The following is a 52,535-nucleotide window of genomic DNA, read 5'->3' on the forward strand; positions in this document are numbered from 1 at the left end:
CCCTGTTGCCCACGTAGGCATTCGATAAATCCTAATTGATTAGTTGATTGGGAACAACAAATATGTGGTGGAAGTGCCTGGAAATACAATCTCCCAAAGGCTGCCAGCCAGCCGGGGGCTCAAGGGACAGGCATTTGTTTTTTTCAGATCAGTGTGCTTGCTCATCCCCAAGGCCAAGTTTAAAGTGAGTGACGGAGCATTATTTTAGAACAGTGCAAAATTGGAAACATGCAAATACCCAGTGATAGGGGAACAGCTAAACTGAATTACATTAAGATTCTGGAAGATTTTACAGTTTTTAAAAATAACACTACAACGCAAAACAATACAAAGAAGTGTATACCCAGTACCAGAGTGGGAACAGCAGAATATGAAAAGAATGTAGAAATATACACACATCCACTTAGACCAGAAGAAAACTTGATTATTTAGTAGCTGCTTTTTGTATTTGGGCCAAACCCGCAGCATATGGAAGTTCCCGAGCCAGGGACTGAACCCACACCACAGCAGCAACCTGAGCTGCTGCAGTGACAATGCTGGACAAGGGAACTCCAGTGGCTGCTGCTTCTTCTTTTTTTTTTTTTTTCTAAGTGCACTAAGCAAAAGGAATGATTTTAACAGGGTTGTGTCTGTCTTAGTGTGTGGTATGATGGGAAGAGTCCCTGGGCTTGAGGACCCAGGGATCCTGGTGTCGCTAATCCTGGACCACATATTTTGAACAGTCCTCTCTCCTGACCTTGTTACCTAGTGAGAATTTTAATGCTTGCCTTGCCTATTTCACAAGGTGAGAATTTATCCCACTTAGGATGATAGTCATAGGTTTCCTGTAGAAATAATAGTATGTTTGACTATGGGATGCTGACACACACCTGGCCCAGGAGTTACAAAATACACAGCATAGAAATGTTATTATTTTTCTGAAATCCAAAAAGTCTTGCAGAATCCAATGGGTTTGGGGTAAGGAGTCATGGACCTGCACTAAACATCTTAGACATGTACTTTTATTGAACTGAACCTTCCCAACAATCCTATAGAGTAGGTTTGATCTTTCCCACTTCACAAACGAGAAAACTTGTGTGTACAGAGGTTAATTAGCTTTTCTATTGATAATATGTGGCCCAGTTCAGATTGGGAACATTCAAAGCCAATGATTTTGGCCTCCATGACCACATCAGCAGGAGTCCAGAAATGCTGGCCAGAGTGACATCTACTTGCTTCTGATGTGTGAGACTAACGAAAGAGAATATTCCTCCTAACATCTGACCTTGATTGCATGCCAAGCCCTTGACAGGCATCGTCTGGTCTGATCTCCACAACTCTGGGAGGTGTGGACTCATATGAGCCCCATTTTCAGATGGAAAACTGACAGGTTACATCATATGCCCAAGTGAGTCAGGGACTGGGGATTCAAATTCAGGTCTAATGACTCCAAAGCCTGGAATGTTGCCTCTTCTGTTGAGCAATCAGGAAGCCTGGGGGAACACAGAGTATAGATGCTCACGTTCTGGAAAGACTGAGAAAGGGGCTGATTACAAATAGAGTTATGAATGTGGAGCAATCTGACCCTATGCTTTCCCATCTCCCTCCCTCCTTCTGTACAAGGTCAGCTGTCATGTCAAGGATATGAAATGTAAGCTAGGATTGGTCCCCGAGTACCTTCAGCAGAGTCATGGGAAGGAAAAATATATGAATAACTAGAAGGGCTGCACAGATATGTCAACCAGAAGGAAAAGGTGAGTTGTCTCTTAGGATGCTCAAGGCCTACATAGAGACAGAAATGATGAAATTTTCCTGCAAAAGGTGCCATCTGGTCCTGCTGGTCAGCCGATCTGAGACCCTGGGGGAACAGACTGAGTGAAAATCAGTAACATAACACCTAACGTTCTTTTGTTTGGTTTCTAAAGTGATCCAAGAACAAGGCTTTCTCTTTGGTGTTAAAGAGGTCCAGACAAGGTTCTGCCTCCTGCCTTGACCTTTGGCTTTGGTTCAGCAGGAGAGACTGTCCCAGGGAGTAGCCTATGGGCAAGCCAGGTAGGCAGTGGGCACTAGCTGCCCTTGACTGTCCATCCAAAGGTGGTTGGCAGACTGCCTCTGCCTCTAAAGGATTCAGAGACCTTCAGTTTCCTGGTCTGAAAATGGGGCTAATATTAGTTCAGGGTTCTGAAGTCTTCCTAGGGACCCTACTGCGGAAAAGAACTGCTCCTGAATCCGATTAATTCCAATTGGATTAGGTCTGAAACCCTGAACCCTGGAATATACACAGAATTTGAAAGGTCATGATTTACACTTCTGGGCACTTTTCAGTTCATAAAAGTAGGGCCTAGTTTGGGGTACTCCCACACTGGGAGCTTCCTTAGCATTCAGCCATCAACCTAAAGCTCCAAGCAGGTGCCAGGGTGGCGAGCATAGACTCATGGGCGAGGTCTCCTGGAGGTGGGGTGCACACTGGATAGGGCAGCATCTCATGAATTAGGAAGAGGGAGCCTGAGGGCTAAAGATACAATCATAGGTGATGATCAGATGTTCAGAAGTCAGGCATGTAGGTAGTATCTGGATTGTCAACACCCAGAGGGTTCTTACGGCTACTCAGAGCATGGGAGAGGTGTTGGTTACAAGCAACAGAGTCAACTGACTGGCATAAGCCAAGAAGGAATTAATTGGAAAACTGTGAGGGGCACCTCTCAGAGTGTTGAAGAGAAGGCCAAAGAACATGCTGAGAAAACAACAGAAACCCAAAGGCCTCCAGGGATCCAGGTGGCAGGAACAATTTATTAGACAGTTTCCCCAGGCTTTGTGTCGAGACCCAGATGTATTTATTTATTTATTTACTGTTGTTTTGTTTTGTTTTTTGTCTTTTGGCCATTTTTTGGGCTGCTCCCGAAGCATATGGAGGTTCCCAGGCTAGGGGTCGAATCGGAGCTGTAGCCACCGGCCTATGCCAGAGCCACAGCAACGCGGGATCCGAGCCACATCTGCGACCCTACACCACAGCTCATGGCAACGCCGGATCATTAACCCACTGAGCAAGGTCAGGGATCGAACCCACAACCTCATGGTTCCTAGTCGGATTCGTTAACCACTGTGCCACGGCGGGAACTCTGAGACCCAGATTTAAAAGAAACAAGCTGACTGTCCTGGTTTGGACATCCTTGTCCTTCCTTGGCCTGGGAGAGGAGGGTCCACCAAGACTGTCTAGTGGGAGAGGGGTCCTTCTGCAAAGCAGGAACTATAGTGGACAGTCCTTGGTAAGGAGGTTGTAAACTCCCTCCAACGAAGGTCCCCGGTTGGCTCTGGTTTGCCCCAGACTTTTCTAGGTTGGGCACAGGAAGGCCCTGAGTCCCAAGCAGACTCAGATGGCCCCTCTCCCTACAACTGGCAGGTGGGGGGCCAGAGGTGGCCAATGAAGAATCCCCTGAGGGCCATGCCCACAGATTTTTACTAACAGGGGTGGGGAATAGTCCACTGTGAGATGTTTGCTGTGCTCACCTGGAATCTGGTTGCCTCAGACCTTCCATGTCATTACTTTTACACTCAGCCTTGTTGGGGGGTTGGGGGGGAGGCTAGAACGTGCCCCCAGTGAAGTAAACTAAACCAACTAAATTTGAACTAAATTCGCTGAACTAAATCTCAAAAGGGCTCAGTGTCTTGTCAGAAGTCATACAGAGAGTAAGTGGCAGAGCCAGGGTTAGACCTCAGTTCTGTCTCAATACTTGTGCGGTCCCCTAACCCTCATCCTGCTCCGGGTTACCCCGATACTGCCAGGCCCTGGAGATGCCAAAGGTCTGTGGGCGGGAGGGAGGCTTGAGCTCCCCGGTAGCTTCAGGATGGCCCATCTCACCCAGGTTGAAGCAGACGATGTGGGGTGGGGTGAGGTGAGGTGGGTTGGATGGGGGGTGGACTAGACTCTCCTGGCCGGTGCATCATGAGGCTTGAGTCAGAGCAAGTGAGTCAAAGGATGGGTCCTAAGAGGCTGCTCAGAGTGGGGAAGGTGTGTATGTGCGTGAGTTTCTGTGTGTGTGTGTGTGTGATGTGTGTGTATAGTGTGTGGTGGAGAAGAGGGGGAGAGATACAAAGACAGGGAAAGGGAAAGAAGTGTAGTTTGTTAAGCCCTATGGGGTTTAACCACCTCCCCCAGGGCAGGAGTGCGTATGTAACAGGAGAGAGAAAGGTTTGCAGAAACCAAACACAGCCACCTCGGGGTTATGCGGGCCCCCATCCATGACCCCGCCTCCAGGAGATCAGGACAGATGCTGGGCTATGAGGGTTCCCCCGCTCGGCCTGCAGTCTTCCCCTCCCAGATCCCACGCCCCTGGCAGGTTTCCCCGGGAGGAGCCGGGCCAGGCCCCCCAATTCTCCTTCCCATCCCTCTCCCCTCCCCCTGACCCAGGCCTCCAGGACCCTACACTCTCGGACCCCTGCCCACCTCTCTCACCCTCACCCTGTGCTCCTCCTCACCCCCCTTTCTCAACAAGCTCCAACCACACTAGGCTTTTATGTGTTCCTCAAACAATCCAGACTCCTTCCCACCTTCGGGCCTTTGTACTGTCTGTTTTTTCTGCTTGAAATGCTCTTTCCCCGTCTTCACCCTCCTCATTATCCAGATTTCCATCTAAACATCATCTCTTTCCCAAAGACCTCTCAGGGGCCCCCAATCTAATGGTGCTCCCCCTTCATTTGCATTTCACTCTGTTCTAATGCGGTACAGCCTGCTATTTTCTTTTGTTTATTAGCGCTCTCCCTGCCTTGGTTTCTAAGACATTTCATGATCTTAGCCTAGCTTCCTGTGGACTCCATCCTTCATCCCGGGAGCTCCTAAAACCCACAGGGCCACCTGCTCTCCCTGTGAGTTCCCAGCCTCTGCCCATGTTGTCTCTTTTACCTGGAGGCCTATGCTTCATCCCCTCTGCTGGCTATCAGACATACACCTATTTCCTGACCCCCTAAATCTAGGTAACCCCTTGTCCCTCAATCAGCCCACCATCAGCGTTCTCTGCATCCTGTAATTGGGGTGTAGCCCTCAGGTGGGGAGGGCAGCGATGAGTCTGCCTTGTTCCCTGTGGTGCTGCAAACCTAGCCCAGGACCTGGCGCTTAGTAGGGTGAATGAATGAACGAAGGGCTGCTGCACGGACAGCACTGGAAGAACTTGGCTACTGCGGCTGGCAGCTGCCATGCTGAGAGTTTCCAGGGAGACAGCTCTTATCCTGAGTTTGCCTGAACTAAATCGAGAGCTGAGGCCAGGGAGAGCATGAAGTAAACAGAGCCCAGGGATGCTGGCGCTGTAATTGAGCTCATCCGTCTCTAGTCGGGCTGAGAGAAGGAGTAAGAGTGTTCCAGGAAGGGGAACACAGGGCTGAAGGCCCAGAGGCAGTGATCGGGGAGCTGCCAGGGGAACCACAAGTCATTCTCCCTGGATTGTGCCCGACCGAGGGGGAGGCAGGAAATGAGGCCAAACCACAAAGCCTCGCTGAGGTGGTGAACTTGATCCTAAAGGTAATGGGAAATCATTAAAGAGACCGGAGTAGGGAGTGAGGTGGTCAGAGCGTCATCTCAACAGGAAAATCACTGCAGCTATGGGATGTGCCTTGGGATGGAGAGCCCCATATCCAGCCTAAAGCCTTGAGTTCTCTCCCAGGTTTCCCCATACTGCACTTCCAGCTCTCACTCTTAAAGGAATTCCCAAATGGGTACAGAATACAGGGTACATCACAAGTTTTCTCTCTACGGCGTCTTCTGCTAACATTGAAACAAAAGAGCGATGTAGCATATTGGGGGTGTAGGAGTTCCCGTTGTGGCTCAGTGGGTTAGGAACCTGATGAGTATCCATGAGGTTGCGGGTTCCACCCCTGGCCTTGCTCAGTGGGTTAAGGATCAGGTGTTGCTGTGAGCTGTGGTGTAGATCACAGACATAGCTCGGATCCCTCATTGCTGTGGCTCTGGCGTAGGCCAGCAGCTGCAACTCCAATTTAACACCTAGCCTGAGAACTTCGATATGCCATGGGTGCGGCCATAGAAAGCCAAAAATAAATAAAATTGATCAATCAATCAATCAAATAAATTGGGGTCGTAGACTGGGGGCCACCAGACCTCCTCTGTAAAATAGGGAAATGGTGGTGCTCCCCTCCAACAGGAGAAAATTCAAGAATGAGTGTGAGCGCTCAGGGCAGTGCCTTGTCACAGTCCCAGTCCTAGCAGTGGTGGTGCCAGCAGTGGTAGGAACCACAGCTGTTATCAAAAGTATTAAGACTGGCTCTTCTAACGTACAGTCTGATGAGCCTGGAGGTTCCTTGAATTGGGTGAGGTTGGGGCAGAGATGCTGAGGAAGGAACATATCGAGTAGGGTACGTCATTGAGCAGAATACAGCCAGTGAAGAAGGGGCTCTAGTCTCCTCAGCCTTCTTGTTCTAGGGCCTATCTCTTGCCTATTCTCTGAAGCTTCATTAGGCAGAGCTTGGGTCATGATGTGTGCCTCTTTCTTTTTATAAAAACCTGCTCTAATGGACCAGCCTTGTAAATTTGTTTATACTAACAGATACCTGATTGTTGGGGCTTGCTCCTTTTTATAAGGGGAAAGAAATGAATGCCATCAAGTGAGGAGGGGAGGGGAGTTCCTGTCATGGCCCAGGGGAAAGGAATCCATCTAGGAACCATGAGGTTGCGGGTTTCATCCCTGGCCTCGGTCAGTGGGTTAAGGATCTGGTGTTGCTATGAGCTGTGGTGTAGGTTGCAGACGCAGCTTGGATCTGGCGTTGCTGTGGCTGTGGTGTAGGCCAGCCACTGTAGTTCCGATTAGACCCCTAGCCTGGGAACCTCCATATGCCAAGGGTGAGGCCCAAAAAAGAAAAAAAAAAAGAGTAGGGGAGGGAGAGGTCCTTCTCAGTGATTCAGAAAGCACACTGCCTACTCCATTCAAAAAACCTGCAGGTGTTCTACAGCCTGGCTATGGAGGAAGGGGGCATGGCACTGGCCGTTTTGGTTTGGTTAAACTGGCTGAGCAAATTCTGAACCCTCCATCCTCTTCCAGGGAGCTGAAAAGTGGGAAGGAGCATGATGTGGAAGTGGAGAGAAGAATGAGGGGTGCTAGATAGAGCCGAGGTACACAGAGCGGGCAGGGATGCACTTCCTGGGGAAAGCAGTGGAGGGGAGGGCAGAACTCTGTTTCTAAAGAGCACAACTTTCAAAGTAACAGCAAGTAAGGGGTTCTGGCCTTCTAGCTCTTTGGGGCACCCTCAGCCTCTTTTCATGGGCCCCGCCGCCCCGCGAGACATCACAGGTCAGGGATGGCATTTTTGAGAGGAACCTGTCTCATGGGCACATGTGGCTAACCTATAGCTAACCTAGATATTGCCTGGGCTTCCCCATCCTCCTTGCAGCCTGGGCCCGAGGTCAGGACTGGACCAGATGACACTACTGATGGGGAATGGGGGACTGGGGCTGGTGGAGAGTTCAGGTTACCAGAGAGGGCCAGAGCAGAGATGGTGGAAAGGACTGGTGGAGGGTGCCACCTACCCTCCCGGGAGCATGGCCCCACCTGCAGCCCTCTGGCTTTAGGTCTGTGTGATGCCCGAGTGTGAGGGGCCCGGCCTCCAGCAGCCCCTAGGAAAAGGGCTCCAAACAGAAGAAACAGAGATGGGTCTGAGCCAGTCCTGCAACACAAACACCAGTATATTTTATGTGCACGAATGTGAAAAGAAAGAGACAAAAAAGACCAATGGAGACAGAGCAGGCAATGAGCACACAAACCAATTATGTAACCTTCTGAAGAGCTGCCGTAGCTGGGAGACCGACCCATCCGCCTCAAAGGCTCTTTTGCAGAGCAGGGACCTGCAGCTCCTCTAGGCCTGGGGTGACCTCAGGGTGGAAGGCACTCTGCCTGCCTTAGCCATCGCTCCTTCAGGCCTGGGCCTCCCATCTTTCTGCATCCCCTGTGATGATGTCTGCAGAGCCCAGAGCTTCATAAACACAGGTTCTCATGAATGGACCAGCTCAGTGGCTGCCTCCCCAGGAGACCTGTGCAGAAAATGAGGGACTAGGACGAAAGAACTTTGTGGGCACTCCCTAGGTTATTATTGCTGTGAATAAGCATGGGCCATTGTGACTTACTGGCATCAGAGGGGGCACAGCACAAGGGACAGGATACCTAGCAGACATCAGAAGCGATTCAACCATGCAGGGTAGCACATGGCGATCTGTGACTCAGAGATGCTGCCATGTCCAGTTGAGAGAAGCCCAGGACACCAGAGGTTCATAAACAGCAGATTCTCTCCTGCTCTGCAGGGCTGGGATCCCTCCAAACTTTGAGTCCCTGGGCACTAAGAGATTGGGGTCCTGAAGATACCCAAAAATGCAAGAGTTGAGGTCTGGGTGACCTCTGGTGAGCTCTGAGCCTACAGATCCTGTGGTCAAGCTCCAGGCCATCACCTCCCTTTGCTGGGGGCTCTGTGCCCTACGAGGGACAGTAGGAGCCACGGGGCACATGGATGAAGCAGAAGCACAGTGCTCTGCACGTTGCCAGCCAGGCAGGTTTACTTGGGAACCTCTCATACTCGGGAGTTTATAGGACCCAGAGAGCTGGTGCCAGGGAATGCGGACAGGGCAACATCTGGAGCAGCTGGACCTGGCCAGGCCATCCAAGGGCTTGCTCTCGTGGAGAATCGTGGAGGCCTTGGGCTGAGAGACATCAATAAGCTGACCACCAGATTCTGCTGTGGAGGGGACAGCAAAGGTGAGGGGTGTGGTCTAAGGGCCCATGTGGGGGGCTTGGAGGGGTGCTGGAGATGGAGATCACACGGAGGAGGGGGAAAGACCAAGGAAGCCATTATCCAGAGGGAACAGGGAACCTGACAATAATCTCCCTCTGGAGTCCCCTCCACCTGTCATTGGGAAGCAATTGGTCCCCATTGGAAGGCTGAGTCCCTGGAAGCCCCACATCCTGGAATGGGGGCCACAGTAAAATCAAAGGGAGGGTTAACCCCTGCAAAATGTAGTTTGTGCCTGGACTTGAGGAGCGAGGACGTAGAGGCTGGACCCTTCATCCCATCCTAGACAGGGTCAGCCACTGAACGCAGCCCTACCAGGCTCTCCCAGCCTTTCTCCTAATCTGGGACATCACGCATGCCCATCCCCCAGCCCCTCCACCCTAGCTGGTGCTGTCTGCACAGTCCAGGTGAAGCAAGAAGAGGAGGTGCTCTCCACAGGTGGTATTATTACTTTTAATGTTCTATAAAAAGGGAAAGGCTAATTTCTACCTAAGAGTCCTAGTAATGGTCAAGAAGAGACTGTACCATGGGATAGGCTGCGTTCTGACAGACCCCTCCCCTCAGGGGGTGGGGGGCAGAGCCCGAAGTGGGCTGCAGTTAGGATTTCACCTGTCCACTGCCAGCAATGGACCCGTCATGGGGGAAGGTGGGGCAACCGAAATGACAATGCCCATGAGCATGGCAGAGTTAATACTGTTTCAGGAACAAGCTCGAAGGGTCGGCCTTTCTGCGAGGGGTGGGGAGGGGGTAGCCCTGAGGAGGTTTTGCTGCAGGGCTGGGGCTATGGCAGAACCAGAACGGACCCCTTCCCACTAAGGATACTTTGAAGACCCTCCCAAAGCTGAAAGGCCCTCTTTTTCTCACTCATGCATTCTCCATGGCTCTCCAACAGTGGATCCCTGCTCCTCCACCTCCTAGAAAGCTAGATTGCCCCAGACTGGTTTGAAAATAAACCGGTCCGGTGCCTCTACTGCCTATCCCATCCCCCTAACCCCTGAACTGATTTGTCTCTGGGTCCCCATTGTGTTTCCATGAGGCCCATATTGGCCTGACTGTGCTTTGGAGCCATCCTCAGTTTTTAGCCACTGCAGGGAGGTGGCATGGAGAAGAGCACCAGGGGCACTGCCACAGCTCACCAGACTAGGGTGGTGAGGAGACGGAACGCAGGAACTTCCCAGGCATCAGACCACGGAACAGTGGAGTGAAGGCTGCAAGAGGGCAGGAGAGGTCTGCTCAGGGTTCTATCTCTGGCAGCTGCTGTGTTGGCCAGGGAGTTGCAGGTAGGAGCAGGTGGGGTAGCTGTCGCGGATAAAGGGGCTGCTAGTGGTAAAGGCTTCGACAGTAAGAGAAAACGGGGGAAACGCCACCGAACACACAGGGATTGAAACCTCCAAAAGCCCAAGGTTGGTGGGAATCCAGCACCAGGGGGGGGAGCCCCAGAAGGCCAAGGGAGCAGCGTGGGGTCCTGGGGGAGGAGAGAAGAGCCAAGGGACGGCCTCCCAGCTTTGCAGACCAGCACTCCTGCCAATCAGCCTCCTGGCTGCCCAGTCTCTTGTTAGGCTGCAGCTCAGCAGGCCCCCTAGGGAGGTATTGGTTGCAAGCAAGCACCTTAATATTGCCTAATGGAACCAGCCAAACCCCAGCTGAACCAGGTGAGGGGGAGGGAGCTGGCCACTGCCGCAGCCCAAAGCCACCTCCGGCCTTGCCTCCCCCCTGCTGCCCCATTCCCAGAGTCCCTTAGCCAGAACAGGGCCTGCTGCTTTCAAAGTCACCCGCAGAGTCCAGTCCCTGCGTCGCCACGGGCCTCCCACCCCTAGCCTCTGAGCTGGGCTGGGATCCACCGACCCTTCCCCAAAGTACCTCTGCCGCCTCCACGCCCCGCCCCCAACTCCCGCCCACCGTGGAGGGGATGCGCGCACTGTGTGCCCTACCGGGCAGGGTTTGTGCTGTACAGAGGGAGCAACCCCACCAGCTTGGTACCCTTGCCCGTACCCCCGGGGCCCCACCTAGCGGCCCCCGACTCAGTCAGTCTTGACATGGCCGTTGGCCAGGGCCAGGGGGCTGCTGGGCTCCCCGGGCTCAGCGTCCTTGTCAAAGCGGAGGCGGAGGGTGTTTCGGATGATGAACTGCTCCATGATGAGGGCCCCGCAGAACCAGGGCACGGCGTACTCCAGGGTGATGAGGCCCATGAAGTCAAAGTCGAACTGGGAGTAGTCCCAGGGGCAGGCGTTGAACTGGCGCAGGATGAAGCCGGTGGTGAACTCCCACAGGTAGGTCCAGAGCGTGTAGATGAGACAGCGCACCAGCAGCGGGCAGCGGCCCCGCAGGCGCAGGTACATGCGCTCCACAATGAGGATGGACGTGCCGTAGATGAAGAGCGCCCACACGCTGGTGACCCCCGGGAACTTCCAGTTAAAGTTCACCACGAACTCCCAGGCGGCTGTGAACATCACCTCGCAGAAGTAGCCGTGGATGGCGTACAGGTACCAGCGGGACAGCGCTGTCAGGGGCTCTGCGGACGCCATGGCGTGGACCGGGGCTGGCTGCTGGCAATGCAGAGGAGACACGGGTGAGGAAGGAGGGGTCGGAGGGGCTCCTGCTACTGCCTTGCCACCGCCAGGCTCAGGTCTCTGATGTGACCAGACTGGGGGAAGGGATTTCAAACCTGCCTCTACCTTTCTCTTTGGTTACCTACGGTGAACTGGAGATTGGCACTGGCCACCTGCCCCTTGGTGGACTGACTCATAAGCCACTGCAACTGCTGACCCTAAACACCCCTTGAAAGGAGCTCAGGGTGGCGATCAGGAGTGAGGTGCTCTGTGCTCCAGGAAAACTGGCACAACAGGTCTTCATTAGATATTTTCTTTCTTTCCTTTTTTTTTTCCCCCTTGTCTTTTTAGGGCCACACCCATGGCATATGGAGGTTCCCAGGCTAGGAGTCTAATCAGAGCTACAGCTGCCAGCCTACGCCACTGCCACCACCACAGCCACACCAGATCAGAGCCGCCTCAGCGACCTACACCACAGCTCACAGCAGCCCCGGATCCTTCACCCACTGAGCTTTGCCAGGGATCAAACCTTCGTCCTCATGGATACTAAGTCAGAATCGTTTCTGCTGAGCCACAACGGGAACTTCCAGATATTTAGATATTTTCGGAAGATTTCATGAGCCTAATTCTTGCATCTCCTCATATCTGGAAAAGCACTAAAATCCGTCATGGTGACATCTGCTCTTGTGACTAGCAGTAACCTCCTGTAAAATGCGTGCATGGCTGCATGTACCTCCCCCTGCACCCAAATCACATATAGACTGACATTCCCCCCTACCTCTCCGGAGCAGTAGTTCAGAGCTATCTGAAATGCTGCCTCCCAGTCTACAGTCCTCATTTTGCCTCAAATAAAACTTAATTCTAACTTTCAGTTTGTGCGTATTTTTTACGTCCAACACAGATCCTATCCCTTTATTTCATGTTCCTTACCTGAGTCAAGAAGGCATGAGAAAAGAAAGAAAACAGTCTCACTGGCTTCCTCTGACCATCTCTACTCAAGTGCTACTTGGAGGGAGGTGTCTACTACACTCCCTATCATAACTTCTTATTTGTGGTCCGTGGAAGAGTCAGCTTCCCTGGCCCACTGATCACCCCATTTCCATGCTACTTGGTGATTTTTCACCAGGGCCATCTACTGGATCCCCCACACTTCCCCTACTTCTTCTCAACCAGATCCACATCACTCATATTTCTGAGATCTTTTCAAGCAGCCATCTTTTTTGTGTGTATGTGAACATAGACATAAAAGTTACCACTTTAACTATTTTAAAGTATACACTTAAGTGGTATTAGTACTTCTTATTGTTGTGCAACCATCACTACCAGCCATCTCCAAAATATTTTCATCATCCCAAACTGAAACTCTAAGCTCATTAAACGCTAACTCCCCATCCCCTCCCTAGAGCCCATGACAACCACTCTTCTACTTTGTCTCTATGAGTCTGACCACAGTAGGTATCTCATTTAAGTAGAATCACACCGTAGTTGTCCTATTGCACTGGCTTATTTCATGGTTCATCCCTTTTTAAGGCTATATAATATTCCACTGTAATCTATCTAGATATATCATATTTTATCAATTCATCCATTAATGGATATTTCCACATTCTGATTATTGCGAATAATGCTGCTCTGGATATGGGTATATAAATACCCATTCAAATCCCTGCTTTCAATTCTTTGGGGTGTATATACCCAGAAGTGGAAAAACAAGATTATAGGATAATTCGATTTTTATTTTCTGAGGCGTGGCCTTGCCGTTTTCCCAGGAGCTGTATGTACCATTTGACATTCCTTACCAGCAGTGCATAAGGATTCCAATGCCTCCACATCCTTGCCTGCATTTGTCCTTTTCTGGTTTTAGATGATGGCCATCCCAATGGGTATGAAGTGGTTGCTCAATGGTTGCCCAGTGGAGCAACCTTTGTCTTTAACTGCTCCATTAAGTGAGTTTTGGTGTTTAGTTTCGATGTTGAGAGAAAACCAGTGGGTTGAGAGAGGAAAGAGTCCTCCCCTCCACTTCTTATTTCTTCCCCTTCCTCTTTGGTTAAACCTCACCCGTCTTCAGGGCCCCATCCTGATTCCCCAAAGACTGGCCTGGCCCTCCTCCAGGGATTGTGTAGATGACACATTTGGCGTTTTATCCACTGCCACCCCTATTTACTATTTCGAGGCACATGCCCTCTTGATCCAACCAGCCTGTGTACTCCTTGAGGGCAGTGAGAGTTTCCCATCCTCTGTTCTGCAGCCTTGGCACAGGCCTCCCCGGAGCAGGCATTCTCTAAATGACACATCATTGACGTGGAGGGCAGAGTGGGAGAATTCAGGGTTTCATCAAGAAAGGAAAGGCAGGACAGAAGAACACGAACCCCAGCTCTGCCAGCTGGGAGTGGACTCCGGGCTGACACTTCTGTCAGTCCTCTCTCCAAGGTGGGAGCGGTGACAGAGGTTACCAAAATGACACTCGCAGTCTACCAGCCCATCTGGGAATCTCAGCCTCATCTTTCAGCTGAAGCAGACTGAGCCACAAAAATACTCACCCATGTACATTGCTTTGTGATCTTCCAAACACTTCACATTTTGTCACCAATTCTTACAAAATTGAGACTCATGTGAAGGGCAGGTAGTTTTTGGGTTTTTTTTTGTTTTTGTTTTTGCTTTTTAGGGCCTCACCTTTGGCATATGGAAGGTCCCAGGCTCAGGGTCAAATCAGAGCTGCAGCTGCCAGCGTACACCACAGCCACAGCCAGATGGGATCCGAGCCACATCTACAACCTACACCACAGCTCACAGCAATGCAGGATCCTCAACTCACTGAGGAAGGCCAGGAGTCAAACCCGTGTCCTCATGGATACTAGCTGGGTTCGTTACTGCTGAGCCACAACGGGAACTCCAAGGGCAGGTAGTTTGACTCTCGTTTTTCAAAAAGAGGCAGTTGGGCTCAGAGAGAAGTCCCTTTCTCCATATCCCACGACCAGTGAATGGAAGAGCTGAGACTAAGAGTCCCATCTGTGGTGCAACAGGTTAAGGATCCAGAGTTACTGCAGCTGTGGCACAGACCACAACTGTGGCATGGGTTCAGTCCCTGGCCAGGGAACTCCTATGTGTCACAAGCGCAGCCAAAAAAAAAAAAAAAAAGAAAGAAAAGAAAAGAAAGAAAACAAAAAAAAAGAAGAGCAGAGACTAGAATCTATATCTTTTGATTTCTACTTCAAAACTCATCCCATTGCATACTACAGCCATCTCCTAGACATGCGTGCCTCATATCACTCCCCTGCTCAAAAACATTCAACGGCTCCCCATTTCCTAATGAAATGCTACAGTGTCCTGGGCCTAGCATTCAAGACGCTCTATGATCTCACTCCAATTTACTTTTTCAGCCTGATTCTCACAGTCCAGCTCTCCCTGTCTTACCTCCATGCCTCCACAATCCTATCTATTGCGTTTTATGTGCCCTTCTCCCCTTGCCTCTGCAAGTAAAAACCCAGCTTACAGGTTACCTTCCGAACAAAATGTTTTCCATCCTCCCAACCACAAATCCTCTCTTCCTCCTCTGAATACCCACAGCACATGCTGGGCTGTCTCTTTGTACTGATGATTTTCTGTCTCACTCTGTTGATAACTTGCAGTCCCCAGCCAGACATCTTTCCTGTGTTCTATACTATTAATCCCATTCCTTTCTGAACGCCACCTAAATATCATACAGGCACTTCATACTTTTTCCTAACTCAAACGCATTATCTTCTCCCACAAATGTGTTTTCCTCTGAGCCCATCTTGATTAATGGTACCTAGTTAGTAGACAGAAACCCTGGTGTCACTCTTGTTTCTCTGCTTAACCCCCACTTGAAACTGAACTCCCTGTAGGTAAGGACTTTGTCAGATTCAGCACTGTATCCCCGGCTGTCTAGAATAGTGTCTCACACACAGTGAGCATTCGACAATGAAGACTTTTTAATCACTTGGCAATTGCTACAGAACCCGTCATCCTCAAACTCAGTGGCTTAAATCAACTCTCATTTATCATTACAACTCACGTGTCTGTGGGTTGGCAGATCTTGGCTAGCCTTTATCATGAGACTGTGAGTCACCTGAGGGCTCCGCTCCCCTTGCTTTTCCTCCTTCTCCTGGGCCCAGCAGACCAGCCCCCAGCCCGCCCCTCTCACAGCAAGGGCAGAAGCCCAAGAGCAAGCACCACTGCTGCACCTGCACTTTTCAATACTGGGTAAGTGGTTAGGTCACACCCGCTAACATCTTATTGGCCCAAGCAAGTCACATGGCCAAGCTACCTAGCCAGCCATTAACGCCTATCCTTTCTACTGCTTAAATATCTTTGCAATCCATCTCCTCCCCTTAATTCCTCCTATTGCTGCTCTCATCCAAGCCACATCATCTCTCACCTGGATGACGCTATTAGCCTCCCAGCTAGTCTCCCGGCTTTGCCTTGCTCCTTTCAAGGCACTCATCACACTGTGAAGGAGTGTGTTGAAACAGCTGTCTTTCTAAATTGCAAATCCAATGTTCCTCCCCACTTAAAGCCCATTAGTGGAGCTTCAACATCCACAGAGGAAAACTCAACCCCTTTGTGACCCACTGCTGCTTTGGGGCCTGTCCTGTAGATCTTTCCACTGCCATTTTTGCCACCCGGGGTGCCTTCCCCACTATTACCACCGCTACCATCACCACCCCCCTCCAACCCCATGCCCTGTGAAGCCTAATCCTCCTTCAAGATCTAGCTCTTCCTCTGTGAAGACCTTCCTAAGATCTGGCAACTCTGGAACTGTCCACTGCCCTGTCCCCCTCTGCACCCTGTTTGCCTCGGTGACCACAGTTAGCACCAGGCTTTACCAGGATTCGTGTGAAAGCCAGCACTAGTAGCCACTTGATGAATGTTTCATAGAATATTAGGAGAAAAACAGCAGGATTCAAAACAGAATACTTAATATGATTTTGATTTTGCAAAGGCATACCTACAAAAAATTTAGTTCCAGTCATCTCTGCATGGTAACATAAGTGATTTTTATTTCCTTCTTCTGTATTTATTTATTTTGCCTTTTTAGGGCCGCACCTGTGGCATATGGAGGTTCCCAGGCTAGGGGTCTAATTGGAGCTACAGCTGCCGGATCCTTAACCCACTGAGCAAGGCCAGGGATTGAACCTGCAACCTCATGGTTCCTAGTCAGATTCATTCCCGCCGTGCCACGACGGGAACTCCTATTTCCTTCTTTATACCTTTTTGTAAACTCTCGAGATTTTTTCTAAACAGGTATGTGTCACTTTTCTAAAAATAAATTTTCTTAAAACCATCTGTTGGGAGTTCCCTGGTGGCCTAGCAGTTAAGGACTTGGCCTTATCACTGCCGAGGCTCAGGTTCGATCCCTGACCTGGGAACTTCCACATGCTGCAGGCACGCCCAGAAACAAAACAAAAAACCATCTGTTGAATGACTATAATCATCTTTGTGCTTTGCATACAGAAGGTACTTGATAAATTTGCCAGACAAAGGAACCTAAAGAAACCTGAAATTGTGTAAAATTAACAATATACGTCCATCCCTCCTGAGCCAATCCCAACAACAAACCGTGATTTACAGATGTGAAGGGTGTGCAGTGGTTAAGCATCGGGGCCCCAGACCCTAACTGGCTGGGTCTGTGTCCTGCATGACAATACCCTCCACCTGGGATCTAGGGCATGTTTACTTGACCTCTCTGTGCCTCAGTTTCCTTGTAATAAAGTGAGAATAACAAGCATAACCACCTCCGAGGGCTACATAGCAGGTATAGCAAGTGCTCCAAAAAGGATGGCTTTCGTTTCTGGCACAGAGCCAGGCTTCCTCTCCCTCCCACCCGAGGTGGGGTCATTCTGCAGCCTTCTGTGCCAAGCAGGTCAGGTCTTCACCTCCACCCAGAGCACCAACCTGGCAGCCAAGCGACCCGTGAAACCAGTAATTGCAGCCCACCGAAGAACAAAAACTCAGCCGAGGAGAATCAGTGTGAGCTTCCAGGCCTTCTGTGGTTCAGGAGGTTTGAGGAAGGGGTCTCAGAACCAGCCCTGGGAGGGTCAGGTTTTAAAAGAAGTGTGGGGCGGAAGGACCAGCGTTCCTGGCACAGCTTCTCATGCTTTCTTTCCTTTTATCCTGAACCCTCACCAGGTTGCTAAGCTTTGCTCAGCACAGAGCTGGGCAACACACAGAGGAGCAGAGATGGGCAACGCACAGAGGAGCAGAGCTGGGCAACGCACAGAGGAGTGAAGAGGGATCCATAGTCCGAGGCAGGTGGACGGTGGCGACCTGGAGATGGATTACTCTGCCTTCCGCTCAGCTCAGGCCCCTCTGAACTCAAGTCTGTCCCTGTGACTGGTACTCAAACCCCTGGCTCCTCTTCCCTACAGGATCCAGGGAAGGGGCTTCTTCAGACACGCCCTTCTGCAGCAGCCTGACACACCTAGTAGAATCCTCACTCAGGTCAGTCCCCACCTTGATGCTGCTTCTAAAGCCCTGCTCCCCGTGCCTCTTGGTCTCATCTTTTGGGGTGGCCAAGAAAGGTTTCTCAGAGGCTCCAGTCATCGCACCCCCCCTCCCCGGTGGGGGGGCAGGTGACTTGGGAGAGATGGACCCCCAAGCCCCGAGAGCAGAAGCAAGATCAAAGGGAGAGAGAGGGGCAAGCTGCCGAACAGAAAAGAGGATGTGGGAGAAGAGCAGGGCAAGCCCAAGGCCTGGATTCTGTTTTTAGAAACTTCTGTGCCTGGAAGAACTCAGGTGGGTGGAGGGGAAGCATACCTAGGGGAGGTCAGGCCGCGTCTGAGGAGCTGTGCCAGGACTGGTCCGCGGGAAGATGAATGAGGGAAGCTGGAAGTCCTGGCTGGGGCCAAGAGGCAGGGCTGAGGACAGGGACAGGGGTATGAGACAGTGTCATCAGCTGGGATGGCAGCTCACACTGTGATGGGACAGATGCTAAAATTAGAGGCAGGCATTGGCCGGGGTGGATTTTCAGAACTCCACTCCCCAAACCCATTTCTAATAGTCACAGGAGCCACGCTTAAACTTTGAGCTAGGACAGGCTCCCCTCACCATTTCTGCCGGTCCCCTGTCCCTGCCTGGCCTCCCCGCACCGGAGTCCTCCGCCCTGCACCTTTCAGCACCTCCTTGTTTGGCCCTGCGATCAGAGCCCTGGAGAAACCCACACCAGGAGGAACCAGCAGCTCAGGGATGTTGGCTTCTTTCTCCTGGCGACAAACACAAACATCCCGAGGACCGTGACACAAAGACGGGACAGCCCAGGAAAGGAACCTTGGGGTCGGGTAGAGAGGAGAATATGGGCAGACTGAAAGCAGAGGAGTCTGGAGAGCAGTGGGCGGTTTTACAAGCTGGGTTTAGGGGGCAACGTTCAAGAGTCCTGCTCCGGACTTCCACCCTCTTGCTGTGGGCATCCCCCTGGGAAAGCTCCTGAAAGGGCCCTCACACCACTTCCCAAATCACAGTAGTAATAAGCCCCTGTTCTGAGCACTTTGCATGTATTAACTCAGATAATCTTCAAGCCCACTTCACAGATGGGGAATTTGAGGCAGAGAAAGGCTAGAAAATTAACCTACGTTCTTACTGCTGTGCAAGGCAGAGCTGGGATTCAAACCCAGCTCCAGGGCCTGCACTCCGAGTCAGCACATCACATTGCCCTGGAGCCTGACCACAGGCTTCTCTGAGGGCACTACCATTTTCTGAGTTTCTGCTTCTGGAAGGCTGAGGTGGTATATGGAGAGGCAACCGGAAGCAAAGAGGACGTGTGCATCTAGGTAGATCATTAATGAAGCCCAGCACTGGGGTCAGAGCCACTGGAAGCTCTCAGCCAAGTGGCCCCTATTCTAAGAGGCCAAGTTCTGTTCTGCAGCCAAGTTCCGGCTGGATCCTCATGCAGGTCCTCCAGGGTCACAGCTGACCCTCACAGGATCAGAGCAGCAGCCACTCCTTAAGGCTTTAGGGCATGTGCCATTCAAAGACCTCTCACCAGGACACCACATCACCCTGAGCCTCCGACTGCCAGCCTGCCTCAGTGCTGCTGGGAATCTCAGATGGTGCTGCCACGGACGGAAAAGCCAGCCAAGAGCAGTGGCCAGTGTTGCAGGCTGCCCAGAAAGGGACGCCTAGAGCAGCCGCCGCCAGAGTATTAGCAGCAACCAATCCACACAGGGTGGCAGGCGGGGGAGGATTTCAGATGGCTCAGATGCTAAGCAAATCCCAGCTGGCAGGTGCAGGGGGGCAAGTGGGCTTGGGGAACAGTCAGCCTGGCACAGCGGCTCACCAGGGCTCAGGCAGCAAAGGGCAGCCTGCAGATGGGGCCCACAGACAGGGCATCCTGTGCATCACCTGCAAGACCCTCCCCAGACCTCACGTGGCTGCCTCCCTGTTGTCATTCAGATCTCGGCTCAACCAGTCACCCTTCAGAGAATTTTCTGATTCAAAATAGCCTCCCCATCACTGACATCACTCCATTTGAATCATGGCACTTTCTTTTTTTTGCTACGTGTTCATGGTCTATCTCCCCCACTGAGAATGAAAGTTCCACAAGGACTGAGTTCTGCCTTGTTCCCTGCTGGGTAACCAGTGCCTAGAACAGTGCCTGGGAGTAAGACCCCTGATACCTGGGAATGAAGGGATGGGCCCAAACAGGCACAGGCCCTTAAGCATTGAGAGGGCAGGTATAAACAGCTAACCAGCTCTGCCTTTCTCTTCCCTTTCCTGGGAAATTCAGCCTTAAATTATCTGTATTTCTAGCATTTTAAAATATCTCGTTTTCGCAATTACAAAAATGACATGTGCTCACTGTTAAAATTTAAGGATTACAGAAGGGAATGACTTAGAAAGCAAAAAGTCCCCCATCAACCCACATCTTAGAGAAAGTCACTTTTAATGGTATGCTGTGTGCTTGTCCAGATTTAATTTAGTTTTATTTTTAAAATTTTTTATATTTTTGTTTTTTTAGGGCTGCAGGCTAGGGGTTCCCAGGCTAGGGGTCGAATCAGAGTTGTAGCTGCCAACCTATGCCACAGCCACAGCAGCGCCAAATCCAAGCCTTGTCTGTGACCTACACCACAACTCATGGCAACACTGGATCCTTAACCCACCGAGCAAGGCCAGGGATTGAACCTCCTGTGTCCTCATGGATGCTAGTCAGATTCATTTCTGCTGAGCCACAATGGGAACTCCCAGATTTAATCTGGTATTAAAAGAAACAAATCCACGCATCCTAGAAAGAGAAAGCATTCCTAATTCCAGCAAACTAGCAGCCACCATCATTTCCCCTTTGCAGTCTTTTTCTCATGTGTTTATTTTACAAGTTACCATAATGGACTGATTCTGTAATCTGACACTTTCACGCATTATATCACCATAATCATTTTTCCACGTTATTATATTGCCTATGTCCTCCTTATTATAATGGCTGAGTAATATTCCACCAAGTGGAGAACTGCAATTTATTAACCTAGATATCCAACAAAGGAAGAACAACGGTTTCCCGCTTCCACTCTTACAACGACACCACAAGAAACATCTTTTTTATGCCTGTAGCAAGAGAATTCAGCCCTTTTCTTTGCTGGGACTATTTCCTAGTGAAAGATTTCTTAAGGAATAATTCCAGAAATGGGATCACTGGATGAAAGGGTACAACTGCTTTAAGGCTGAAGTTCTATGTTGTTCTGGAAGATTCTGTATCACGTGGGGAACAGGTGTCTGTCTGAGTCACTGAGTTCTCATCATGGCCTCCACCTCCACCTCCACCCCACTCCATGGTCCAGGCTTGCTCTCACCACCTAGGCTACAAACCACCTCAATTATACTTCCTGAAAGGCTCTCCAATCACAAACTAATTTTACAAACCCAGGTTGGCTGAAAATAGATTTTGGCCCTGGGTCATTTATTTGTTTTTTAGGGCTGCAGTTGTGGCATATGGACCTTCCATATGGAAGGCTATGCTATGGGTCGAATCAGAGCTACAGCTGCTGGCCTACACCACAGCTCATGGCATCGCCAGATCCTTAACCCATTGAGTGAAGCCAGGGATCAAACCCGCATCCTCATGGGTCCTAGTCAAGGTTGTTTCCTCTGAGCCACAGTGGGAACTCCTGGCCCTGGGTTTTTAAATTCTCAACCGACAGGAGAGTTAAGATCTACCTAAAGTTGAGAAATACCCATGATCCGCAGGGAGCCAGTAACATACTCACTGATCACACCCTTGAGTGCACGACTCACAACAGACATCAGGATCACTGTCCAGGAGTGTCCCGGGTTAACCTCTGTCCCGGTGCCTGGCAGGGCTTGGTGCCATTCTCAGCAGTGTGGGCAAGCATCAGCCCCAAGGCTCAGTTGCTCCTCGCCTAGTACGTGAGTGGCCTCTATTTGTCCCTGGAATTAAAGAGGAGGAGTTCATTAGCTTAAGCTGTCCCCAGCCCTGGGCCACCAGGCCAGGCAGAGAGGCAGCCTCAAGGCAAACATCACAACTCTGGGCTCCGGCTCAGCCCTCTCCAGTAGCCTGCCACCTCCTCTCTGCCGTCCTGTTTGCCCAGGTCTGGTTGATCAAGTGATAAGAGCCGGGGATGCAGCCCAGGCATTTCACGTGGGGGTGAGGACTCAAGGCTTCTTGCGCCACGAGTGAATGTGTACACGCTTGTAAATCTGAGCAGGGATATAATTTTAGAATCCAGCTCCATTCTCATTTAGCTTCAAATTACACTCTCACCTTCACCCTGCAGTGGGTACATCTGTTTTCAAGGGCAGTCAAGAACCTCACAGAAGGCAGACAACATAGGACATTTGTCTTAGCATTTGGGGAGCCAAGTACAAATCCACCCACCAAAACAAGCATGCCAACAAAGTACATGTTAAAACCCTCTACCCACCATCCCCCACCCTCATATTTATTTCATGCTATTAGTTTATTATTATTGAGGCCCTTCCTATTAACATTGGTAACTGACTACAAGCTGATAAAAATCTGACTTTATCATGCCCCTAGCCACGTACATATTTTTAATATACACCTAAGACGTGACCACCTGATAGAGATATTGAGAGTTTTTTTGGTTTTAATATGAAGATGCCGAAGCGTCCTTGAAAATCCCCTGAATAGCGCACTTTCTGCACAAGCCCAAGGACAGAGCTCAGATCCAGCCCGGCCCTAAGGAAGGGAGGGTCAGCCGCTCAGAAGCAGAGAACATTGTGTGACCAGGGGTGGGAACTGCCCCCACCCCCAGTGGATGGCCAAGCAGGGGGCACCACAGAGGCACCATCCCGCGATGATACCCATGGCCCTCCTCCCCCTCCCTCCCAGGCTCTGAGCAGAGGTGATTCAGGCCTTTGCTCCCTAAGCTGACAACTTGCAAGGCAGCAGGGGAGCCAAGAGGGGACCTGAAATTCACTGTGTGCACATGGGCTTGGGCGGGAGGGTGTGCGACCCAGTCTCTGGGCTGAGAGAAGGGAAGGACAGAGGGGGTGAGGTGCCTCGGGCTGCTCTGCTCTCCTGGCCCCTGTCTCTCCCCAGCTCCTCCACAAACAGAAGCCTCTAACCCTGCCCCACCTGTCCACCCTTCCCCCCTTCTCCTAGCCTGGGCAGGGGTCACCTTTACACGTACCTATCGCCTTGGGGAAAGGGTTTTAATGGGGCATGTCCAATGCGCCCAAGCCCCCAGCACCACCACGACCCTGCGCCTGGGGAGCTGAACCCCCCGACCCCCATAGGCAGTTCCCCTTCTCTGGGTCCTCAGCAGGCCGCCTGAATAGCACAAGTCAAAACCAAAACAGAAACAGAAACTGAAGCGCACATCCTGGCTGCACAGCCTGCGTGTCGCTGCCATCAGCCCTGGGAGCCCATTGCTGGCGGAGGTGCAGCGCTGGCAGGTGAAGCGGCAGCCAGAAGAGGCTCCCTCCTGGCGCCAGCCTTGCGCTGCATACCTCCTGCTCTCCCAGGGGGCTGGACAAGGAGGCGATGGTATAGCAGGGGTCCCACCTCCGCCTCCAAGGGCACAAGCTGTCCCCAGACCTGTCCTACGCTCCCCGGCCCCTCAGAGCTGGTCCCAGGGTGTGGAGGGCATGGGGCTCCCTTGTGGACCACATGACCTGAACCAGAAGTTTCTGGAGCCGAGGAACGTGTGATTAGCCCCTTACACAACAAACATGTGGCTAGGACTTGCACTTTGGCTAGTGTAACATCTCTCCGGATTCTCCCAAAACCCTACAGCAAGGACAGGCATGACCCCAATCATCTCCCCCACCCCACCCCCACCCAATGCTGATACATTTTATTTTATATTTTATTTGTATTTAAAATGTTCTTTTTTTTAATTGGTCGTTTAAAAACAAACTTGGAAGAAGCAAAATCCAAAACTTGCCCTTTGCCTCTTGCAACATAAGTTATGTACAGTTCAGAATAATCGATCACTGATACAAAACATGCCAAGGACAGGGTGCTAGGGGTCGGGGGAGAAAGGGTGCTTTAATAAAGGAATCATTTCATCTGTTGTTATGAAGGACCAACCCTGCTACACAGGATACACACAAAATAAAGTCTTCACGGGACTCACACTTGTCAGAGATGTATTTTTTAAAAAGGGGGAGGGATGGAGTTCCCATCGTGGTGCAGTGGAAACAAATTTGACCAGGAACCGTGAGGTTGCAGGTTCGATCCCTGGCCCTCGCTCAGTGAGTTAAGGATCTGGCATTGCCATGAGCTGTGGTGCAGGTTTCAGACACCACCCGGATCTGGTGTTGCTGTGGCTCTGGAGGAGGCTGGCAGCTGTAGCTTCGATTAGACCCCTAGCCTGGGAACCTCCATATGCCGCAGGTGTGGCCCTAAAAAGCAAAACAAAAAATTAAAAATTAAAAATAAATAAATAGAAAGGGGGAGGGTCCTGGAGGTGAGGGGAGAAGGCCGTAAAGGGGAAAGACTGAAAATTGAATATGTGCAAGTGTAAACCAACCTGAAACACAAACATAGGGGTGGGGTGGGGTGAGGGAGGGAATTCTAATGCAATTATACAGGCAGAGTACTTAAAAAAAAACCAACGACCAAAATTCCAACCTTGGAACTTGGGTCTGAGTTAGTTTATATAAAAATTAAAGACCGTGTAAGGTTTCTTCACTGAATTCTACAGGACTGTAGGATACCTAGTATATATTTACAAAGTCTGTCCCATCCCCTTTTCCCAATCTCAGGGCCCAAGCCCCAACCAGAGCCTGACTCACTGGATCCAATCTCCCCACCCCTGGAGCCTAGACCTTCTGCTCTTGGAAAAGGAACATCCAATGGCTTTGGGGTCAGCAGCTCAGTCTCCCCACTATATCTGATTTAATTGCAGCGGTTTCTGTGCGCTGCTGTATTTTAAACACGAAAACACTGAGTCTCGGAGTTCCCATCGTGGCTCAGTGGTTAACGATTCCAACTAGGAACCATGAGGTTTCGGGTTCGATCCCTGGCCTTGCTCAGTGGGTTAAGGATCTGGTGTTGCCGTGAGCTGTGGTGTAGGCTGCAGATTCGGCTCGGATCCCACATTGCTGTGGCTGTGGCTGTGGCCGGTGGCTACAGCTCCAATTAGACCCCTGGCCTGGGAACCTCCATACTCCACAGGAGTGGCCCTAGAAATGCAAAAAGACCAAAAAAAAGAAAGAAAGAAAGAAAAGAAAAGAAAAGAAAAAGAAAACACTGAATCTCAGGACATTAAGAGATTAGACCACATTTGATTCTAACCCTGGCCCTTAGGCTCCCAAGTCATCTCCTCACCATACGGCACAGCATCAAACAGCTTCCCTTCCCAATCTCATTCTTTTTTTTTTTTTTTTTTTTAAATTTTCCCACTGTACAGCAAGGGGGTCAGGTTATCCTTACATGTATACATTACAATTACAGTTTTTCCCCCACCCTTTCTTCTGTTGCAATATGAGTATCTAAACATATCCAATCTCATTCTTAAGGCACACGTCCTCATGCACATGCCCTTCATTCAATGTAATCTACTTAGTCCACTCTGTAAGCTGCTTACTTGTAAACACTCGGCTGAGTCTGTCCAGCCAGCTTCTCTTTCAACATGTCCAGATGCACCAGAAGCTCGAAGGAGCAGAACCTACCACACAGTTTCAAGCCCTCTCTACTTGCCCTCCTCTCCAGCCCACCATAGCCATTCCTCCTTTGACACCCTAACCCCCCCTTCATTCCTTTGTGACACCATCTTCCCACAGCCCCCAGTTATTCCATTGCTGATATTCCCACGGGACTTTTTTTTTTTTTTTTTTTTTTTGTCTTTTCTAGGGCCGCACCAGAGGCACATGGGGGATTCCCAGGCTAGGGGTCTAATCAGAGCTGTAGCCGCCAGCCTACACCAGAGCCACAGCAACTCGGGATCCGAGCTGTGTCTGCGACCTACACCACAACTCACAGCAACACCAGATCCTTAACCCAGTGAGCGAGGCCAGGGATCGAACCCACAATCTCATGGTTCCTAGTCGGATTCGTTAACCACTGAGCCACGACGGGAACTCCTCCCTCAGGACTTTGAACTTCCTCCCTTTGAAACATGTTGTCCCATCTTAAAAGGATTATGTGTCTGTTTCCCCCTCCACAGGATGAATTCCTTGAGACCATGGAACTTCTCTTGGATGGATGGACAAGCAAGGTTGAGACGGGTCCAGCTAAATCAATGGGTGATTGCAACATCCACTGTTACTAGGCAAACATAGTGATATCTGGTGTTCTTCTCTGATTTTTATGCCACCATCATGGAAGGGCTCTCTCCCACAAAACACCATAAACATTGCTTTCCAATAGCCAGGGCTTCTCTGCAGACCAGGGGAGAGAAGAAGATGCTGGATCTCCTTTCTCCCACCTCGGTGAGTCATCACCCAGGCTGGGCGGTGAGGATAGATGAGCTGAGTGCCTTGGGTCTGGACAATACAGAAGACGTGTCACATGAAGAGGGATGGGGCAGGAACAGAGCGTCCTCAGCATCCCAGAGACACTGCAGGCTCCCATGTGGGCAAGGGGCCAAGCTCAGGTTCAGGTCAGAGAATAACAATGCCTATTCTGTTATTTCTACAATGTGCTGGCGCTCTCAAAAGGCACGTCCAGTTTTCATACATGTAGGATTCATTTCCCAAAGAGGTTTAACCAGCAGCTGCTGGCAGGAAATTCCCTCTGCATCCTTCTCTCTCCCCCTCCCCCATAACTATTTAGGGTAAGCTGGGCTTGCAGGATTGAATCTCTGCTTCTCTGACCAGAACATCAAAGCCAAGTCTACCCCCACCCCACCATCCGCCTCCATAGCCCAGAACTTAAGACTGAAGTCTGGGAGTGGCGGGCAAATACTCTCTCTTTTTCCCTCCTATTCTCCTCTTCCCCAAGTCCTTCTGCCCCAGGTCCCCACAAAGGAAAGAGAAGGTGCCCCAGGGACCCATTGGGGAGCCCCCTGGTTAGTTGAAGCCTCCCCAGTTCTTCCCTTTTGACTCAGCACAACTGCTTTTCCTTATCTTGTAGTAAGACCAGCCCTGAACACACGTGGATCTGGCAACTTCCCAAACCAAGGAGTGACCATGCTCAGCTGCAAATGCAATTGGTACTCTAGATCCTCCAGGGGAAAGGCTGCGCCCGGTCAGCTCCTCCTGGGGAACAAGGAGACCCAGGCCCTGGTACCTGACTAGCATGGGGAGCGGGGACGGACCCCCGACTCCACATGGCCGTCTCCTTCCACTCCATACCCCTCCCTTTGGGGTTGGAATGTGGGTTTCCCTGCCTGTTGGACATCATCACCCGTCTTCTCTCTCCCCTGCAGGTTCCTTGTCCGGATGCCCTTTTCTTCCTTCCTCCCCCCCATCCAGCCCACTCCACCTGACACACCCCTCTCCATGTTCCCCCTCCTCTCCCGGAACCAACCCTGACTTCCCATCCCCTACACATTGGAGGGTGGTCTCTGGCCCTGTGCTCCCTCCCTTTCCCTCCCATCCCACACCCTGGCACTGGGCGGCTGCTGCTTGCTGCCTAAAAGGCTGGACAGCTGCTGGGCTCTCTAATTAGCTGCCTGGCCACCGTCCCAGACCGAGGCATGTGTTACTGTAAAGAGCTGTCTCACCTCCCTTTCATCAATAATCCCCTACGCACTGAGGGGCCCTAGAATCCTCATCACAGAAGGCCAGCAAGGCTCCTTCTGGCAACTGGAAAGGAACAGACAGTGGCTTCACAGCCTCACCCACAAAGTGACCAGGAATTTAATTACCTGTATTCTCCCTATTACTGCCCACATCCTTAGGATGTCCTACAGGTGAATCAGCCGCACCATACCTTTGGAGCAATGGGGACCCTGCCCCTTTGTTGCCTCCCCAGTGGAAGCAGAAAGAAGCAAAGCAGGTCTTTCCGAGGATAGGTCTGGACTGTCTCAACAGCATGATGCCCAATGCCCTACTTTTCACGGCTTCCTACAGCCAAGCCACTCCCCCAGAGATTTCTAAACAACTAGGGGTTCTGGCCCAAGAAGTCCTGTGGAGGCTGGTTTGTTTATATGATGTCGTATTCCAGAAGTCAACAAATATTTACTGAGTACCTGCTGAAGGTCAGGCACTGTCCCCAGTGTGAACAAGACAAAGTTCCTGCCCCCTTGGCGCTCACAACTCTGTGGGGAGACAGACAATAAATAAGCCATCCAGCACATCCTGTGATGCCTGATATTAGGCTCCAAAGAAGGGAAAAGGCCTGGTTGGGGACAGAAAGAAGCTAGATGCTGGAGGGCGAGACTTAAACTTTTCTAAAGGGCTAGCGTTGGGGCATAGATCAGAAAGACACAGAGAAACCTTGCAAAGAGCTGTGAGAGAAGCGTTCCAAGCAGAGGGAATGGGACGTGAAAAGGTCCTGAGACAGAAACAAGCTAAACAAGTTGGAGAAATAGCAAGGCCAGAGAAGCTATAAAGTTAATGTCATCAGGGGTCAGACATCCCCTGCCCCTTACTGCAAGGGTCATCTGGTGATCCCTATGGGGTTGACTAGGTCAAGGCAAAGCGCCTCACTGCCAAGGAAATGAAGCCGGTCCAATGCAGATGCCTCCTGCAGGGAGGGGCTAGAAACGGAAGGCCTCATCAGCTGTTGCTTGGCAACCTTATTAACCAATGAAAGGCAGGCGAAATCCTTTGATTGATGGCCTGGAATTTCTACCTGCTTCTGAGCAAAAGAATTGAAGTAACTACCAGGTCCTTTTCAGCCTGAGTGTTTCACTCTAACAAGAGAGCAAATACTCCTTTTTCCCTCCAGCGAGTTTGTTGGAATGTCTGTCACTCGCCATCAAGAAAATTCGGACTGGCACAGGGGATTTTCCCTCACCTGGAAATGCCTTGTTAGCAAGAGAATCACGCATCTGAGCATCACCTGCCCACCTCTGCTGCTGTGAAAACCAGTGGCTGTGCCCCTCACAGACAGTAGGGGGCAGAACTGAGAAAACGAAGAGGCCTGGCATGGTGGGTCAATCTCAGCAGGCTGGTATAACTTTGGGGGCTCTAAATCACCCTTCCTTCCTTCCTTCCTTCCTTCCTTCCTTCCTTCCTTCCTTCCTTCCTTCCTTCCTTCCTTCTTTCTTTCTTTCTTTCTTTCTTTCTTTCTTTCTTTCTTTCTTTCTTTCTTTCTTTCTTTCTCCACTGTACAGCATGGGGGCCAAGATACACTTACATGTATACATTTTTTTTTCCACCCTTTTTTCTGTTGCAATATAAGTATCTAGACCTAGTTCTCAATGCTACTCGGCAGGATCTCATTGTAAATCCATTCCAAGTTGTATCCGATAACCCCAAGCTCCCGATACCTCCCGTTCCCTCCCTTTCCCCCTGGGGCGGCCACAAGTCTATTTTCCAAGTCCATGATTTTCTTTTCTGTAAATCACCCTTCTGATCACTGCCTAGATTTTATCATTTCTCCTTGACCCACCAGGCCCTTGCCAGCAACTCAGCACACCTTGACTATCTTTTGCAAACAGGACATGCGAAAACTAGCAGCCTGGAGACAACACCTAAACCGAGACCAGGAAGCACACAAAGAGATGGTTTTTCTGCAAACTGTGGAACTGCACTATCCAATTTGATAGCCACTAGCTACCTGTTAAATTTAAAATTTGACATTAACTAAAAATGAATAAAATGCTAAAAGTTCAGTTCCTCGGTCGTACTGGTCCCATTTCGAGTACTCAATAGCTGCAGGTGGCAGGTGTCCTCCATGTCACACAATGCAGATGTAGAATGTTTCCTTCATCGCAGAAAGTTCCACTGGACTTTGCTCTAGAACTTACCAAGGGTGACCCGAAGGCTGCCCAACACACAGACCTAAGGCTGAGCTTCACTTTCTTGCTCCTGGAAATCCTTTGTTTCTAAACAGATACCCCTACCCTCCTCTTCCTCAGCTACAGGTCTAGTTAACCAAGGCTTCCATTGTGAGATGGGGGAGGATGAACCCTTGTTCCACGAAAGTCACTGTCTACCATCTGCAGAGAGGGCCTTGGCCATTGGTGAATAAAACCAGTCCCTGCGTCTCTGGCTATAACTCAGTGCAGGGGTGCTGCTTAGAATGTTTTTAAAAATTCCAGGAGTTCCCATTGTGGTGCAGTGGAAACGAATCTGACCGGGAACCGTGAGGTTGCGGGTTCGATCCCTGGCCTTGCTCAGTGGGTTAAGGATCCGGTGTTGCCGTGAGCTGTGGTGTAAGTCGCAGATGTGGCTCAGATCTGGCATGGCTGTGGCTGTGGCGTAGGCTGGCAGCTACAGCTCCGATTAGACCTCTAGCCTGGGAAGCTCCATATGCCGTGGGGGCAGCCTTAAAAGACAAAAAGACAAAAAAAAAAAAAAAATCCAAACCCAAGAGTTTCCGTTGTAGCTCAGGAGGTTAAGAACCCAACAAGGATCCATGAGGATGTGGGTTCAATCCCTGGCCTCGCTCAGTGGGTTAAGGATCCAGCATTGCTGTGAACTGTGGTGTAAGTTGCAGATGCTGCTCAGATCTGGCATTGCTGTGGCTGTGCTGTAGGTTGGCAGCTGCAGCTCTGTTTCCACCCAGAGCCTGGGAACTTCCATGTGCTGCAGGTGCAGCCCTATAAAGCAAACTAAATAACTCCAAACCATTTATTGGGCATCCTCTACGTACTGGGCAGCTGTCACACAGGTCATCTCCTGAATCCCCTCCATGAGCCCATGAAGCAGACATTAACTCCAACTGACTCAGGACTCAAGGGAAGTTTGGAGGTTAAATGACAACTAGAACACAGACGGGCCAAGGTTTTCACCAGCCCTTCTCCTCTCTACCCCACTCATGAGAGACACGGATATGGAGAAGAAATTAAGAGACTTAGCTTACCTATGGCGACAGACCACCTAGAGCTGCCATTAGATTCTCATGGCAGATAATGTCACGCAAGCTGCCATTCCCAGCCTACTGAAGTCCACCCAGAGGCTTGGCAGAGCTGCCCTCCAAGGGTCTGTACATGAAGGCCCAGTTATTGAAAGATTCCACATCAGAATGGAAGAAAGGCCGCAGTGCAGAAGATAAACCCGGAACAGGGAAGGGGTCAGAACAGAGACATGTAGCCTTTCTTCTGGACAAAGAGGAGAAGGGCTGATCAAAGTTTTGTTCCAGAAAGCTGTCTGGACCATGAGGGCCTTATGTTTGCTTCCTCATGTCCTGGATTAAACGTGACATAGAGTAAGGACTCAAAATCCAAGGGCTGAATGGGAGAAAGGGCAGGAGGTAGGTCCTGTAAGAGCAAGAGGCCTGGCCAAGAGGAGCCTGAAGAGCAGGTGTGTTGGAAGAAAGACTGAGGCCTGAGTTGTTCTGAGGGAGCAGTGATGGTCGCTGTTTGCTTTACATGTGACCCAATCTGACGGTCCCTTCCCTTTAAGTCATGGCCCAGAGGAAAGACCAGCAGACACCGGGCTGGGCACTGACCATGGCCTGGCACTTCCACTATAGGCCTCAAGCTCAGCAGCCCTGCCCCTCACTCAGCCTCTCACCAGACAGCTCTGTCTGCCATGAAAGCCGTGAGCCTTGCAACACGCTCAAATATGGCTCCAAACAGCACTTAGGCAAGAGTAATTAAAGGCCATGTTATCTCAGTCAGGCTCTCATTAGCCACGTAATTAGACTGCTGAAAATAATTAACATTCCTTTTGACAAAGGAAGCAGAGGACCCATGACATTCATTAGGACAGCCTCAAACAGCCTGAGGAAGGCCGAACAGAGAACTCATCACCTCCCAGGCCTGCACCGCCCTGTCAGCATCCAGGAACCCAGATCAGGTGGCCAGTCCTGCCCTGGGCCAGGCCCCTGCGTGAGCGGACACAGATGGCCACGGATGTCCTCACATAGGTAGCAAAAACACACTCAAACATACTCACAGAAAAAGGACTCCAGGGAAACATATGAATGTATCAAGATGGCAGGCCGGGGCAGAGGCCTATCTCACCAAGGCCCTAGAAAGTGCCAGAAAAAAATTTTTTTCTAAGAAGAATAAATCCATTATAGCACCAGACAACAAGACAGAATTATATGGGCTCCCTGAAGATGGAAGGAAATGAGAATAAACTGAAGGAGAAACCACACCCCCCAAAATAAAACCATGAAGTGATAATAACAATAAGACATGCAGCACATATCTATGCCACTCTTCCAAGCACATATTATCTCATTTAACCTTCACAAAAACACTTGAAGGAGTTCCTGTTGTGGCGCAGTGGAAATGAATCCGACCAGGAACCATGAGGTTGCGGGTTCGATCCCTGGCCTCACTCAGTGGGTTAAGGATCCAGGTTGCTATGAGCCGTGGTGTAGGTCGAGGACATGGCTCGGATCTGGCATTGCTGTGGCTGTGGCATAGGTCAGTGGCTACAGCTCCAATTAGACCCCTAGCCTGGGAAACTCCATATGCCACAGGTGTGGCTCTAAAAAACAAAAAGACCAAAAAAAAAAAAAATACCCCTGGAGATAGAGACTGTTATTTTCTACAACCCCCCAAAATAAAACCCTGAAGTAATAATAACACTCAGTACAAACAGATATGCCAGACACTCTTTCAAGCACGTATTATGTCATTTAACTCTCACAAAAACCCTTGGAGATATAGACTATTATTTTACCCACTTTACAAATAAGACCCAGAGTTACACAGCTTCCCCAAGGGCTAGTATGTGCTGGGGCTAGGATCTGAACCCAAGCAGTGTGGTTGAGGAGTCTACTCAGTCGGAGGAGTAGCTCTAGGGGCTCCAAATTTGGAGCAAGCAGATTAGGAGCTCAGGAGGGGCCCTGAGTGGTTGGTCATTGGATTTGGAGCAGTCACGCAAGGGGCCCTGCCCCACCTCTCCACCCATGCTTGTGCCAGGACGTTAGGCTAGGGAGGCCAGGGGACACCTAGACAGCTCCCGTGTTCCCGGCAGCCACACCCCACCCTCCTGTCCACAACCAGGGGTGGCTGGCTCTAAAGCACGGAATCAGGGTTCACACAGAGGTGACGGAAGAGCCTCAAAAGAGGGAAACACAACAAAGACTCACCGAACATTTGGGAAAAACCAAAACTGCCAAAGGAGCACCAAATTTGAGAATAGAAATTCTAGCTAGAAAACAAAATAAAGTCCACAGAATGAAATGTTTTTCAACGTACACTTAATATCCTTTGAGGGAGGAGTTCCCTGGTGGCCTAGTGGTTAAGGATCAGCATTGTCACTGCTGTGGCATGGGTTCAATTCCTGGCCCTGGAATTCCCACATGCCATGGACTCAGCCAAAAGAGGAAAATATCCTTTGAGGGATACGAGAGGTCCTGAATCTACAAACCCAAACAAAGTTGCTGCCAGAAGAATGTTAAAGATCTCCAAAATGGGAGTTCCCATTGTGGCTCAGCAGGTTATGAACCTGACTAGTCCCCATGAGGATGCGGGTTTGGTCCCTGGCCTCGCTCAGAGGGTTAAGGATCTGGCATTGCTGTGGCTGTGGTGCAGGCCAAAGGCTGCAGCTTTGATTCTACCCCTAGCCTGGGAACTTCCATATGCCACCAGGGCAGCCCTAAAAAGCAAAATAAAAAAAGATCTCCCACATGAAGGAAGCACACTGAGGTTAACTGGTGATCTCTGGATGAAAGAAGAGGGTGATTTCATTTAAATACTTCTTCATATGGCTCGATTTTCCTAAACTTCATATACCAAACATGTATTATGTTTAGAGTCAGCAAAGTTATCTTTCAAAATGCCTGGTACAAGGTAGGTCCTCATAAGGGGATAGATCCTGCCCCCTACACAGACCCTTGGCCCCAGCCAGACTGGACCATAATTTGCTGTCCCCCAGTACTCCATCCATTCTCCCATCCCCCAGCTTCTGTGCCCTTGGTCCTCTTCCTGGAATGCCCTTATCTACCTCTGTTCTTCAGTGCCCACTCCAAGTTTCACTGTGTTAATGAAAGGGCCCTGCATCATACCGAACCCACTCTGATCCATCTGCCCACCCCCCAAACTGCTAAGGGCACCTAATTCTCCAGAGTCATAAGGTCTCAATAAGAGCTGTCCTGTGTGGTCCTAGTACTGACAGCTTACATGTCCTTTGCCTTTCAGTGACCACGTCTTGTCTCCCCAACTCAATGGTAGACTTCTTAAAGGCACCGAAAGGGCACTAGACTTCTTTTTATACCCACTGTGCCCAAATAAACCTGAGAAGCTTTCGCAAGAACATTCTCATGTGTCAGTTGAACGAATGACAAATGAGCTTCTGCTGCTGGTGGGAGTAGGAAGAGGAAAACTATTGTGTAAACGCGGTTATTCAACAGGGTATGGCTGGCCCAGCAAGGCCCTCTCAAAATGAGTCACCTGGTCGCAGATAACTTGATCTACCACCCCCTGCCTGGGATCTAGAAATACCTGTAAACTCAGGGTGGATGATTAGGGCAAAACATTGATGAGGGGTAAGGCATTTGCATTTTTCATAATTAGATTCGTATCATATCAAAGTTTAATTTACTTCAAGTTCTAGAAAACAATATCTTTATTCTTAGGAATCTACATCAAAATGCTCAGAGAGAGGAGTTCCCGTAGTGGTGCAGCGGAAATTAATCTGACTAGGGACCATGAGGTTGAGGGTTCAATCCCTGGCCTTGCTCAGTGGGTTGAGGATCTGGCGTTGCTATGAGCTGTGGTGTAGGTCTCAGACGTGGCTGGGATCTGGTGATGCTGTGGCTGTGGTGTAGGCCTGCAGGTGCAGCTCCGATTCAACCCCTAGCCTGGGCACTTCCACATGCTGAAGGTGCGGCCCTTAAAATAACTTTTTTAAAAAGTCTGGAGAAAATAACAAAGGGTCCCCTTCCACTAGAGCTGAACTGGAGGGTGAACCCAGGGAGGACACTGGTTATTACATGTCTACACTGTGCACAAAAATTCCAGCCCTGTCAAAATTGTCCCTCAGAGACATATTTCCTAGAGTTCCCTAATGGCTCAGCAGGTTAAGGATCTGGCATTGTCACTGCTGTGGCGCACATTCAGTCCCTGAACTTCTCATGCTATGGGTGCAGTCAAAAAAAAAAAAGAGAGAGAGAGAGAGGGACACATGTCCTCTCCAAAGTAGGCTTCCCCGGAGTTCCCATCGTGGTGCAGTGGTTAACGAATCTGACTAGGAACCATGAGGTTGTGGGTTCGATCCCTGCCCTTGCTCAGTGGGTTGAGGATCCAGTGTTGCTGTGAGCTGTGGTGTAGGTCGAAGACGTGGCTCAGATCCCGAGTTGCTGTGGCTCTGGCGTAGGCTGGTGGCTACAGCTCTGATTCGACCTCTAGCCTGGGAACCTCCGTATGCCCTGGGAATCAGCCCTAGAAAAGGCAAAAAGACAAAAAACAAAAAACAAACAAACAAAAAAAACCAAAGTAGGTTCCCCTTTTCTATGGTTTTGTTTTGTTTGTTTGTTTTTTGGCTGCACCTGTAGCACATGGACGTGCTCAGGCCAGAGATCGAGTCAGCGCCATAGCAACGACCCAAGCCACAGCTGTGGCCACGCTGGATCCTTAACCCGCTATGCCACAAGGGAATTTCCAGCCCACCCCTTTTCTTACTTCTTACTTATTTACTTCTTCCTCTCCCCCAAATCAGCACTCTTCCAGGAGGCTGCCCTATCAGTACCAGAGGACAGGACTGATTAACCTTTTGGGTCTATTCTTATACGTAGTTCATATTTTCTGGAGGTGTTTTGACACCTGTTTTGTCCACAAGCCCATAACAACAAGTCAGGTTACATTTGCTAAGCCACAGCCTTCTGGGTGTTTCGTGGTATTTCGTTTCCCCTTCAAATTTGTGGTGAGTCCTATTCATCTTGCCTGACTTTAGGCCTTTAGACCATGTTTGTTCCTCTGAGAACCCATGTGGGCTTTCTCCGGTTTCCCACACTGCCCCCATCATTACCACCACCTAATTCCAAAGGAAGCCCCCTCCCCACCCACCCGCACTCTGGCCCCGGGCATAGCCTCCCTCCCCAGGTACCCTGTCTGTCACAGCTGGGTGTGGCCGCTTTAAGGAACACGCCTCTTTAAATAAGAGACAGCAGGGAAGGGAATGGAGCAAACCAACATATTATCCAACTTCATTTATTAATTAATTCAGAAATCCCTATATACATCTTTTATGTGCAGACTACTCAGTGCTAAGTGGGTTGGAGGATGAAAGCTGAAGCACAACAGTGGGGATGGCTGTTTTTAGAACACTGAAAATAAAAAACCTTGGAAATTGGACTGTAGCATCCTAACGCCAGAAACCGAGTAATAATAACTTCCTTTCTGACAGTGTCTTTTACTTCAATGAGCTTACTTCAAGTTCACCTCATTATTCATGCATTCATGCTCATGTTTCTTAAACAGTTACTCAGTATCAATGCTGCACCACCAGGAACATGCAAAGACCCCAAGAGGCAAAGGTCCAAGCCCAGACCACAGGGGGCTAACATTCTAAGCGGTCGTGGACTGCCCCACTGGCCCCCAGACACGTGTTTACTGCACCAGCCACAATGGGGCACCAGAAGAAATTTTAAAGTTGAGAAAATAGGAATTTCCGTCGTGGCTCAGTGGCTAATGAATCCAACTAGGAACCATAAGGTTGCGGGTTCAGTCCCTGCCCTTGCTCAGTGGGTCAACGACAGCATTGCTGTGAGCTGTGGTGTAGGTTGCAGACGTGGCTCAGATCCAGCGTTGCTGTGGCTCTGGCGTAGACTGGCGGCTACAGCTCCGATTCGACCCCTAGCCTGGGAACCTCCATATGCCAGGGGTGCAGTCCTAGAAAAGACAAAATGACAAAAAATTTAAAAAAAAAAAGTCGAGAAAATAAGAGAGAAGCAGAAAGAAGCTATTGTGGCTTCAGTACACACATAAATTTTGCTACTTCTAAAAACATGATTTTGTAATTTAGAATTATGTTCATGTATTTTTGCATTACTTAGGGGATCCTAAGCCCAAAAGTGCTGAGAGAACCTCTAAAGATCTTACTTAACCCAGCCAAACAGTAAGTAGAAGTTGCAATCCTAAATACCAATGAGGGTCAAGCCAATGCAGATTAATCAAGACACACAACCCTAACCTGCAGCCATTAAGAAAGCGGGACTGAAGGACGGGGGGGCGGGGGGGGGGATTTACTAGGTGGGAAAGAGAGGGTGAGAGAAAGAGATGGGGGGAAGAATGGCACCCATACTTCTGACTTGGGCATTGGCAGGGTTATTCCCTGAGAGAAGAGGATGCAGGCAAAGGTGTGCATCGGAGGCAACCCACAATGAATGGCATTTTGGATGCTCTAAGTTTGAGACACCTCCAGGCAAGAGGTATGTCTGGGACCCCCGCTGGATGCAGCAGCGGAGAGGAGGAGCCTGCTGGGGGGAAGGCGCAAGGGGGGAACATCAGAGACTGGTGAGGCGCAAGAGGGGACGTCAGGGACTGGCGAGGACTAAGTGCTGTAAAGGGGTCTGAGGAAGGGCCAGAGAGGGAGAAGGACACCCAGAAAGGACCTGGCAGCCTCTGGGGAAGCAGAGGCAGGAGTGTTGAGGGTTGCGCTCAAGAGAGAGGCAAGCCACACAGGGAAGGAAGAGATTTGGCAGCAAAGAGCTTGCTGGGGACCATTTAAGAAAGAGGTGTGACTGCTAAGGGAGGTGACTGGGACAGCGTGGACACATGACTCGAGAAGTTTGCTTGTGATGGAAAAGACAGAGAAAAGCTGCTGGAGACACAGAGATGGGGGCGGGGAAGTGTCCTTTCTCCCTTCCTCCTTCCTTCTTTCCCAGATAAGAGGGACCTAAGGATGTGTAAATGCTGAGGGGGAAAAAAAAAAAAAAAAAAACCAGGAGTTCCCTTTGTGACGCAGAGGTTAACGAGCCCAACTCGTATCCATGAGGTTGCGGGTTTGATCCCTGGCCTTGCTCAGTGGGTTAAGGATCCGGCATTGCCGTGAGCTGTAGTGTAGGTCAAAGATGCTGCTTGGATCCCACATTGCTGTGGCTGTGGCCTAGGCCAGCGGCTGCAGCTCAGATTCAACCCTTAGCCTGGGAACCTCCATATGCTGCGGGTGCGGCCATAAAATGCAAAAAAAAAAAAAAAAAATAGTTGCAGATACAGATGCTCTGGGCTGTCCCAGGGTTGTAGGGGGAGCACAGTGAGCCACAGTCTGAAAGGCCCGCAGGACAAGTGCATCATTAATAATTCCTTTACAGGGCGGAGACCCAGGCAGCTAGAGTTAAGGTCATACAAGTACTAAGGTACTGGGGCCCAGACCTACAATGTGGGTCTCCCAGTTGCTGGTCTTTCTTCCACACCCGGAGTTCTCAATGGGGCCACCCCGGGATGGCGAGGGTGGGGGCCCTCTGTCAGCACCACTGTGGGTGGGCAGTGCTCGGGTATGTGCCCATGGGGACCTGGACACCCTGCAGTTCCCACAACAACCCACAAAAGAGCCCTCCCACATGACTTCAGAACATTCCATCAGGCATTCAGAGAGGTGAAAAGCCCATTTCAGCATCTAGACCCAAACTCCCTTTCTGAAATAAAGACAGAGGAATTTTGCATGGTTTTAACATAGACTGAATTGTCTAGGAATGCCAGCGGAGCGCAAATCAAGGAGATACTGTACTTTATGTTCAGAACTTTACCAAGAGTGGTTCAGCATCTGGGAAAAACACATCAACCTCAGCAGCATCTCTCCTGGTATTCGAGTCACCCACACACCTGTATCTTGTGGGTATTTGTGGCTGTTACATCCTCAGAGATTCTATGAACAGGTTCAAGCATCTGACTCCTTCCTTCTGTTTGCTGTGTGCTTGTGCCCAAGTAATTACATATTAGAATAAGTGATAGTGTATTATAATTAACTTTCCCCTTATTTCTCTTTTATAATACAGTTTAGGCATTATACTGATTTTTAAAAATTGATGTATATAGGTATGCCATATGATCTATGAATTTTATCCGGGGTAATCAGGAGGCATTACAAATATTTACTCAATAAAAAGGGGCACCATCCAAGATCATGCGGCCCTAGAAGCAAAGGAAATTTCAGTGCTGTGGGAAACTGAGGGGTCAACAGAATCAGCATGGCTTCAAATGTTCAATGCAACAGAATACATTCAACAGTCTTTTACAGATATGGACACAAAATTCCTGAATGATGGGTATCTGATGGGATCAACCCATGGGGCTTAAGACAATTCAGGTGGGCATCTTTGGGAAATTTCATTTCTACAATTCACTGAAATTATACTACCCTTGGGCATTTCCCAGCACATAAGGACAACAGATAGAAGACCACACATCATTTGCAGAGCCCAGGGAAATGACAAATGGCTGAATGTCTGGAGGCAAAGATGTGTTTAGAAGAAGTCAAAGAACTAGGTGCCAGGCTTGGTCTGTGGAATATCTTCTTAATGGATGAGAAGATGGGTAAACAGTATGTAAGAGGATGCTTAAGGATATTTATGGAAATGCTATATCACGAGGAATCATAGACAGGAATAGGGATAGGGAAGTGATCCCAGAGGACTGCCAATAGGTTAAAAAGGCAGGCCAGAAATACTTAGGGCTCAGAATCCGAGAGGATTATTTAATGGTAGGGGAAGTGGCCAAAATTCCCAGAGGTGTGCCCATTCCTGCCAAATAGGGACCAAGGGTTAAAAAAAAACAAAACAAAAAAATAAGGTGTCCTTCAGGAGTTTCCATATGGCTCAGCAAGTTAAGGATCCGGTGCTGTCACTGCAGTGGCTTGGGGTCACTTCTATGCTGAGGGTTCAATCCCTGGCCTGGGAAGTCCACATGCCATGGGTGCAGCCAGAAGGAAAAAAAAAAGTCCTTTAATTAAGAGGGGAGAGCTAACTGAGTCATGTGTCCTCCCCATCCGAGGACACCTGGGGACTGGGAAAAATGGAAGGGCACAGCCAGCTGGCTTGGAATGCTAATGCGAAGCTCAAAAAAGGGCTTTCTGAGCCCGACTCTTCCACTAACCCTCACAACACTATTTCCTCTCGGTTTCTTCATCAAAAAATAAACACAACAGAACACTTTGATGCTATCATTGTAAATTTTTCTCTTGTTTTCATGCTCTTCCAGGAGCATTGCACATATACATAAATTCTTAAATGTCAGGTCAAAGTAGCAGTAGGGATTAACAAGCAGATTGACTCTGAAATGAGGAGCTGAAACCTGTCCCAGAAGGAAGTAGGGGCACCTGGCTCACTTAGGCTCCGAAGAAACATCTAGATATAGGAAGTGCATACAGAAACCAGTTTACAAGTCTCTCTGCAGAGCTGACTCAGCCAAGAGGCCAAAGGTGCACCCCCCCCCCCCCAGTATTAAAGTGAAGTGGGACTCCCAAGCAGGTACACCCACCTTGAAGACACACCAGTTCATCCCTGAGAGGCCACAGCAGAAGAGGAAAGTCCTCCGGGTTTAGGAGTCAAGCAGGGAGAGTTCTAGGGTGAGGCAAACGTGACACTTACCTTGGGCATAAAGCTTAAGGAAGTGCCCCAAAGAGCTTAGTAATCAAGATAAATGATATTGTAATGCAATATCTTAAAAACAAACAAACAAACAAACAAACAAAAACGAATTGGCGAACCAAGGTGTGAACTGCTGCTGAACAGGAAGCGGGGCTGGGATTAGGCAAGGTCCTGTGAGGGTCTGTGATGTTAGCACAGTCCCACATACCAAGGACCTATCCCAGCCCCTACTGCCAACAGCACTTCCGGAGAAATACCCCACAGCACCACAATCTCTTATCTAAAGCCTTTGGAATTCAGAATGGTTTCAATTTTTAAAAAAGCAAATATAAGAGTTCCCATCATGGATCAGTGCCAGAAATGAATCTGACCAGCATCCATGAGGACACAGGTTCAATCCCTGGCTTCACGCAGTGCGTTAAGGACCCGGCGTTGCTGTGAGCCGTGGTGTAGGTTGCAGATGCGGCTTGGTTCTGGCAATGCTGTGGCTGTGGCATAGACTGGCAGCTGTAGCTCCGATTAGACCCCTAGCCTGGGAACCTCCATATGCCGCAGGTGTGGCCCTAAAAAGACAAAAATAAAAATAAAAATAAAAATGGTAATGTAGAGCGCATCTAACAGATTATACAATCTCCGTGGCAGGGGCGGGGGCAGCACCCCCAGACACACACCCTCCGCCCAGTCAAGAGACCAGCAGTGGCCTCGTATTTGTCCAGGTCAGGCTTTGCCATCACACAAGTTAAAGAAAAGCTTTTGGGTTTTATATTTGAAACTGCAGAAATAAAAGAGTGTAGGCCTGAATAGCATGACTTTAGGTCTCTTAAGGGAAAAAAAAGGCAGCAGATCGAAACCCCAATGTTTGTTGTAAACGTATGCAGAAGAGAGAACCGCCAATGATCACCCAGAGGAAGGTAATTTCTGAAAGTTGGTCAAGCCCAGAGCAGACTTACAGCATTTCCCATCAGCCAACCAAATACTGCCACTGTGAAATACCACCTGTGTGTAGAAGCCTGTGCAGAGTCCTGAGCTGTCCTGAGACATACAAGACACAGGTCCAGCCCTCAAGAGCTGAAAAGTTAGGGAGGGGTGGGGTCTGGAAGGCAACCACAAATCATCGAATATTAGAAACCGAACGGAGCTAATCCACACCCATACTTTAAGAATAGTGAAACCAAAGTTTGGAGAGGTAGAAGGCCTTGCACAACTTAGCAAGAGGAAGTCAGTGGCAGGGAGACATCAGACTTGGTGCTAACTGCCCTTCACCGCTCTCTGCAAAAAAAGTACATAATAATTGTCAATTTAGTGAGGAAATTACAAGAGGAGTGAAAGATCCCAGCTGAAGTGGTTTGGGTCAAATACACCTTTGGAGCAAAGATGGGTTCTGACTTCTAAAAAGACTTTGATTTGAGGAGGCAGCAAACAGATGAGGGGCCTCCTGGCAGGGAAATAATATGAGGTATGGGGCGGGGAGAGGGGGTGTGTGGCAGGTGAGATGGGCATGTGGATTAGGCTCTGGGGAAAGACAGAGAAGGAGCTGTTGGAAAAGCAGGCAAAGGTGATGCATGGAGAGTTTAAATGCCCGGGGAAGAACCTAAAATTAAGGTCCTAAGTCACCACCTCCCACTCATATGAGTTCTGCCTTCATGACTTACGCTGGCTGCCTACCACCCTTGTAGGAAGAAGCCGAGCACAGGAGTTTAAAAGAACCCACATTGGGGGTCAGATTCTTTCCATTTAAATCCAGGCTCTGCTGCCAACTGTGTGACCTTGGACCAGCTGCTTAACCTCTCTTTGCCTCAGTTTACTCACCTGCAAAAGAGAAATAATACAAGTACCCGCCTTGTGAGAATTACATGGAAGTGTTTCCTGCCCTGAAAACAGCATCTGGCATTATAGGTATTCAATGAATGTTAGTTGTTGTGAACCTTATTATTTTGGTTAAATTTGTAGTTATACCTTATCCTAAGTAGTAATGGCCATGAAATCCCAGGCTGTGGAGTTCCCGTCGTGGCACAGCAGAGACGAATCCAACTAGGAACCATGAGGTTGCGGGTTCCATCCTTGACCTCACTTGTGGGTTGGGGATCCGACGTTGCCTTGGACTGTGGTGTAGGTCGCCTACGCGGTTCGGATCTGGCGTTGTCATGGCTCTGGCGCAGGCCTGTGGCTACAGCTCCGATTACACCCTAGCCTGGGAACCTCCATATGCCGTGGGTGCGGCCCTGAAAAAGACAAAAAAAAAAAAAAAAAAAAAAATCCCAGGCTGTTTGTGACAGTTAGGGTTTGATGATACATATACAACAAGAGGTTAAATCAGAAGCGTTACCCAAGACAGTGGACACAGCATGTCTGATGCTCCCAAGCTGGTGAGTGGGGCTCCAACAGGCAGAAATTTGATATCCAACCCTGGAAACATGATATGTGACCCTGCAACTGGGAGGACAGAGTGGACTGGCATCTGATCACACCTGAGACACCCAAGGTGTGAGAGGCAAGCTGGCCATCTGCTGTGGGCGGAGCCAAGGAAGCTGAGAGAGCTGGGCAGGGGGCAGGAGGCGGGGCCTGCATTCCCAGTTTTCATTGCCTCAAAGGTGAGTGTCTCCTTGGGCCACCAGGGGCCACCTGTAAGAACAGGCGGGCCCGCGATGAGAGCAGGTCTTGTCCAAGAGAGCCACTCAGACAGGCAGAAGGACCTCAGATGCAAGAGGCTGGAGGTGAACCACTGCATTTTAGGGGCTAAGAAAAAAAAAGAGTGAACTAGAGTAAAGGATAATTTGCTCCTTTCAAGACAACTGGAAGTAAACGGATGCACCAGCTGTGGGGGAAGAATCTCTGAGAACCATGCGCACGGCCACAGGAGAGACTCAGCATGAAGTACCTGCCAAGCCCCGGGAGCTGGGAGCTGGCAGACAACAGTGCTGGCCAAGCAAGCCCTTTCCTGTCCCTCTCAGCCCACTGACAAAAGACTGGCTGGATATATTAAGTCCTGAATAGAGACTATGTGACTTAAAGTGACCACAGGACCTTCTACTGCCTAAGAATGACCTGGAAAGTTATGAGGCCTGATGGAGTTTTCCTCCCAGGGCAGGAAAAAAACTAAATCCACGAAATCAACATCAAGGGATAGTGGGAGACAAAATTAAGTTGTGTTATGAGTACATCCCAATGAGTCACGTTTCTTTACACTCATTAGAAACATAGCTATTAAAATGAAATGTTTGTCCCCGTACCAACTAAAATTGTCTCTCACATTCCCAGTGGTATGGTAACTACCGTCAGAAATCACTACTCAGAAGAAAATAAGAATCAAAAGAAATCATACGGCTTAATGATAACTGTTAATGTTTTACTGCACATCTTTTTTGTTTCTCCATCCCTCCATAAACATTAAAAAAAAATAAAAATGGATCATACTATAATAAAAAAAAAAAAAAGAAATCATGGCTCTCGGGAAAACGCGAGACAGGCAGGGACAGAAAAGACTGGTTTGGTAGATTCAATGGGAAGTCATTTGTGCCTCTGCCTTGAATAGGATGAAATTAAAATAGAAGTTGTATCAGTGGAGAGCAGAATCCTTGGACAAATGGCTTGTTCAAGGGGAAATCGAGGCAGCCCGATTTCATGATTGGAAAAGCTGTAACTTCTTGAGTTCCTAGGCTGAACCTAGAGTATGATCTGACTCTCTCAGGTGGAGCTAGGACAGAAGAGGGGGGAACACATACGCCCTGACTCTGAGTCACTTGGAAAGCACCAGCCAAAGTCCCAGGTCCTGCAGCCCTGAGAAGATCCTGGGCTGAACCAGGCCCTGGAATCTGCCAAACCCAAGTGTAGTATGTAAGACATACGCTGATGCACAGCTTCCCTGCTGCCTTCACTTGGGGACAGTCAGAGGATGAGAAGGGTGTGAAGATTAAGTTTTAAGAGAAGATGTAAGGGGTGCGCCCCATGGTTTAGGCGATGGCGAGTATAAGGGTGAACATACACCACCTTTCGGCCCCCCCCATTTAAACCGTCAAAGGAGGAATGACCCGATCTGGTCCCCTGTCACAAGAAGGGACTTGTTCCAGCTGTGGCTTTGTCCCTTAACTTCCAATTTGGCTTCTTTCTCCTTCAACCCCACCTCTGCCCTCTCAGCTCTGACTTCCTATACCTCCAGACCAGCTGAGTTCTTTTCTGAAAAAAGACCAAATCACCCAGATTCCAAGGGATCATCCAAGAATTATTGCTGGAGGGGTTAGAGAATATCTCTTCCAACATTCTTATTTTACAGACAAGGAGACCAAAGGCCCAAGATCTCCTGTCACATGCCCAGAGTCACTAAGCTGAGACAAGAACTCAAGTGCCCTGACCCCGAGCACAATGCTCCATCATACACCTTCATGCTAACTCTTGGTGGCGGCGGCAGTGGTGGTGGAGGCGGCGGCGCAGTGGGGGGCGGGGGGCGGCTCCCCTCCCCCAGACCACCATCTCCACCTTCACTCCTCTTCCACAAACACCTCCAAAGAGGAGGAAAATCCACGGAGTTAACTTGCCTGGAACCAACCAAGATGCAAGAGATGAGGAGCATCTCCACGAACGAGCATCTCCACCTTTGAATGGGGTAATGCATGGCCACCCATACTTTCTCAGAAGAACAGGAGAGCCGGACGCTTGCTATGCTCTGCAGAGTACACCTGGGACCCAGAGTCATAACCAGGGTCTCCATAGCCGGACTCTAACGATGGGCAGGGGAAGGCCCAGAAACTAGGTTGGAGGCCCGGAGTCAAGAATCTACAAAGATAAACTACTATGACGAGTGGAGCAGGGTGACAGAAAGAAAGATGCTGCCCAGAGAGCCTGCTAAGAAAGAGAAAAATTTGGGCGTTCCCATCATGGCTCAGTGGTTAATGAATCCGACTAGGAACCATGAGGTTGCGGGTTCGATCCCTGGCCTTGCTCAGTGGGTTAAGGATCCGGTGTTGCCGTGAGCTGTGCTGTAGGTCGCAGACGCTGCTCAGATCTGGTGTTGCTGTGGCTCTGGCATAGGCCAGCAGCTACAGCTCTGATTAGACCCCTAGCCTGGGAACCTCCATATGCCGCTGGAGCAGCTCTAGGAAAGGCAAAAAGACAGAAAGAAAAAAAAAAAGAGAGAGAGAGAGAGAGAAAGAGAAAAATTTGGCAGCCAAGTGAAATGGGGTTTATGAGATACATTCCTGTGCCAAGCAGAAAGTTTGGTCCTCTTAGAGCAACTCCCAGGCCATCGGACTGCTTCCCCAATGCAGGGTACTGACCTGTCTCTTCTTCCCGAACATTCGTCAGGATGTCATTTTCCAAATGAGAATCTCCACTTCTATCTCCTTTTAACTAGCTGTGTTTAAGCCATACCAGCTCTCCTTCTTATAGTTTAACTAATACCGCCTCCACTTGTACCTTCTCCCCAGCATTTGTTCCACCACACGATCCAAGGCTATAGAACGTGATGGAATCAGATAGATCTCGGTTCAAATTCCAACTTGGACACTTGCTAGCTGTGTGACACGCACAATGACTTTATCTTTCAGAGCCTTGGTTTTTCTAGCTCTGAAATGGAGATAAGTAAAAGCCGTCTGATTGCTATAAGAGGAGAAACCTAACAAGTGCTTAGCCCGATGCTTGCATATCATAAGTATTCAATAAACAGCAGCTGTCGTTATCACTGAAGCCAGGTGAAGCTCCACGTGTGGCATGAAATCTCAAAGGGCTGAGATGGGCTGTCCAAGGTCACACACAAGAGTCAGGGAGGGATCCCAGATTTCCCAATCCCAGAAGCCTTTGCCAACCATCAGCTCCTACTCAAACGGCAGCACTGCCCTATGATAGCAATCTGGTTATCTGATCATGTCCAAGTTACCACAACTGATGATTTAATAGGTCCTCACCATGTGCTAGGAACTGGGAAGGCCACATGAAAGCTTTAAGGCGTCTATAGATGAGCCTCGGAAGGTCATTTCTTTGTTTGTGGTAGGCAAAAACACAATGACAAAACCAGAGTCTGGGGGAAAATAAGAAGTCTGGAGGCACAGTGTATGTTGTCAAGTGGTGACAATATTTCTTGTCCATGTTTGTTTTTAGAAGGTAGATGAAAGTAAGACCAATGTCCTGGCTGCCTTATTCCTGGTTGAGAAAGGCTTTTTCTATTGGGGACTGGAGACTCAATGGGGCCTGGCCAAGGACAGCTATGAAAAAGAAGATGGGGCTCGCAGTGGGCTAAAAATAGCAATGGTGAGGACCATTGCTCTAAAGAACTGCAGTATTTTCTGCAAGGTGGGCTTCTTTCTGTACCAGGACCTGTCCCTCCACTGACAGTGAAAGCAACGAAACCAGGCAGCCTCACGTTTTCTCTTGAAGCATGAATCACCCCTCAGAATTCCAGAAAAGAATCCTCTCTTTGTGGCCCTTCAGTACCCTTCTTGGCCAGCATCCCTAGCTCCTCGGGGCTGGTGTCAAGGCCTTAGGAAAACTCAGGGTGAGTGACCTTTCTGATGGAAATGGGCTATTCCAGAAACTCATGTGACAGGAGTGCCTCTTAAAAACCGAAAGGAAACAATGAATGAATGAACCAGCTAGAGGAGGCCTTCGTCATTCAAGTCCAACTGCAAAAGCCGTCAGAAATAGCTAATGCAGTGTGTCCTGAATGCAGGGGCTTCTGAGGTGGAAAGGAATGGTGGCAGGAAAAGCCCTCTCCAATTACACCCTGGATCTCCCTACAGTAAGTTAAGATTTGACAATGCAAATCTAATTTTTTTTTTTTAACTGCCATGCTTCTAGTGGGTGGAACAGCAGAAATGAGCAATCTGAGGACCCAGGTCCTGCCCATATAGACTGTCTACCCTAATTCCAAGGATGCTGTCCCTTCTACAACACCAGCCACACCGGGAACCAGGAACCCTGAAAGGATCTCAAACTCCCTGTCGGGGAGCCGGCGAAGCAAAGGACAACGGGGAGCTGGATGTTCAGAACCAAGAAGTGGCAATGACTTCAGTTACTCCTCAAATTGCCAGACTGGGTAATGACCAACCCTAAAGGTAGAAGGATCAACATAGAATTTCCCATCGTGGCACAGTGGTTAACAAATATGACTAGGAACCATGAGGTTGCGGGTTCGGTCCCTGCCCTTGCTCAGTGGGTGAACGATCTGGCGTTGCCGTGAGCTGCGGTGTAGGTTGCAGACGCGGCTCGGATCCCACGTTGCTGTGGCTCTGGTGTAGGCCAGTGGCTACAGCTCCGATTCGACCCCTAGCCTGGGAACCTCCATATGCCGAGGGAGCAGCCCAAAGAAATAGCAAAAAGACCAAAAAAATTAATTAATTAATTAATTAAAAAAAAAAAAAGAAGCATCAACATCAATGGAAAGGAACCTTTCACAACCATCCTCTGAGGGAGCAGGGGGCCGATATCACTCACTCTGTGACCTCAACCCCGCTAAATATGTATAGAAGGGAACTGATGTGGAAATGGATGCTGAAGACAGACGTTGAGTGAAGGAGCATGGGAGTCCTCACCTGCACGATGGAGGTGAGCAAAGGGGAGGGAGCAGACTCTTGTTATCTGGGAATGTGATAGATTCCTCATCCAGCCACAGTGCTCTCTATGGAGGTGAGCTGCAGGGGTGAAAGCCCGTCTTTTCCTTGAATCGAAGCGGTATCGCACACCCCACAGCTCCAAGTCTGAGGCACATGTACATTTGATGGCAAACATATGGGTAGCTAAATTCTATCAGTGCATCTGTATCTCATAAGGAAAAAGTGGAACCAGTGCGTCTCCTCTGGTATATGATTCTAAACCCTGAAATCCCAGGAAAGGAAAACTTTCCCAGCACAGATATTCACACACACCTTAGCCAGTGTGTTAACGCTCAGTGTGACTCAGTTTCCCTCAATGGAAGCCACAGTCCAAAAAGTGCCACCTCTTAGCCCTTCCCCAGAAATCAGCTTGCAGTGTACTTTTCAAACACAAAGCCTCTGATGTCTCAGAGGTGGTGGCAGAGTAAGCAGAAGACCTGGGTGCCAGCAAGGCTGAGTTTCTTCCTGCTCAGAGCATCAGGATCCCTTCTGACACTCCCTCCCAGCAGGTGTTGCTGCAAAGGGACCTGAGAGTCTGCCAGGTCAGAAATTATCCACACCTTAAAAGAAATGTTCCCGGAAAAAGGAAAAAACAACAACAACAAAAAACCCAACTGCCTTGTCTGTAAATTAGGGGTGGTAAGGAGGGCAGAGGAAAGTAAAGAGATACAAATTTGAAAACAGGCTGTGCCAGGGTTAGATTTCTCTTCTCTCAAGGACAGCCAGATCTGATATGACTGCTGATAAGGCCCAGCAGCTTCACTTTCCTGCCCTTACCCAGGACTCAACGTATAAGAGCGTCCCCTCATCATCAGAGATCCTTCTCAGAGCTTGGAGGGTGACCACGCCTGAGATGCCGGCTGTGACACTGTCTACCAGGGAAAATCCTATTGGGAAGGAGCTCTAAGGCGTCTGGGGAGCAAAGGCAGACAGCATACTTGCCGCCCTGCGCTGCCCACTAGTGCCTTTCTGCCTAAAAACTACACTTTTAAAACCAACACTGTGCTTTCCCGATCACTCATGCTGTAATGCAGCCCTTTCCCGCAAAACAACACCTTTCTACAACACGTGAATCTGATCCCAGTGAAATAAACACAGTATAAGGCTTCCCAGCTCCTTTGACATCTTTCATTCAAGAACCCAAAGCCCTTAAGTCACTTCATAAATGTAAAAATTCATGCCTCATCACTTTGAAAGGGGAAGTCAGAGGGAGTATCATTTTCCCATTTTATGGTCAGCACATTGCAGGAACATGGAAAAGCCCCTCTCTCACCATCGGAGGTGGGGCGGACAGGCCCCTGTTATCATTATCCTCAGCTGGGGATAAACCCAAAGGCGACCTGAGCCAATAATAACCCGGCCCATTTAAAGAGGAAAGGGTCTTAGAAGTAGGGTTGGTGGTGCTCTCTGGTCTAGCACCTGCACCTGACAGCCACAAGTTCAAGGGTCATAGAGGGCTAAAGTTCAAGGGGTGTATTTTTTCCTGCTATCCCTTACTGGTCCTGGAATTTCCCCCCCTCCAACTTTAAGTGGCCAAAGTCAACACTAAATCAGCCTGTCATTTCCCTCCAAGGACCAGATAAATAAGTTGGTCCAGCCTCTACTGTCTCCCCAGCTACTCATCTCTGTCCCCAAATACAAAGCCTTGGGGAGGAGGGCCAAGCCTCATCTCAGCCCATCCCTTTATGCCTCTAGGGCAAGGGCAAGGGGTCCTGGCAGGCCCACCACCAGCCCAACCACTCCCATCATTAGTTCATTCCCAGGAGCAGAGAGGAGAGTCACCCTGAAGTCCAGCCCTCACTGCCCCCTTGCTTTCGGTCTCCAGAGACGGGCAGCTGTAGGTCTGCCCTGCAACCAGGGGAAAACCTGAATCTCAAAGGGCTGTCTTTTCTAAGAGGAAGAAAGGCAATGGGCAGTCCTGCCACAGGAAAGAAGCTGGTGGTCACATGCAAGCTGGCTCAGAGCGGGTGGCACCTTGTTCTTGGAGACACAAGGTCGGGGACCGGGAACCTGGAAACGGGCCCATTTGTTTTCTAGAGAGAAAGACACTGTATCCCCCACCAGGGAAAGCCATTCAGCCCTCGCCTTGACCCCTCTTCCTGGTTACAGCAAAGAGAAAAGGCCAGGCCTCCTGATGACCCAAGACTGGAGGCCAGAGTAACAGCTCATTTGTTACTGGGTGCTGAGAATGTAGGAGCATTGGTGAGTGGAGCCCCCAGGGTTACACTGGCACAGGTCCCCGGCGTCCTGGGCTTTCCTTCCTGGGAGGGCTTCAAAGGGCATCAGAACAGTCTGCCACCCTAAGCTCTGTACCTCAGGCAACCAAACAAACATACCCTCAAGGAAACTGTGGAGAAAGAGGGACACATAGTCCAGTGAGGGAAGGAAAGGGGATCAGTTTCTGACTGGGCTTAGAAAGAGGGAAAGGAAGACACCCGGGAAAGAGGCCAATATCTCCCTCCCCTTGCTGTAATGGTCCCTATCCCAGCCCCGCATCTCCCACAGAGGACCGGAGATTAGGGTGGGCAGATGCAGAGCTGGCAGCCAGGAGCTGGGCTGGGCCCCCAAGGCACCGACCCGGGGAGGGGTGGACGCCTAGGTGTGTAGTCCACCATCACCTAGTTTTGCCATGCACCCCGGAAAGAGGTCTCATCTTGGCACGGTTCCCTCCCCTTCAGAAAAGTCCTCAGCCCCAAACTCAGGAGGGTCGGTGGCTCCCACTCCCAAGCCTCTCCAGCTTCCACCCAGACTAACGCCCCCTCCGCCCTCTCGAGGCGGCCTCAGGGATGCTCTCGGCTCAGAGGAAGAAGAGGGTGTCAACCTTCCGCTGCCGGAGATCCCCGGCTGGCCCCGTCCCCTGGCATCTCTCCGATGCCCCCTTTGTTTCAGGCGGGGAAAGTTGACAACGTGCACCCCTTCCCCAACACGCCCCCCTGTGCGCCCATCCCCCGCAGGGAATCCAAGACCGAGCGCACCACCTAATCTGCAGCTCGCTCTTGAGCCAGGGCACCGCTTCGAAACCGAAAGCAAAGAGAAAGCGGGATTCAGCAGCGCCCCCAGCCCGGTCGCCGGGGTGCAGGGTCTTCCCCATCACCGCACCATCGCCCGCGCCCCCCGCACTCGGCGTTGTCCGCCCCGCGCGGCCACTTCTCCTTGCGGCGGAAAGGCCTCGTGGCGGGCATCGGGGGCACCTACCGGTGCGGGGCCGGGGCCGCGAGCAGGGGCTGGGCAGGGCCGGCCTCCTGCCCCGCGCAGGTGCGGCCAGGAGTGCTGTCTCCCCTCTCGCTCCAGCTCCTCCTCCCGCGCCGGGACTCCGGGCGCTCTCCTGCGCCGCCTGCTCCCCGCCCCCACGCCGGCGCTCCGGCTCCCCCCGCGCCGCGTTGCCGGCAGTGCCTCCCCCACACCGTTGGCCCTCCTGCACAGCGCTTAGTCCCGCATTGTGTGTCTGCGCCCGCCCTGGGGGCGCTGGGGCCGGGGGGCTGCGGCCGCCGCTGCCCGGCCCGAACAGAGGCGCCGGCGGCGGCGGCGGCAGCGGCGGCGGCGGCGGCACTCACCCATAGTACGGATGCGGTGCAAACTGCACATGCTCGCGTCTGACAGGCGCTCTGCCTCTGGCCCCGCTTAACTCCTTGCTCGCCCGCCGGCCCGCTTGCGCGCCGGGTCCGCTGCCCCGCGGACCCCACCGTCTCCCGCCTCCGGGAGTCGGCAGCGCCCCGGCGCCTGAAAGCGCGGCCTCGATCTGGGCTGCAGCGCAGGTGACTGCAGTGCAGAGTTCTTCCGCCCTCCCCGGCCCCTGCCGCCCAGCCTGCGTTTGAGGTGTCTGCAGGAGCCCGGAGGAGAGGACTAGCTGGCACCCCTTACCTCCCAGCCTGTAGGAGTAGTGCGGTCCGCCTGTACCACGTCCACTGTGGGTATCCTGTGGTTCCCAGCTACCTGAGGGCCACAATTTACAAGGTATTGCAGACCCACTATGTCCCAGCAGCGTGTTCCGTGCCATCCATTCGTTGAAACGGGCCTGCAGGATAGGTTTTATTATCCTCATTTTTTCTTTCTTTCTTTTTCTTTTTTATAGTTTTGATGACCGCACTCACAGCACATGGGAGTTCTCAGGCCAGGAATGAAATCAGAGCGGCAGCTGTGGAAACGCTGGATCGTTTTAACCCACTGCCTAGGCCGGGAATGAACGGGCAGGTCCGAAGCAACCTAAGCCCGAGGCAGTCGGGTTCTTAACCCGGGCTGCCAGGGCGGGAACGTCAAATTATCCCCAATTTTAAGATGGAAAAACTGAGGCTTATGGAAGTTAAGGAATCTGCCTAAGGCAAAGGCTGAACCTCCTTTGTCTTATAACACAAAGATTGAAAAAGAAGATGGTCTTCCTGATGTCAATCTAGATTTTTCTATTGGAAGGTGGAAAATAATGGATGTCATCTAGAAAGTCTGGAGATTCTGGTATGTGAAATTGTGGGAAATCAGTGACAGAGCGCCCTGACTTGAGACAGGCCTCAGGCGGGTCCTAGGTCCTGAAGAAAAGCTGGGCAGGGAGTAGGGATGCAATGAAACCCCTATCCCCACGCAAAGCCTGGGCTGGGCACTGAGCTCAGCAACCAGGAGGACAGGACATCTTTACAATTTAAAATGCTCCCCAGGGAGTTCCCATATTGGCTCAGCGGT

At 50.3% G+C, this 52,535-nt stretch overlaps 1 protein-coding gene and 1 long non-coding RNA gene across 18 annotated transcripts; one reads left to right on the forward strand and one right to left on the reverse strand.

Annotated features, from left to right (window-relative positions):
- The first annotated feature begins 571 nt into the window (after positions 1-571).
- LOC146401810 (uncharacterized) lies at positions 572-10,428 on the forward strand. The gene is made up of 2 exons (XR_014811006.1): positions 572-2,892; positions 6,829-10,428. It is a non-coding gene; the product is annotated as an uncharacterized LOC146401810 (long non-coding RNA).
- TMEM229B (transmembrane protein 229B) lies at positions 7,646-51,965 on the reverse strand. Of its 17 annotated transcripts, XM_084969517.1 has the most exons (3): positions 20,423-20,544; positions 18,084-18,184; positions 7,646-11,303 (listed from the first exon to the last, which is right to left on the reverse strand). In XM_084969517.1, the coding sequence occupies exon 3, from the start codon at positions 11,280-11,282 to the stop codon at positions 10,779-10,781; it is 504 nt and encodes a 167-aa protein (XP_084825643.1). In that variant the 5' UTR covers positions 11,283-11,303; positions 18,084-18,184; positions 20,423-20,544; the 3' UTR covers positions 7,646-10,778. The 17 variants fall into 17 exon arrangements, 16 of the variants coding, with proteins under 16 accessions (XP_084825643.1, XP_084825641.1, XP_084825638.1 ...); XM_084969515.1 differs by lacking the exons at positions 18,084-18,184; positions 20,423-20,544 and adding an exon at positions 51,419-51,625 and having other exon boundaries at positions 7,646-11,300; XM_084969512.1 differs by lacking the exons at positions 18,084-18,184; positions 20,423-20,544 and adding an exon at positions 51,419-51,625.
- Positions 51,966-52,535: the final 570 nt, after the last annotated feature.

The sequence above is a fragment of the Sus scrofa genome, chromosome 7 (genome assembly GCF_054392235.1).
Source record: "Sus scrofa isolate SSC_HxYL_T2T_F1_AM1 chromosome 7, Sscrofa_HxYL_maternal_Yorkshire_Landrace_v2.0, whole genome shotgun sequence".
Taxonomy (NCBI): domain Eukaryota; kingdom Metazoa; phylum Chordata; class Mammalia; order Artiodactyla; family Suidae; genus Sus; species Sus scrofa.

What these genes read in the sequence shown, in the direction of transcription:
- TMEM229B (XM_005656338.4), bottom strand. Translation starts at nt 15,381, where the DNA reads ATGATAAAGGCTAGCCAAGATCTGCCAACCCACAGACAC. An exon ending in ATCTGCCAACCCACAGACAC is followed by an intron (nt 11,304 to 15,342) that starts GTGAGTTGTAAT and finishes CTGCATTGCCAG; the next exon opens with CAGCCAGCCCCGGTCCACGC.